This window comes from Pseudorca crassidens, chromosome 17 (genome assembly GCF_039906515.1).
Source record: "Pseudorca crassidens isolate mPseCra1 chromosome 17, mPseCra1.hap1, whole genome shotgun sequence".
In the NCBI taxonomy this organism is placed as follows: Eukaryota; Metazoa; Chordata; class Mammalia; order Artiodactyla; family Delphinidae; genus Pseudorca; species Pseudorca crassidens.
Genome location: NC_090312.1, coordinates 76,763,959 through 76,836,047, shown reverse-complemented (window position 1 = coordinate 76,836,047; position 72,089 = coordinate 76,763,959). Strand labels below are relative to the sequence as shown.

At 40.7% G+C, this 72,089-nt stretch overlaps 1 long non-coding RNA gene across 5 annotated transcripts; it reads right to left on the bottom strand.

Moving 5' to 3' along the window:
- Positions 1-45,292: 45,292 nt before the first annotated feature.
- On the bottom strand, positions 45,293-66,710 carry LOC137210399 (uncharacterized). 5 transcript variants are annotated; one of them, XR_010936499.1, is made up of 4 exons: positions 66,380-66,710; positions 50,888-51,452; positions 48,992-49,160; positions 45,293-45,709 (listed from the first exon to the last, which is right to left on the bottom strand). It is a non-coding gene; the product is annotated as an uncharacterized lncRNA (long non-coding RNA). The 5 variants fall into 5 exon arrangements; XR_010936501.1 differs by having other exon boundaries at positions 50,888-51,305; positions 66,380-66,707; XR_010936500.1 differs by lacking the exon at positions 66,380-66,710 and adding an exon at positions 65,919-66,153 and having other exon boundaries at positions 50,888-51,305.
- Between the last annotated feature and the right edge of the window lie 5,379 nt (positions 66,711-72,089).

Sequence of the window (72,089 nt, the reverse complement as noted above, 5' to 3'; positions counted from 1 at the left end):
AAGGGAAGGAGAATAGTTTGAAAATAACAAGTAAGAAGAGCAATTCAACTTCCTGCCCCACCCTCTAGCACAACATACAAGGTAGAAGGAAATACAGCCACCATTTGAGAGGGTTGAGAGGAGATAAGGTTCTCAGGAGAGAGTCAGCTTTTGTTATATCAAGAACATGAAAGGACAGACTTCCCTGGTGGCACCGTGGTTAAGAATCCGCCTGCCAATGCAGGGGACACGGGTTCGAGCCCTGGTCCGGGAAGATCCCACATGCCGCGGAGCAACTAAGCCCGTGCACCACATCTACTGAGCCTGCGCTCTAGAGCCCACATGCCACAACTGCTGAAGCCCTGCTGAAGCCCGCGCGCCTAGAGCCTGTGCTCCGCAACAAGAGAAGCCACCGCAACGAGAAGCCCGCGCACCGCAACCAAGAGTAGCCCCCACTCGCCACAACTAGAGAAAGCTCGTGCACAGCAACAAAGACCCAATGCAGCCAAAAATAAATAAACTTAATAAATCCCTTAAAAAAACAAAACATGAAAGGAGCATTTAGAGAAGAGGTTAAGAATGCAGGGAGATGTGCTGATGATCGAAGGTGAGGTACAGAGGGCACAGGAAGTTTTTCAGAAGTTAGAGGTGGAAAAAAGGGGAGAGAAAAGAGGCCATCAGAGACTGGAGAGTGACTGATGTCCTCGGTCTGGAACTTCTTACGGTGACTGAAGACAGAAGAATCAAGCAGAACGAAGTTAGTTTCTGTTGTTTCAAAGTAGGTGGTGGTGGAAGCGCTGAGTGTGGGCAGTGGAGAGGAGCGGTCCTGGGGCTCTCTCTTCACCCCTGATAAGAGTGTAAAAGCCCTAGGGGTATCATGCTGTTAGTCCCAGCGTGCCACTCGATTCCAGCTGGGGGAGCAGGAAGTGCTCTTGGAGCATGTGTGCTTTGGTTGCACCCTCCTTGATGAAACTGAGACTTTTGAAGACACCTACCACCAAACAAGTAGGCCCAGTTTTTACTTCTGATGACAAAGGTATAAGTAGGCATGACCCAGTGCCCTGGTCCACTCCAGATACTGTGACACTACTCAATACTGCCTTAATTCTCCAGAATATGGGGAATTCCTTCAATGGTCTCTCCTTAAATTCATTAATAGAGGTGTAAGGGACCTAAGAAATATTCAAGTTCAACCCTTTTCATTCTACAAATGAGAAAATTGAGACTGAAAAGGATTAAGTATCTCGGATAATGTCTTGCTAAAAGTTAATGAACAAGTCAGAATTATAACTCAGATATCTTAATTCTTAATCTTTTTTTTTGAGGTTTTTTTTTTTAGGTTTCTGTTGGCTTCTAAATTATTATGGATTTAATCACTTTAAACATAGTTTTAGACCAGAAAATATGCAGATTATTTATCTCATGAACTAAAACTTTTAAATCAATAGTGTTTTGAGACTTAGAATATAGAATTTATCCATATTTCAAGCATTTTTTCACAAAATACTTAACAGTATTACATGAACAATATTAACATGTGGTTAAGGTGTTCTTTGGGGGGACTTAACGGCTGACTAAGGAATGTGAAATAGGGTTACTGTAGGAACTGTACTTGAAGCAAGTCTTCTGAATTCTCTCTTTCAATCTCCCTAGCAGTGAGAAGCACATTAGAGAATCAGCACTCCTGCAGTAGAGACTGCATCTCTTTAGACCAGCGGTCCCAACTTTTTGGCACCAGGGACCAGTTTCATGGAAGACAATTTTTCCACGGACGCGAGCGAGGTGGTGGAGGGGGAATGGTCAGGCAGTAATGGGAGCCATGGGGAGCGGCAGGTGAAGCTTGTCTCGAAGCTTGTCTCGCTTGCCCGCCACTCACTTCCTGCTATGAGGCCCTGTTCCTAACAGGCCGCAGATTGGTAGCAGTCCATGGCCCGGGGGTGGGGGACCCCTGCATTAGACAGTAGGGTTTTTTTGTTTTGTTTCGGTTTTGTTTTTTTTGTGGTACACGGGCCTCTCACTGTTGTGGCCTCTCCCGTTGCGGAGCACAGGCTCCGGACGCGCAGGCTCAGCGGCCATGGCTCACGGGCCCAGCCGCTCCACGGCATGTGGGATCCTCCCGGACCGGGGTGCGAACCCGTGTCCCCTGCATCGGCAGGCGGACTCTCAACCACTGCACCACTAGGGAAACCCCTGGACAGTAGGTTTTGAACTTCACTTATGAAGGATTTTTCTTAGGGTGACATTGGACACTAATCTGTATGTTTAAAATGATGCACATAAAGCCCTGACTGCTGTGTTATATGCCTGAGGCATCAAGGTAACTGCATTGCTAAAGTTCACAATTCCTTGTGGTTCCCTTTTTGCAGAAATTCCATGTTTCCTGCGATAGGATATATTGCTTAAAATATTATAATTTTTACTGGTCTTTCTTTGCTGGCAGAATCCAAACATAGAATGTAAACTGAGTATAATTTGGAAGAGAATTATGAATTAGAGGAAATAGTTATGTTTATTACATTAATGACCTGTGATTTTTCATTTTTCTACAATACAAAACAAAAGGTACTATTTAGGTTGAATTTTATCCCCAAATACACAACTTTCAAGAGACAGCAGTGTGCAAATTCAATCCAGTTTACCTTTATAGATGATTAAAAGCATGGATATACCAGTTTCTGATATTACTATGTCCCCTGGACCTTCTGAGTGATTTTTAAGCAGTTAAAAGTCGAGATAGCAATATAAAAATCAATAAAAGATATCTGACTCACCAGATTATTACATTCTAAACCTGTAGTATTAAAGTAGTTTTTCTGTATTATTAATTTGCTCTAAAGAATCTCAGTTTCTAGAAAAGCTGTTTTTAGAAATTGCTATTCTGAATCAGTTGTTTGATAACTTCATATAAATATTTAGCTGATCAGTTAGGAATGATAAAAGTCCACTTTTCTGTGTTCTGCTTCTTTTGCCTTTATATTCTCAATTCTCTGTAAGTTTAAGTAGGGGAGGAAAGCTAAATTAAATATAAACAACTTATGTATCAACTGCCAATATTTTCTTTGCATTCTGAACACATCTTTTAATCTATAGAGATATCCTGATTAATATTTCAAATACTGATGGAATTAATGTTTCTTTGGGATCTGTTATCCAAATTCTTTTATCCTGTTTCAAAAGAAAGTACAGTGTGACATATCAAACATTGTTTGTTTGTTTGTTTATTTTTTTTCAAGCATTGTTTTTTTAACAGCTCAGGAAAACACTGCTTACCCCATGAAAATCACTGTCATTCAAATACTGAGTTTCTTGGTCCAAAAGATCAACATATTTTCAGTGGCATCACAGTTAATTACAGAGAAATCTGACTCCTAATCCAGTGCTTAGAAGACATGGATAGCACAGGGTCATCACACTGAAAATTAAAACTACATAACTAATCAGAAATTCCTGGAGGCATCTGATCTATCCCGGACAAGAGAAAAATATTAAATCTAAATCATTTCAAAGTTCAGGGAACTGAGATTCCAGTGTTACTATCCAGTTTTTTCTTACCAGTTTCTTACAGCACCATTTGCTGTTTCCTTCTCCTGCAGATGAATCGGTCAGGTCCCTGAATGATGTGGGGCTTTCTTCACACTTATTTACATTAAAATTATTTAGTTATAATAGAGGCTGTATTTTCTTTCTGAATTACAGCCAGTTTGTGTGTGTGGGAATATAAATTATAGCAAATAGGACAAAAATAATAGTTTGGGGAAAACAAACTTATTATATTCACTTAAAAATTTCACAGGAAATTGAGAATGAGAAATGTTAAATTGAAGTTAAGAAAGGACCCGATAAACTCCAGTTTCCTTAAATATTTCTCTTTATAGTCACCTTGCTTCATATTCTTCATATTTTACAAACAAAATTGAGAAAAAAATACCTCTTCTCCGTCTTTTCTCAAAATTCTTGAAGATTTTCACTCCAACATAGTACCTGAGAAGTTTTGTTTTACAGTAAAGCAGAAGAGTCTTTTGGACAACACACACATAAGAGGAAACTATAGAAGATGAACAAGAGTTTTTTCAATCCTTTGAATGTATTTAGGAGCTATCAAGTCTATGGAGAACTAAGGGAGTGATATCTAAGAAAACAAAAATACTCCCAAGAGGTAATTCTGGCTTTTAGGAGGGAACAATTTCCTCCTAGATCCTGAAAGCCTAAGAGGTTGAAAAAAATTCTTCAATCAGTTCACAGACTGCTGGGACAAAAGTTGAAATTCAAGATCCATAAAGGTGCCTGGCAAGTGCCGAGAACTCTGAAAGTCTACACCTCAAAATAAAGCTACACTGAAAATAGATCAGCAGTGTTTTGAGTTCCCAGGAATTAGCTCTGAGACAGTGCCTGATAACCCTTGAAAGATTCGGTATCTCCATTCCATTAAAGAATTACCCTGGTAAGTCGCTTTAGGACCATTTGATTATGGTTAGGACCAGTTTCACAGGGTATACATAAAGGATACATTGCAAGGTTCATTTTGAAGTCCCTCCTGCCTTCTTTTTTTTTTTTTTTGCGGTACGCGGGCCTGTCACTGTTGTGGTCTCTCCCGTTGCGGAGCACAGGCTCCGGACACATAGGCTCAGCGGCCATGGCTCACGGGCCCAGCCGCTCCGCGGCATGTGGGATCCTCCCGGACCGGGGCACAAACCTGTGTCCCCTGCATCGGCAGGCAGACTCTCAACCACTGCACCACCAGGGAAGCCCCATGTCCCTCCTGCCTTCTTTTATGCATGTTGTCTGTGAACTCTTTCAGGCCTGGGAATCAAGAGAGGACCAGCTCTATTTATTACGGTGGCCCAAGACAGACTTTTGTCCCAGAACTCAATTTTTATTTTGATTTTTGATTTTCTTCCAGGAAATTCATGTTCAGTTGACCTTGGTAACATTGTGAATCGAATGGGTTTATTGTACCAGTCCTGCTGCTGCTTATGATAAACATGTTTTCCTCAGAGAGTGCTCTGGCCTGGCATTTGTGACCCTGGGGTCTACAATAGCTCTTACTTTTCATGGCAGAAGCAGTGAATCTCCCAGAGTAGTCTTGCTATAATACAGATAGGAATTAGATCTCGGATGAGCAGAGGTATCTTATGTATACATATATATATTCAAATGAATTTGATTTTGATGAGCACAGTGGCAGTGCAATTAACTAATCTAGCCACTTCATTCCACAGAGTGCTACGTTCCTCTCTGGGTTTATGGATAGGAATTGTCATTGCTACCAGCCTTATTTTGCCTGGAACTAAATTCAGCTTTTGCTTGTTAACCTGTAATGTTGCTAACCTGGATTAATTTTGGATACAAGCAACAGAAACCAATGTTGAAAATCAAAGGAGATTTATCAGAATGCTAGTGGAGGAGCTCATAGAATGGTTAGGATGCTGGGCCCTATATTTGGAAATCAGACAGGAATCAAGAAGCTCTGGAGGGGTGGGTAAAGGGACAGCAGTTAAGCTGATTCAGGGACAGGGGGATTCTAATCACCATTGTTTACATCGGAGAGTTAGTATTCACTCAAATATTATCTTTATCATGTATGTTTCCTCTTTGATCTTGGCAAACTTTCTAAACACTGCAAACATTCAAATGTATACACAGCACTCATCATTGGCAACTGCTCCATCAAAAATTTTGCAAAGTTTTATTGCAAGTTTATTTTAACAATATCTCCCAAAATGCTTTTTTTATTCAAATGTTTCCATCAGTACCCTTAGAGACGAGAATTAACAGTTCAGACAATGAGAATTGTGTCATTTTAAGACCAATAATAATTAAGCAACCTCTAAGCATGACTTTCTTTAATCATCTTATAAATATTCCCAAGGTAGGAAATTGAGTGTTAACTAGAACATTAGCTGCTCAGACTTGTGCTGAAAAATTAACTTGATAGGTTACATCTTGTCAAAAGTATCTTAGAATACCCTGGTGACAATCTCCTGGTTTAGGAAGCAAATGTCTTCATTAGTTTGGATATAGGAAACAAAGTTGACTTATCCAACATTGAAAGCTAACCAGTCATCATTGGGAAACTTTTATAATTTGACTGAATTCAGGATCCAAAGAAGTGGAAAATTAATGAATTTTAAAAAATGCAGATTTGGGGGTATATACAGTATATAAAAGCACAAAGGAGATCAGAAGAGCTGGATGTTCAGATCTTAAGGAAAATAAGCAATTTTCACAATTCACAATTCTCCTCTTCTTTATCTGCCAAGAACATGATCACCTGAAGTCATGGATGAAAACTTCAGAGGGCTTCTGTTGTAAGAAGAGATTTCTTCCTACCAGAGAAAAGAGGGAGTTGGGTGAATTAAGGAGCTGTATTTGGGAATGTCTTGTAAATAAGTGGATAATTACTAAGATTGTCTCTGTTGCCTGGAGAAAAGTCATACAACTCTAAACTCAGAACTGGATTAATAAAGAATTAATTCTTTCTCTGGCCCTTTCTGCTGTGCCCTTGGACTAACTTGAACTTGCCTACCAACTTCCAGTCAGGCAAGGAGTGAGTGTACCTGCATCTTAGCCATGGCAGGGCTCAGGAAGCAGGGAAGACAGGGATTAAAAGCCAATGATTGTTTTTCCATGGTTGTAAAATAGATTTATGGCCAGTGGAGTGGGTGCAAAGATTGAAATGCAACTGCATAAACTGATTTAGACTAATTCTGTGATCCTAAAAATTGTCAGGCTCGGTTTTCTCTTCTATCAAATGAAGGTGTTAATCTCTGAGCTTCTTCTGGATTGATGCTTCTGTGCTTGGTATTTACTCACTAAGGATGAACTGTTTTATAATGACAAAAACTATGGGTATGTGTTTCTTTTGAAACAAATTCTTTTGTTTAATATTGTCGGAATCCACACTTATTTGCTCTTAACACTAGGGGTCAGGCTAAGAATAGTCCTGTTTTCTTTGCTGTCATGAGCCATGTCAGATATTATAGATACCCAAGATATTTAGATTTTTGTTATGTCTTCTGAATTTCCATTATGTATTGTTAGATTACTCATTCACACTTTTTCAACAATAAATATAATAAACTAAATAAGAGATATTCCCTACAAACTAATCAATTAAGGAAATAAAAGTATGCTTCTAATGTTTCCAATGCCAATATTACAATCAAAATCTAACAGGTGTTTCAAAAGTAAATCTTACAAGCACATGCATAACAGTTAGCAATCTACATCATCTTTTCCTAAATATACCATTGTTATGTACATTTTCCTAACTCTCCCGATTTCTTTCTCCTTTTCTTTTTCTCCCCTGTGGAATTACAGGTACTTTGACAAAAGCAACAATTTGCCACAGACCCAGAGTAACATTGAAAATCAAACAAATGCAATCACAAAGATGGGAAATTAATAGCATCCACTTTAAAGTTAGTTTTAACGGACTTTAACATCATTTTGACATTTTTAAGGTTCTAGTTTTTTATGTTTAACTTACTGAGTATAGATGCACCTTAAACACAACTGGTCTCACACACAAGTGCAGAAATAGATGCAATGTGATTTTACATAGAATTAGTGAATTATTTCACCTCATGTGGGTAATCCAAAGTAGAGCAAGGAAGGGAATGAAGATGTGGTTAGAGCTCAAAAGAGAAGGTCGGCAAATATTAGCTAGGGCTTCATGGGCTGTACAAGTAGAAGTGGTCTCTAAGAAAATATAAACAGATAAATTGCATTCCATGAAAAGAACCTCTACTCTGCAGAAAGAAAAAAAAAAAGGCTCGTGTGTGTCTGTACGTGTGTGTGTGCGTATCACTTTCATTCATTTAGCTCCTACGTGCCAGGAAAGTAGCAACTGTCTTTTGATTTTAGCCAGTGTAAGCTGGTGCCTGTGAATCTTAAAGACATTTGTATCCACTAACAGAGCATGTGCTTCAAGAAACTATTCTTTTTTCAAAGAACCAATGGAATCAAACATTCTCCATGTGCCAGCTTTTACCTGAAGAATGATTTGATAAAAAAGTGAAGACACTGTGCAGAGCGCAGGAAAGCTTTTCGTAAGTGAGGGTCTTTGGTTGAGACAAATCACTGTGCTCAAGGAAGAAGGACCGTTTTCCTGTCAGTGCCCTGACCCAGTGTGCTTTGTAAGGGTCTCCTCGCCCTGCCAACGAGGAGGGGTCAGCAAGCTCTGGCTGCTAGACTGTGGATCCATTGACCTTTTATGTTTCCACTGCCCTTTAAATTCCACATCAATGTTTTGTTTTCTCCAGGGCATCTTTTCAGGACTAGATAAGTAGGATGCCTCTTCGTGTACAGAAAATGATGCCTCCTCACAGATGGAGCTTGGAGGTGAAGGACTAAGAACAAAGCAGACATCCCCTCCCTCTTTCTGAGGCTGCTGATTCTTTTCTTTTTTCAACATCTTTATTGGAGTATAATTGCTTTACAAAGGTGTGTTAGTTCCTGCTGTATAACAAAGTGAATCAGCTATACGTATACATGTATCCCCATATCTCCTCCCTCTTGCGTCTCCCTCCCACCCTCCCTATCCCACCCCTCTAGGTGGTCACACATCACCGAGCTGATCTCCCTGTGCTAGGTGGCTGCTTCCCACTAGCTATCTATTTTACATTTGGTAGTGTATATATGTCCATGCCACTCTCTCACTGCGTCCCAGCTCACCCTTCCCCCTCCCCATATGCTCAAGTCCATTCTCTAGTAGATCTGTGTCTTTATTCCCGTCTTGCCCCTAGGTTCTTCATGAACTTTTTCTTTTTCTTAGATTCCATATATATGCGTTAGTGTACGGTATTTGTTTTTCTCTTTCCGACTGACTTCACTCTGTATCACAGAAGTTCACACATTTTTGCACATTTTTTTTCTCTTTGGTTAGCTCCCTTTTCCTCATTGATTTGTAGATATTGTTTCCACAGTCTGGATATGAGTGCTTTACTGGTTGAAGGCTATTTTAAGATATGAAAAATGTTAAAGTATGTTTGAATATTGATAGGAATTATTTATCGATTCAAGATACAGAAGGAAAAATGTAGGAGAGAAACCCTTGCATGAGCAGTAGAGGGTAGGACCCATCCAGTGGGAGGAGCTGGCTATTGTGACTATATTGGAGGCAACTTAAACCTTTACCTAAGTGTTTCTGTTATCTTATTATTATAAATGTGATGAATATTTTAATTAAATAAAATTGTATTTCTATATCGGATCATTTTCACTTTCCAAAAATGGAAACTCTTAATTAAAAAAATAAGAAAATAAAGGCTTTTTGCACATATATAAAGGTAAAGTATTTTGTGCTGTGTTAACTGGCTTTCTGTTATAAGGACATATGCCACTGTGTCATGATATTAAATCTTAGAATATTATTATTACATCATTTAACTTTTTTTGTTCCATTTATTTTTCTTCTTTAGTCTTTTGAATAATATTAATTTTGCATTATTTTTATCTAATTATATTGTTGTCTTCTTTTAAACAGCACTTTTGTTAAATGTTCTAATGTATATTTTCAATTACTCACTTGAAATTGTCTTGGTTTGTTTCTTGTTTTTTTATACTTTATTTATTGTGTATTTTAGCAAGTTTTAGGTTCTTCTGAATTTTTAAAATTTCTCTTACCTTGTTTATTTTTATTATTGTCTTTAATTTCTTTCATATATTTATTTTTGCTAAATTTATTTTTAGCTTTTCTTAATTTGACTAGTAGAAAATACAAAATAGATAACTAAAAAGGACCTGCTGTATAGCACGGGGAACTCTACTCAATACTCTTTTTTAGATTCTTTTCTAAAAAAGAGTGAATATACGTATATGTATAACTGATTCACTTTGCTGTACGGCAAAAACTAACACAACATTATAAATCAACTAAACTCTAATAAAATTTTTTTAAAAAGCTAAAAAAAAGAAAATATATTAGCAGCAGGTATTTAAATAATTCCCACCCTAGTTTGAACACTTTTATTCCTTCATTCAGTCTTCAATGGATTTTTGGCTCTTTGCAGTCCTTTTTGTAGCAAAATATGTAATAAAAATCCATGGCCCTTGCTTGTGCAATCACGAGTCATACAACAAGTTGTGCAACAGGTTTAACAGAAGAGAGAAGTCAGCTGATCGTTCTATTCCAGGAAAGTGCCTCCCTTCTGGGTTAGTTTCATCAAACACTAAGTGTTCATGAGATTTGGGGGATTTCTCTGACACTGCTATATGCCAATTAGGGAGACGTTGGCTAGGGCCAAGAATTTTCCTTATATAATTTCGGAATGAAGACAGTTTCTTCTTCGTGGGATCACCTAACAGACAAAAAGCATCCCCCCCCAAAGTCAACATGACTTTGATATTTCAGAGCAAGAAGAATTCTTGCCTCATCTTTTACTTTAACCCTCAGCTGTCTTAAAAGTATACTTCTTAATAGATATGCTTGTGACTTTAGAAAGAACTATTTTCTTACAAGACTTTTCTGTCTTTGCAAAGCTAAGTGGAAAGGTTGCAGGACACAGGTCTCAGTGACCTAACATGGATAACTGACCATTTTATCATCTGATTCTGGGTCCCGCTCTAAGGGAACACTTTTCCTTCAGTCAATTCCACCCAGCCTTCTTCCTCATTACAGGGTGGTATTTTCCACTCTCCCTCACAGTGTAACTGCCCCTCCAAACCCCCTCTCCTGCAGCATTATAGGTCCTTACAGTTACCTGCATTGTTCATTATCCACATTCCCCAAATGTGAGAGCTGTATATGGTCATTCTTCTCAGCTGACTTCTCAGTTTGCCGTGAACCTCCACATAAAATAGAATCTAGAAACTGGAGGACTTTTCCAGATCTGAAACTTAAGACCAGATCTGAGAGTTACTTGTTACTATGGCCAGAAAACAGTCAGTCTTTTTCCAGGGAAATTAAAATGTTCTGTTCTCATGAGATCGAATTAAACCGATTAGAGAATTGGTTAAACATGATACATCTTATCTGTATTAGGCCGGCCATATCCAGTGCATGGTGATGTCTATCAAGTCACATGCTGGGCTGGCCAAAAAGTTCATTTAGGTTTTGCTATAAGATGTTACGGAAAAACGCAAACGAACTTTTTGGCCAGCCCTACTCTCTCTTTCCAGATATCTCTAGAGCACAGATAGGTTTTGTTGTTGTTGTTGTTTGGTTGGTTGGTTGGTTGAGTGTTTTTGGCCATGCTGCTCCACATGTGGGATCTTAAGCATGGAGTTCTAACCACTGGATTGCCAGGGAATTCCCGTTATTTTTATACTAGAAAGATTCCCGGACTATACTTCCCAGTGGTTAACATTATAATTACAATAGTTCATATCTTTTAACTTTCCTCTTTAATATTCTTCCTTCCTTAGATGCCTAGATTTTAAAAACATGAATCCCCATTCGTTAGGAATTTTGACTCTTTCTTCTCTGGCTGTACAGGAAAAAAAATATATAGTAGAGATAAGAGGTCTAGCTATCCTGATTCTAATTAATGGCAGGTGGGAGTGTGGCAGATTATCACCCACCTCACAGGCTCAGGTAAACATTTTATACTTTCCCCATTTTGACTCTGACATTCCGTAGTGAGAGACGGCATGCCCTATCACTTATAGCCCTCCTGCCAAAATTGTCTGTGATCTTGCTTTTACAAAGAAAGCTCTGTCCGTGGTACCATCTATATCCTGATGACTGGCATAATTATTTCCCAAGATCAGAGCACCATACTTGGTAATGGCATTATCAAAGACTTATGATTAGTGAGTCTAGACTGGGAAGGTTGTTTCCATGGGATGCTCAGTTTCTGATAGCCTGTGACTCCAGGGAAAACACACCAACCAAAGATAATGATTGAGTTTTACCAGGGATGTCAAAGAAGAAAATCATCACTCAAAATCTAAAACAGAAAGGTGAATTTGTTGTTTATTAGACAAAGAAAAATTGTGCTTGCAAGATGCAATCTCTCTGAATAAAGCAATTGCTGATCTCATATAGGATTTGGAGAAGCATGGGGTTCAGGAGTGATGATGTACAGAAGCAAAATCTTTTAGGGATGCATTAATCTCTAGCTGTGAATAGTTGGTTCTTGGAGCGTAGCTATTGCTGATACTTTCAGGAGTATGGGACTGTCCCAAAATGCCTGGCATCCAGAAGTGTGACTACTGATTCAAAGTTATCTTTGATCAATTGGGATTTTTTAATACCAGGTCTGAGAGTTACTTGTTACCATGGCCAAAGAGCAACCAGTCTTTTTTCAAGGGAAATTAAAATGTTTTTGTTTTTGTGGAATGTTTTTACATTCTGCTTTGTACTAGAGTTACACATGCCAATGTTTCATCTACTTGACTCTATTTAAGCTCCTTGAGGAACCTTGTCTTATAGAATTTACCCCCATTTCCCACAGCACTCTGCATAGTCCTCACTGGGTTGAGAGATGCTCCATGACCAACCTCTTCAGGAACTTAGCAGTAGTGCCACCAGAGAAAAGAGGCAGAGCATCTTTTTAATGAGTTCAAAGAAACGTGAATGGAGAAAATTTTTAAATTTCAGACAGAGATGGCTATAATTGCATCAGGCAACAAATTCCCTAGTATACAACAAGGAAAGGGGAAGCTAGGATAGAAGCCAAAAGCAGAACAAAAAGACATTTTATACAGGCACTTCTTTGCTTCTCTGGCTCCTCAAATCTACCTCCATCTACCTATCGTCTCACCTGCAAGTCTAGGTCTGACCTGGACATTTTTCCCTGCCCCACTTTTTCCCAGCCCAGCAGTGCTTCAGCACAGTTAAGACCTAAAACCTAGCTGAGATGTGATTTTTTCCAGAACATAGGGTTCTCTTTTCCTTTCCACTGGTCGCACAGGGTTGAGTGCCATGCACTCATACTTGTAGCCCTTGAGTCCAGCATACCTTGTCCACCCGCTAATGCTAATTTAAAAGGTCAGGTATCTGCCAGGGCTCCAGGTCTACCTGGAGTCCAGAGATTCATATTAAGATTATATACTCTAGATTCTTAGACTAGAGGCTCACCTTCAGCTTCAGAAATAGTGCTGGAATTATTTAGTCCCCTTGAATATCCAAGAATACCCTAGTCTATTCAGGAACTGAGATATTGCCTCTTAAACTTAGGGAGCTCCTTGACTAGGTTCCCAAATTCTCTGGTCAGTCAACCCTGTCTTATGCTAGCAATCATTACTTTCTTTGCTGCATTAGAGTTATTTCAATCCTTGTCTGATCCTTTTTACCCTATTTTTAGTCCCTCAAGCACAAGGACAGAATCTCCTTCTTTGTATCCCTAACAGAACCTTGCACGGAACTTGCACAGGAAGGTAGTATAACAAATACTGCTGAATGAATGGATATAATTAATTAAGTAAGAACTTTTAGCAAGTGTCAGAAAACCTCTGAGAGAAGTCTGAATCTCAGGGAAAAGGTCACCCTTTAGGATCTGAGCTTCCGAAGACCCACCTAGTCCATCCCTCAAATTCATCCAGGAACATGGCCACTTCAAAGTTCTTAAAAGGATGGATACACTCATAATTTATATGCAACAATATTCATTACTCCTATGGTCCACTTGAGACCTAAGTCGTCATCCATTTGTTTATGTGGATTATAAATCTATAAATATTCCTTGTTGCCTTGGGGTCGTTGAGCCCTCTCACCAAAGGTCTATCCTTATTCTCAAAGCTTCTATCTTTAATTCAGTTGCTGCTTCCACTGTTGTAAATGTATACCCTCCGCTCAGACTTCTCAGTTCTTCCTAACTCAGTTTCTTGGGGGCTGTACTGCAAAACTACTTCAGAATATAGTAGCTTGAAACAAAAAACATTTCATAGGAACTAATGGTTTCATGGATCAGAGATTGGGCAGACTTGGCTGGGTAGTTCTTCTCTATTTGACATGGAGTGGCATCTCACAGTGATATTCAGCTGAAATGTTCTGGAAGGTCCATATAGCTTCATTCACATGCCTGTGCCAGTTGAAGGAGGATGTCTGGAAAGCTGACCTCAGCTGGGCTCCTCACCTTGCCCATGTAGCCTTAGGTCTTCTCCATGTGGTATCTCTACCTGAGAAATCAGTTTTGAATGGCAGCTCAGAACTTTAAGAGATCAAAGCAGAAGTTTACAGTCCTCACTAGGCCTGGGACAGGCATAGTGTCATTCCACTCCTTCATGCCATAATGCTCAAGGGAATCTCAGTCCAGTGTAGATTCAGTGGGAAGGGAAATAGATCCAACCTCTCAAAGAGATAAAAGCCAAAGACTCTGCTACCATCTCTCCTACAGCCCAAACCAAAACCTTATTTGTGGTTCTCCAAAATGCAAACTAGATCCACTTCTTGCAAGATGCCCAAAGTCTCATCCCATTATAACATCATCTCAAAGTCCAGAACCTTATAATTTATATCAGGACCAGCCTTGGCTGAGGCTCCTCAAGAGCGGTTCCCTGAGTATTGTTCCTTTTGATCTGAAGGTCTGTGAACTAAAGAGACAAGCAATCTGCACACCAACACACTCAATATACAATACGAGACAGGGTTAGGGCAACCACAATAGACACCTGTCTTCAAAACGCGGGAAAATTCTAGGCACATAAATGATTCATAACAATTCTGCAACTGGACGGGTACATGTTGCTGGTTTCTTGGGTAGGACTCTGTCCTAATTCCTGGAACACATTCTCAGTGGTATTTGGATGCACCCTTCATGGATTTGAATCACTGTTCCTTTTCCATAAAAAACGTACCAGGTTTGCAGCTGTGTAGTCTTCTCAGCCAACTTCCTGTCTATAAATTGTTAGGAGACCAAATACCAAAGTTTTCTTCTTTTTCATTTTGTGCTGTCTTTGTATGTTTTAATTAACAGTCTTTCACCCAGTACATATCTCCTAAAGTTTTGTAGTTGTTTAATACATCAGATTTATATTTCACATCATTAGACAAAAGCCACTTACCACCTTCAGCAATCTGTGAGGTTTTGGAAAAAAAATTTTTAATTCTTAAAATTTTTAAAAATGCTATTTCTTAACAAAGAGGATCTGTAAGGCACACCCTTATATCTTTATGGAGTATTAAGAAAGGAGTCTTTCAGCCTCATCCTGACTTCAGTCTTTCTCAGAGACCTAGTCTTTCCGTCTGGGATTTGACTTTTGCCCTATGGCCATTTCTTACTTTGAGAATCTTTTCCTGGCTAGAAAGACTGTCCTGGGTACTCTATATGTTCTCTAAATTCTGATTAAAAACTGAACAACTTCCACTTCTCTTTTTATGTTTTATAATATACTAGACTATTTTATCATAGTGAGGATAGTCAGCGTTTCAGCATTCTGCCTGGAAATCCCCTTAGCTAAATCAATGAGTTCATTACTTAGCTACATTGCTTATCTTCTACATTCCTGCAGCTCTTAAGTGTTGCCAAACTTTCTGATACTAAGTAACTAGGCTTCCTTTTTCTTGTCACTGTATCTCTTCTAGTGAATTGTAAAACGCATGAAGCCAGAACCTCATCTTTTCTATCGCTATTATATGCCAGTAACCAGCACAGTGCCTGATACATATTTGCTTAATAAATAAATGGAAATAGGAATACCATCAAAGTGAAATGAAAAATTAGTAATAATGATATACTTATCCACAGGAAATAAAAAAGAGTAAAAAATGTTAATGAAATTACAAATGGTACTTAGTGTCATACCAAGTACCAAAGCCTATGAAAACGCCCAGAAATTCTTTGCAGTATTTCTACATAAATGTCCTTCTGCCTCCTTCAGTTCAAATATTCAAGATGATTAATGGAATGCAAAGCATCTATTTCCCATTCATTCATTTTTTATTAAGATTAAAGCAACATTACCAGTATTCATTGGGCTAAATATCTTCTGGAAGCTAAACAGGCAAATAAATAAATCAATGTTGTTGATCAAGAAAAATGCATTCTCAAGAGACAAAGAAGGACACTATATAATGATCAAGGGATCGATCCAAGAAGAAGATATAACAATTGTAAATATTTATGGACCCAACATAGAAGCACCTCAATGCATAAGGCAAATACTAACAGCCATAAAAGGGGAAATCGACAGTAACACAATCATAGTAGGGGACTTTAACACCCCACTTTCACCAATGGACAGATCATCCAAAATGAAAATAAATAAGGAAACACAAGCTTTAAATGATACATTAAACAAGATGGACTTAATTGATATTTATAGGACATTCCATCCAAAAACAACAGAATACACATTCTTCTCAAGTGCTCATGGAACATTCTTCAGGATAGATCATATCTTGGGTCACAAATCAAGCCTTGGTAAATATCAGAAAATTGAAATCGTATCAAGTATCTTTTCTGACCACAATGCTGTTGAGACTAGATATCAATTACAGGAAAAAATCTGTAAAAAATACAAACACATGGAGGCTAAACAATACATTACTTAACAACTAAGAGATCACTGAAGAAATCAAAGAGGAAATCAAAAAATACCTAGAAACAAATGACAATGAAAGCACGACGACCCAAAACCTATGGGATGCAGCAAAAGCAGTTCTAAGAGGGAAGTTTATAGCAATACAATCCTACCTTAAGAAACAAGAAACATCACAAATAAACAACCTAACCTTACACCTAAAGCAATTAGAGAAAGAAGAACAAAAAACCCCCAAAGTTAGCAGAAGGAAAGAAATCGTAAAGATCGGATCAGAAATAAATGAAAAAGAAATGAAGGAAATGATAGCAAAGATCAGTAAAACTAAAAGCTGGTTCTTTGAGAAGATAAACAAAATTGATAAACCATTAGCCAGACTCATCAAGAAAAAAAGGGAGAAGACTCAAATCAATAGAATTAGAAATGTAAAAGGAGAAGTAACAACAGACCCTGCAGAAATACAAAAGATCATGAGAGATTACTACAAGCAACTCTATGCCAATAAAATGGACAACCTGGAAGAAATGGACAAATTCTTAGAAATGTACAACCTGCTGAGACTGAACCAGGAAGAAATAGAAAATATGAACAGACCAATCATGAGCACTGAAATTGAAACTGTGATTAAAAATCTTCCAACAAACAAAGCCCAGGACCAGATGGCTTCACAGGCAAATTCTATCAAACATTTAGAGAAGAGCTAATACCTATCCTTCTTAAACTCTTCCAAAATATAGCAGAGGGAGGAACAGTCCCAAACTCATTCTATGAGGCCACCATCACCCTGATACCAAAACCAGACAAAGATGTCACAAAGAAAGAAAACTACAGGCCAATATCACTGATGAACATAGATGCAAAAATCCTCAACAAAATACTAGCAAACAGAATCCAACAGCACATTAAAAGGATCATACACCATGATCAAGTGGGGTTTATCCCAGGAATGCAAGGATTCTTCAATATACGCAAATCAATCAATGTGATACACCATATTAACAAACTGAAGGATAAAAACCATATGATCATCTCAATAGATGTAGAGAAATCTTTCGACAAAATTCACCCATTTATGATAAAAACATAACACCCATTTATGATAAAAATGTTCCAGAAAGTAGGCATTGAGGGAACTTCCCTCAACATAATAGAGGCCATATATGACAAACCCACAGCCAACATCATCCTCAGTGGTGAAAAACTGAAACCATTTCCACTAAGATCAGGAACAAGACAAGGTTGCCCACTCTCACCACTATTATTCAACATAGTTTTGGAAGTTTTAGCCACAGCAATCAGAGATGAAAAAGAAATAAAAGGAATCCATATTGGAAAAGAAGAAGTAAAGCTGTCGCTGTTTGCAGATGACATGATACTTACTATACATAGAGAATCCTAAAGATGCAACCAGAAAACTACTAGAGCTAATCAATGAATTTGGTAAAGTAGCAGGATACAAAATTAATGCACAGAAATCTCTTGCATTCCTATACACTAATGATGAAAAATCTGAAAGTGAAATTAAGAAAACACTCCCATTTACCATTGCAACAAAAAGAATAAAATACCTAGGAATACACCCACCTAAGGAGACAAAAGACCTGTATGCAGAAAATTATAAGACACTGATGAAAGAAATTAAAGATGATACAAATAGATGGAGAGATATACCATGTTCTTGGATTGGAAGAATCAACATTGTGAAAATGACTCTACTACCCAAAGCAATCTACAGATTCAATGCAATCCCTATCAAACGACCACTGGCATTTTTCACAGAACTAGAACAAAAAAGTTCACAATTTGTATGGAAACACAAAAGACCCCGAATAGCCAAAGCAATCTTGAGAAAGAGAAACAGAGCTGGAGGAATCAGGCTTCCTGACTTCAGACTATACTACAAAGCTACAGTAATCAAGACAGTATGGTACTGGCACAAAAACAGAAATATAGATCAATGGAACAGGATAGAAAGCCCATAGATAAACACGCACATATGGTCACCTTATCTTTGATAAAGGAGGCAAGAATATACAGTGGAGAAAAGACAGTCTCTTCAATATGTGGTGCTGAGAAAACTGAACAGGTACATGTAAAAATATGAAATTAGAGCACACCCTAACACCATACACAAAAATAAACTCAAAATGGATTAAAGACCTAAATGTAAGGCCGGACATTATCAAACTCTTAGAGGAAAACATAGGCAGAACACTCTATGACATACATCACAGCAAGGTCCTTTTGACTCACCTCCTAGAGAAATGGAACTAAAAACAAAAATAAACAAATGGGACCTAATGAAACTTAAAGGCTTTTGCACAGCAAAGGAAACCATAAACAAGACGTAAAGACAACCCTCAGAATGGGAGAAAGTATTTGCAAATGGAGCAACTGACAAAGGATTAATCTCCAGAATTTACAAGCAGCTCATGCAGCTCAATATCAGAAAAGCAAACAACCTAATCCAAAAATGGGCAGAAGACCTAAATAGACATTTCTTCAAAGAAGATACACAGACTGCCAACAAACACATGAAAGAATGCTCAACATCATTCATCATTAGAGAAATGCAAATCAAAACTCCAATGAGATATCATCTCACACCAGTCAGAATGGCCATCATCAAAAAATCTAGAAACAATAAATGCTGGAGAGGGTGTGGAGAAAAGGGAACCCTCTTGCACTGGTGGTGGGAATGTGAATTGGTTCAGCCACAATGGAGAACATTATGACGGTTCCTTAAAAAACTAAAAATAGAACTTCCATACGACCTAGCAATCCCACTACTGGACATATACCCTGAGAAAACCATAATTCAAAAAGAGTCATGCACCAAAATGTTCATTGCAGCTCTGTTTACAATAGCCAGGACATGGAAGCAACCTAAATGTTCATTGACAGATGAATGGATAAAGAAGATGTGGCACATATATACAATGGAATATTACTCAGCCATAAAAAGAAACGAAATTGAGTTATTTGTAGTGAGGTGGATGGATGGACCTAGAGTCTGTCATACAGAGTGAAGTCAGTCAGAAAGAGAAAGACAAATACCATATGCTAACACATATATATGGAATCTAAAAAAAAAAAAAAATTGGTTCTGAAGAACCTAGGGGCAGGACAGGAATAAAGACGCACCCGTAGAGAATGGACTTGAGGACACGGGGAGGGGGCAGGGTAAGCTGGGACGAAGTGAGAGTGGCATGGACATATATACACGACCAAATGTAAAATAGATAGCTAGTGGGAAGCAGCCGCATAGCACAGGGAGATCAGCTCGGTGCTTTGTGACCACCTAGAGGGGTGGGATAGGGAGGGTGGAAAGGAGGGAGATGCAAGAGGGAAGGGATGTGTGGACATATGTTATGTATAACTGATTCACTTTGTTATAAAGCAGAAACTAACACACCATTGTAAAGCAATTATACTCCAATAAAGATGTTAAAAAAAAGAAAAAAAGTAAAATGCCTTCTCATTTCTCAAAGCATGAAAATTTGCGGCACAACCAAGCTAAATGGAGAACTGCCTAAATAATCTATGAGTATAGAAAAATAAATAGGTTATATGCCATTTAAAAATAGCATGGTACAGGGATTTCCCTGGTGGCACAGTGGTTAAGAATCAGCCTGCCAATGCAGGGGCCATGGGTTTGAGCCTTGGTCTGGGAAAATCCCACATGCTGCGGAGCAACTAAGCCCGTGCGCCACAACTAGTGAGCCTGCGCTCTAAAGCCCGCGGGGCACAGCTACTGAAGCCCATGCACCTAGAGCCCATGCTCTGCAACAAGAGAAGCCACCGTAATGAGAAGCCTGTGCACCACAACGAAGAGTAGCCCCTGCTCACCGTAAGTAGAGAAGGCCCGCACACAGCAATGAAGACCCAATGCAGCCAAAAAATTAATTATTTTTAAAAAAGAGTAACTTTAAAAAAAATAGCATGGTACAATCTTTGAGAGCCATTTATATCTTTAGTTTCTTTTATAATATGAATGCAGGGACAGCATTTTGGAAGGTTTCTAACCTCTCTCCTGTTTATTGAATGTAGACAGTAAATAAATGTATTTTTGAAAGAGTTTCTGCATTCTCACTGCATGAGTTTTAAGTGCTACATTAAAAACTGTAGGTTTCCCTCCCAAGATTATAGTATCACTGCCATGTTTGCAATCAGTCAAACTTGGTAAATATCTTGTAAGGCAGCAGTATTGGTTTAGTGCACTATAAATGCTTATCATTCCCTCTAGAATATTTTATGTTTGCTTTCTTTACATACTGATAAGATATAATTTTCCTCAACACAGATCATTTATTTTAAAGCATGAATCATAGAATGCCAGCCCTGTAAATTACCTTGAGAAGCCGTCTATTCCACAGTCTTGCTTTCGTATGGGTCCTCCCTAGCCCACACTGGATAATGTTCATTGATTCCATTGTTAAAGCCCTTTGAAGGAAGAGGGTCCTTCAGTTTTCTTCTGTAGCACATGTCAGTGTTTAATAACCCATAAGACTCTCAGGAAATTCTTCCTTATATCCATCCTAAATTACCAATGGCACATGGATTCAGAGTTCAGTCTTAAGTAACTGGAATAAATTACCTGTGCTATGGAAACAGACTTTCACTCTGAATTTGAAAAAGTGTTGTCTGAGTAAAATAGACTGAAAATATTACTTCTCAGGGATGGAGAGGAGATTTTCAATCAAGTGCCCCCAACTCCACAAAATGCTTGTGCTTCAGTAAGCTGGGTGATCGTCATCAATAGTGTTGGCAAAGCCCTTCAGGACACTTTCGAGTAGTCTAAGCACCATGGCCAAAATTGAAAGCAAAAGATGAACCATGACAAGAAGTCAGACAAATTGTGGTCAGGCTTTATGGGTGATAGGTTATGTACACAGACAGGCATTCCAAGCTGATCTCAGCAGACACACTATGCCTGAGCAGATGATGACAGGTTGAGCCTAAGTTCCTGTGCGCGTTGGTGTCTTGAGAACAAAAGGGGACATCACCAACAGAGACTGTCTTTTCAGGAGGTTTTTTTAAAATCATAATACCACTGTATTATCTGTGATTACACAATTTGGGTATTCCTAGGTGAAGACCTTCCTTTTTTGGCTTGTCCTCTGGGTTCTTTTGGTTAATGTTTGACCTTGGCATTTCTGATAGGTTCTGATGGTGGAAGGTCAGGAGTTTATGTGAACAAGCAGCATGGTTTATGGATTGGAGAAGATGGTGGTTAAAAAATAAGCTCCTGGAGTTGGCTGAGTATGGATCCGAGTCCTTGTTATTTGTGTAACTTTGAGTAAATTATTTAACTTTTTTAAAGCTAAGGTTTTTTCAACAGTAAAATAAAAATAACGGTATATACATCACACATTTGCATGAAGATTAAGTGATATAATTCATGAGAAAAGCTTAGTACTTTTAGCTGTTATCTCTGTCAATTAATAAATACAAGCATGAGCAAGCTAACATTAAAATAACTTCACTTATTTTTAATTCAGCAAACATTTGCCTATCATCTGCATGAGTAAAACACCCTGGTTCAGACCCTTTGATGGAATCAAGAGTGAATTAGAGAAAGTTCCCAATTTCAGTCATTTTAAGAAGAGATGTAAGGCCCGTTGAGCACAATGTAGGTACTCAATAAATATTTTCCAATCAATATTTATCAAAACATTCTAAGGGGCTTCCCTGGTGGCGCAGTGGTTGAGAGTCCGCCTGCTGATGCAGGGGATACGGGTTTGTGCCCCGGTCCGGGAAGGTCCCACATGCCGTGGAGCGGCTGGGCCCATGAGCCATGGCCGCTGAGCCTGCGCTTCCGGAGCCTGTGCTCCGCAACGGGAGAGGCCACAACAGTGAGAGGCCCGCGTACCGCAAAACAAAACAAAACAAAACAAATTTTAAAAGTCGTTATCATGCAACATATATAGAGATTGAGAAAAGTAGAGATAAAGGGTCATATACATAGTTTAGGGGGCAGAAGGGAGAAATAGAAAATTTTTAGATAATGAAGGTGAAAAAGGTAGGATAAAAGGAATATTGAAATTTTGTCTGGTTTTTGGACTAGCACAAATACCATTTGCCTCATTTATCTTCTGAATATCACATATTATTAGCACTTCTCAATATCCTTTTTGCTGGTTCAGCTGTCCACCTTAAAGGAGAGTGACACCAAGCCTTACTCTGTACTATGTTTAAGCATCTCTACAGATGAGTTATAGAATCATCGATCTCTAATGAGGAGGGTTTCACTCTTCCTTTCAAGTATATTCCTTTCACCCATGCTCAAGATTCTGTTTATGATGTTTTTTTTTGGGTTTTTTGTTTTTTTTTTTTTTTGCGGTACGCAGGCCTCTCACTGTTGTGGCCTCTCCCGTTGCGGAGCACAGGCTCCGGACGCGCAGGCTCAGCGGCCATGGCTCACGGGCCCAGCCGCTCTGCGGCATGTGGGATCTTCCCGGACCGGGGCACGAACCCGTGTCCCCTGCATCGGCAGGCGGACTCTCAACCACTGCGCCACCAGGGAAGCCCCAGTTCATGATGTTTTAAGTATTTGTTATAGCAGCACCCCACTTCTGGCACCAAAATATGTATTAGTTTCCTATTGCTGCCATAACAAATTACCACAAACTTAATGGCTTAACACATATTTATTCTTCTGCATTTGTGGAAGTCAGAGGATCAAGTCAGTTTCACTGGGCTAAACTCAAGGAATCGTTGGAGATAGTGCCTTCTGCAGGCTCTAGGGGAGAATCAGTTCCTCGCTTCTACCAGCTTCCAGAAGCTGTGGCATCTCTTGGCTCCTGGATGATTTACACTCGTTTCTGCCACCATCATCACATTGCCTTATGATTGTGAAGTCAGTCCAACGTTAGCGTATATTTGTATGCTTTTATCCTGATCTCTCTTTGCTGGGCAGCCTAAGAAAAAGCAACCACTGTTACTTGAAAGCTACAGGACAAATAAGAAAAGAAGAAGAAGAAAACAAAAACCTTGAGTTGTTATTCTTTATATGTTTCATTATTCTTCTCTCAAATTTCAGGTCATCAAAGAAGTGGTGTTAAAAAGGCCGAGCTTTCTAAGGCAAAGTCAAGTTAGCAAGGGTAATTGACATTGCTACTGAGTTTGTGTTATCCTAAAATTCAGCTAATTATCTAAGGTTTTGACTTAAAACATAGATACAGGAAAAACCTCTGTAGGGAATGTCCTACCAGCTTAACCTTCTCTAACATGTGAAAAATTACAGTACCAGTATCTTTACTCCATAAACTTAGATTGTTCATGCTTGGCCATTTAAATATTGTGGCCTTAACAATATTTCTTCAAAATGGTATATATCGAAATAGGCATTAGAAAATAGGAAAGCAAATTGAAGACTGCTTGTCGGCAAGCTGGGACATAGACTAAGAAACATGACTAAATTTGTGGGAGGTAGGGAAATGGGGGAAGGGAGACATTTGTTTGGTGGAGTATACCTCAAATTGTAGTGGAGATTATAGTAAGTTGTATAATAGTCACAGTATAAGACACGTGAGGGGATAAGAACAGAAATGTCTGAAAAGGAGAAGAAGTCAAAATCTGAAGAGGCGATAACAAGAGAATGGAGACCTTTCTTTCTTGTGCGATAAGCTATTTCCGTATTACCAAGACAAACTGGGAGAATATAGGCATGAGAATTTAGAGTTGGAAGAGCACAAAATAATAACAGATTACATACGTTTTTGTTCTAACAGATACGCATTCAGATGAATTTCAGGAGGAGGAGGGTAGGACAATGGGGAAGAGAAGGAGGAAAAAGGGAAGGAGAAGCAGAAAGAGAAGAACAGCTGCAGTAGCAGCAATGGCAGTGACAACAAAAAGGAAGCCCTGATAACAAGCTGAGCTGCCTTAATTGCAGGGCCCTGGAGAAACCGAATGCATGTCAGCTTCTAAGGCAGCAGACTGAGCAGCACAGTTAAGACCATGGCAGAAACGGAGAAGTAGCAGCTTGGGACAAGGGCCCTGCCTGGTGGCAAGCATCCTTCCAGTAATGGTTAACACTTGGAGAAGCTTAATCTCTGCTAGGAAGTGTACTAGGCCTTATGAATTCATTAAATCTTTTAATAATTACAACAGTATTATGAGATAGGTACAATTACTATCCTTATTTTATCAGTGAGGAAATTGAAGAATAAAGAGATTAAGTAAACTTGCTCCAGCTAGTAAGTACCAGAGCTGGGATTTAAAATGAGGCAGTCATATGCCAGAACCCACTCTCTTAACTACTGTGTTTTACTGCCTGTCATACTAAATTAGAATAGGGAGCAATTTTTTAATGAAAGTCCCAATTAGTATCCGCTTAAGTCACTGGCCTCTGGCCAGCTGGACAGGGTGGTGACAGATCAATGCATTTCATTTATAAGTACCAGCCGTCAGTGCTGATCAAATTCAATGGAAAATATATAACAAAAGGAATCTCTAAGAGTCATTTTTAATCTTATAAAAAACAAATGATAACGTCTTGTGTTAGTTTTGCAGTATATGACATCTCAGTTTTCGCAGACAGGCTGGCATCAAGTAGGAATTATGACACTTGTTTTTAAGGTGAAAAATATAAGCTAGTGAGGTTGGAATTTGCTCAGGGATGTTATTTCTAAAAAGGAAAAGTTCTCAACAACAGGTCTTTCATCAAGTCATGTTCTCTTTCAGTTATGCCATGCTGAAAATTAACATCTGTTGAAAAAAAAATTGTGTATGGAATTTCCTACATCTGAGGTAAATCTATTGAATATAACTACAAAAGCCACTGATAAGGGATCATGGTGGACACTCTTTCCCAGGGTCACTCTTCCCTGGCTGTCCCTCTTGTGGACTGTTATCCTTCTTGGAGCAGTAGAGACTTAGGGTCACAGATAATTTCATTGGCTTTCTGCTTACCTAAACTCTGATCTATTAAAGTTAAAAATGAAAGGAAGTGGACCTCCATAGTTCCCCCAGCCTCTCCTCATTCTGCCAAAATCCTGGAAGAAATTCACTATCCTGTGATTTCAGGAATGGTATTCAAAATTGTGAGCAAGAGGTGTGGCTCAGGCACCTACCAACCACCGAGGCTGGCTGTGGAGTTACCCCTTCAGTTATTGGGTTATGGTAGGTGCAAGGAAGGTACCAGGTCCAGGAGATGGATGGGTTGGAGGGAAGAGTCCTTGAATGGCTTGGGACAATGGCCACTTAATAACTGGAAAAAACTTTTCAATATTTTAATTTCAGTATAAGCCTACGAGTACGAACTAGCTAAATATTAACATTTGTTGGCTTCCTTGAGGGCAGAAACTATGTTCTAGTTTTCATTAAACACCACAGGTCCGCAAGCCTTTACAACTCTAAAATCCAAAAAAGCTCTAAAAGATAAAAATCGTCTCTATAACTCATTTGGCTGCAGAACCTTGTCTGCCTTGATGTGAGACCTTTTATAAACTTCATTATTCCTAAGTGAATAGTCATGATTTTCACTGCTGACACATTAATGTGTTTGATTATAGGATACTATTTAGGGATCCCCTGGGAGTATTTTGTAACAGAAGATGCATGAACTGTTTCACTTTCCTAAAACTTGAAAAATTCTTCATTCAGAAGCATATCTAGTCCTAAGAGTCTGAATAAAACGGCTGTGTACAGATACCATCTAGCATGGTATATACTCTGGGACAGAGTAGCTTTCAACAGCAGATTCTACATTGTTGAATGAATGTGCCTATGTGGCTTTCAAAATTATGCTTGATGAGAAAAAAGGGTTAAGGGAGTAGAAAAGCCAGTTTCTGCTCAGACTTGGTTTTGTACCCTTAGTTTATGTAAAGTCAGAACCAAAATTATATCTTTGGATTTATATCACCCCATTGTTTTCTCCACAAAGGGCAGGACTGATCCGTCATATATGGACAATTTACAAATGTAGATACTCAACAACAGGACTGTATGACTAAGTCAGCACTTACATAACTTGTCGTGGTTTTATGTAGAACCCCACATATGGAAGATATTCACAACCCTTTACATTACTAATAACCTTAAAAGGAAGATCAATATCAATTTAGGGAACGATGGGCTTTACTTTGCCCAGAAATGTTTCCAGTGTCCCAGCAATACTCTGACAATATGTTATGAATAGTTAAATTGCCTTTTATATGCTTAAAGTGATTAAAGATATATAAAATGCTAGCCTTTAAAAGTACCAGAAATTGTCTCATTGGAATACTGTGAAAGAAATACCATCAAACACTAAAGAAAGAGAGATGAGAAATCCCAGTATTTTTAAACAGATTCGTATAAATATTTCTGCAAGATGAATTCGCTTGAACCCAGTGGAAACTCATCAAGTTTTATCAGTGAAAGGCTCTCATCAAATCACAATCACATAATTTGGACAATAAACAACATAAAGCCCAGAATAATGGGAAAGACAAAAGACGCCAAACCCAGATGGCCTGAAAATCTAAGGAGACCGAAAGCAGAATGGGGGGCAGAGGATATTCCCTATGGTGGGGTAGAGACGGTCAACAACCGAAAAGGCTTGGAACCCTGGGCAGTGAGAAAGCAGATTGCAGACCTGAAGTGCTACCTGGAGCACGTGAAGAGTAGATTGAAATGCAAGACATGAGAAGCAGGCAAACTGGCTGGAAGACCATTGCACATCAGTCCGCTTAGGCATAAGAAAATGAACCAGAGTTATAGTGAGGATGGAAAAGTATGAGAAGGAAATATAGAATATATTAAATTTTTATGTTGCCTTTTCTACTTATGTATTAGAGTCATGCTAATGGGTTAATAACTCTGGGCTGATGGGCTAAAGGCTGATAGACTTTGCCTCTTTTAGCATATTTCTACCTTTTTACAAAGGAGAGAAACTGAAGATTAATGAGTATACGCATTGCAATGGTTAGAAACGTTTTGTGAATGTTTCATGAGGAACTGAAGACATATAGCAGTCCTTGCACAATTGTCGTAATCTGATGTATCGTACCATTGCTCTGTCATGTTTATGGGGAAAAGAGTAAGAGGAAGATGTGCAGTCCTGTCCTTGGTGAGGTCCGACTGCAGCAGCAATGATACTCCTTTTTTAATCAAAACATCATTATTCTTCATGATAAACTCAGAGAGTAATGGAAACTGCATTGAGGAAGGGAGACTACAATTATCTGAAGTCCCTTTTTGCTGTGCTGAAAACAAGTAAAAGATAATACTTCATAGAAATCACTTGCGCTATACCACAATCCATCAGGCTATTAAACATTTCTTTGAGGATAAGATTCTAAGGTTATTAATCTATATAAAACCAAGTTTTCCAGCCCTGAGGAAAGCTGAGAAAATTTCCCAAGGGAATTTCTACTCTAAGGCTAAAGAAAAGAACCAATTCAGATTTTTATCAATAAACTTTAAATAATATAATGTATATTATTTTTTAAAAGAAATACCCCTTCAGTTAGGTTTCCTTGTTTATTCCATCTCTGGGGGGAAGCACTTATTAAAGCTTTTGTGACGAATAATTTAGTGAAATATAGAGAACTGAATATATACCTGTCTATGCATCCACTTAAAATTTCTCTTATTATCTGCTATAATATATTGATACCGAGAGGTGTTGCTCCATTACATTTTATAGTGAGCTTATAAATACATTAATATAGCTAAATTGTTTACTCTTATTGATGGGGTAAAAATAAAAACTATTATTTCTTGATCTATATTTTGTCAAAAATGAGTTTGAGTATTTGACTGTTGGGTGAGTTTATTGCCTGCAGTAGTATGGAAACTACCTTGTTCTGTGACTTTGGGAGCTTCTCTTTATAGCTAGGCATCAGTTTTTTTTATTTTTTTCTAATTGAAGTATAGTTAATTTACAATGTTGTGTTAGTTTCAGGTGTATAGCAACGTGATTCACATATATATATACATATATATACACATATATATGTGTATATATATATATATATATATATATATATATATGTTCTTTTTCAGACTCTTTTCCATTGTGGGCCCTGTGCTATACAGTAAATCATTGTTGCTTACCTATTTTCTATATAGTAGTCTGATCTATTAATCTTAAACTCCTAATTTATCCCTCCTCCCCTTTCCCCTTTGGTAACTATAAGTTTACCAAAGGGGAATGTCTTTGTAAATCTATTTCTATTTTGTAAATCAGAATCTATTTTTATTTTGTAAATCAGTTCACTTGTACCATGTTTTTAGATTCCACATATAAGTGATATTTGTCTTTGTCTGACTTCCTTCACTTTGTATGATAATATCTAGGTCCATCCATGTTGCTGCAAATGGCAGAATTTCATTCTTTTTTATGGCTGAGTAATATTCCATTGTGTAGATATATCACATCTTCTTTATCCATTCATCTGTCAGTGGTCATCTAGGTTGCTTCCATATCTTGGCTATTGTAAATAGTGCTGCTATGAACATTGAGGTGCATGTATCTTTTCTAATTAGGGTTTTTCTCTTTTCTGGATATATACCCAAGAGTGGAATTCCTGGGTCATATGGTAACTCTATTTTTAGTTTTTTAAGGAACCTCCATAGTGGCTTAGGCATCAGTTCTTATATCAGTAAAATTAAGAACAAATAACATGTATACAACATGTATTCTGGACAAATTCATATTTTCCACCGCAGTTAAAACATCAATAATAAAACCTATTGTTAGGAATACTTATGCATTCATTTGTGATATATTAATAAATATATTTTAAAGAGTAGAGTATTATTTTATTAATTTTTCTGGGGGGGGTTACCCCCAATAAACTGCCCTATGTACTGTTACTTAAATCCTCCAGGACAAAGACAATGAAGAAAACCTAAGGACACAACATCACAACTGTGATATCTTTTATAATCGAAAAATCCAGCATCACAGGTATATATATTTGCTAATAAACTAACAAGTGATTGTGGATGGTGGAATTTAAGTCAGTCATTAAAATGCCTCCTTTAATATCTACTCTTAATATTTTATGATAAAAGAAACTTATGAGGTATGTGTATGAGCAGATCTACTGCACTGTACTTGTTTCAGTTTCAACTTAAAGAAATCACTGATTTGCTGAGCCTTCTCTGATATGTCTTTTCTAACTCTAATCTTCATCGCCACTGGGATTTCTTTGAAAACTGCAGGGAAGTAACTTCAGTTTGCCTACCCTTTCTTATTCCTTCAGTGGTTATTGAGCTATACATATATTGTCTTGTCGTATAAGCTCCGCTTATCTAAAAGACACTTATTTGCCCTTACATGTTTGAGGCTCCCACTTCATGCTTCCTAAAGCATATCAGATTTTTTAGAACTTAAACATCTTTCTGGGGTCCCTGAGTCTTACAACTTTTTGCCTTTTTCAAGCAATAGTATTCTCCTTTTGATGTAGGACTGCCTTTATTCTGGGTTAGTAACCTGTTCAATTCAACATTTATTTAGTGAGCATCTTCTCTAAATCCAATATTGTGGTAGGGTCTGTATGAGACCAAAAAAGAGGAAAAAACCTAGGAATCCTCACATGTCTGAGTTTGGGGTATATTCCCTCTGCAGCTTCCTTTCACTCACCTGAGTTCAAAAAACTCCTCCCTCTGCATCTTCTCTTCTGCCCCAGTCTCAAGCCAAATTACACATTTGCAGCAAGAATATTAATAACTACAAAAGTAACCTAAGCTTACTATTAAACCATGTACCCCAAAGGTCAGATTCAGTAGTCCGCCCACAATGGCTGGGTTCCCACACACTGCACCAAATATAGATCACTACTAAGTAGAGGCAAGAATTGGAGCAGTGACACCACATACTTCTGTGGTCTTTGAATCTAGATGCCATCTCCTTCCCAGGCTAACTAATTTCACTCTGTGATTAGCCTTAGTCTGTTCTGTAAACTACTGAGTAAATTAATTGTCTTGTATAATGATTCCCCTTGCCCTTACCACTTTGTGGTACAGCTTCTGCTAGAAAAGCTCTCATTGTCTGTATTTCTTTCAGTTTGGATGGTTTCTCTATTTTCCATATCCAGTGCAAGTAACATTCCCCTGACTTCAACAACCAATCTGTCTGACCTGTTACACTGAGTCGAGTCACAGAAATTATTATTTTATCTTGATCCTGGGATTGTAGCTTCTGTTCTCAATGATCCCTGGAATCAGACTCCTTGAATACTGCACATTGAACCATCTGCTGGTCTTAAGGTGGATTATTAACTTTAGACTTGGCTTTAACATAGGGAGAAAAATTATTTTTTAAAGCTGAAATCATGCCCACCCCAGAGCTAATTCCTGAAATGGTAATATGAGGGCGTGAGTTCCTTATCTTTCAAACACCATCTTTGTTTACAGATCACTCTGCCCTCCCCCCAACTGTCACATTTTAATAACATCATCCTTCTTCCAGTCACCTAGACTCCAAATTTCAAAGTCATCTTTGGCTCATCTTATTCTTTCCTGTCTTGTATCTACTTCATTTCCAAGATCTATTTTTCTATGCTTGTCATTTCCACTGCATGATTATTGTGTAGCTCACCTTATATGTCATATATCATTCTTTTAATTGTTCATCAAAAGTCCATTTCCCGTTACAATCCATCTAGCATACTACAGTCAATCTTTATTATGTAATATTTTAATAATATCAGTTTCTGTTCAAAAGTTTCCAATGGTTTCATTTTTCCCTATATAATTAAGATTAACCTAGTTTTAGATATTGTGACCTTGCTGATCATGGCCTCACTCTACGTTTTCTGTCTTATTTCTCACTTATTCAGGCTTCTTATTCCAGTCCAGCTGCCCTTCTCACTGTTCAAGTACACGCTGGACTCATTCTCCTGAGTCTTTAGTCACTGCGTTAGGGTCTCTGCATGAAATGGATGGCAAAGTAACACTGGATGACGTGAGAGACTTTAATGTAGGAATACTAACAAAACTATGCACAAGAGGGATGGAAACCACCAAAGATAGCATGATTCCCTAGAGCTAGTATGAGTGGGAATTATTGTTATTTCTAGATAAAAAGGGATCAGAGGAAAAAGTAAATGCTGGAAAGTGCAAGGGGAGATTCACGTTGACAGGATGACTAGAGGAGTCCTGAGGATTGGTGGAGGACCCCACAGGGAAGGAGCCAGGAGAATCGATGTATCTGTACCCTAGCATCAGCTTCCTCCCGCCTCTGATCCCATGATGGCGGCTCCATGTGGCCACACCCACCAAAACACTGATGGTGAGGGGACATGTTGGTGTAGCCTAAAAAGGTCAGCCTGCTGGCACACAGAGAGCCTTGAAGAAGGTGTTAGAATGATTTGGTTGCAAAAACAGAAGACATCCAACATGTTTATTTTCTTTTCCTTGTGCTTGTTTTTACCTTTACTCCTTCCTGCTTCCTACCCACTTTATTTTTATTTTTTATATTTACATACAATGAATACACTTTTTGGTGTGTGGTGTTATGAGTCTTGACAAGTGCTTACATAGACTTGTGCAACTCCTATCACAATCAAGATACAAACCATTCCATCACCCCCCCAGGAGCCCTCACTCAGCTCTATGCAGTCAACCCTTCTCCCGTCTCCTAACCTGGCCACCAATGAAACACTCTCCTTTCTTATAGTTTTATCTCTCCCAGAGTATCATACAAATGGAATCGTACAGTATATAACCTTTTAAGTCTGGCTTCTGTTGCTTACCAAAGTCTTTTTGGGATTCATCCATGTTGTTGTGTGTCTCAGTAGTTCATTTGTTTTGAACTGCTGAGAAGTATTTCATTGTATTAATGTACCACCTTTTATAAAATCCACTCACTTGTTGAAGGACATGAGGGGTAGTTCTAGTTTGGGATGGTTATGAATAAGTGGCTATAAACTTTTATGTACAGGTGTGTTTTTTTGGTTTTTTTGTTTTTTTTGCGGTACGCGGGCCTCTCACTGTTGTGGCCTCTCCCGTTGCGGAGCACAGGCTCCGGACGCGCAGGCTCAGCGGCCATGGCTCACGGGCCCAGCCGCTCTGTGGCGTGTGGGATCTTCCCGGACCGGGGCACGAACCCGTGTCCCTTGCATCGGCAGGCGGACTCTCAACCACTGCACCACCAGGGAAGCCCTATGTACAGGTTTTGTGTGAATCTCACCTGGGAGTGAGATTCTGGGTCGTATAGTAAGTGATGGTTTACTTTACAAAGTGACTGTGACATTTTGCATTCATATGAGCAATATTTGAGCTTAGCTTGCTTCAAGTCCTTACCAGAGTTTTTAATTTTTGTTTTGTTTTGTTTTTTTGTCTGTCCATTCTAGTATCTGTAAAGTGGTATCTCACTGTGATTTAAATCTGCAATTCTTGATGACTAATTGATGTTGAGCCTCTTTTCATGTGCTTATTTGCCATTCACGTATCTTCTTTGTGGACCTGTCCAAAATTACTGTCCTTTTTTTTTTCCCCCTTTACTGGACTGCTTGTTTTATTATTATTTTGACATTTTATGTTTGGAAAAAGTTCCCTTGTCATATATGTTACTTACAAATGTTTCTCCTAGTCTGAAGCTTGTGTTTTGAATCTCTTAGCAGTGCTTTTTAAAGAGCAGAAGTTTATAATATTGAGATACTAAAAAGGGAATTAACTATAAAATAGAGAAAGCATTTGAAATCACAAGAAACAACGTTTTCTAAAGCTGTCTGAATACCTTTGAAATACTAGATGAAATGCATGATCTTCTAGGAAAACTGCAGTTCACTAAAATTGACCTCAGTAGAGGTCAGGACAATTACCAAAGTAGAAATACTGATAGAAGGTGTAGATTACAAAAGTAGCACCTGATCCAGATGATTCTGAGGAGGAATTTTGACAAACTTTGAAAGATTTGATAATCTGAACGGTACTTAAACTATTTGAGAGCATAGAAAGAAAAAGGAAGTTTTCCAGTTTCATTTTATGATTTGCTTCAAAATAATGCAGGGAAGCAAGGGGGTGGTTAGAAATACAGATAAAACTGGTCTTGACTGGAGAAGTATTAAACTTAGGTGATAGGTATGTGAGGGTTAATTATACTCTTCTCTGTAGTTTCAGATTGTATGAAATGTTGCATAATGGTAGTTTATAATAAATAAGGCCATAATTTTGCAGTGAATATATAAAGCATTTGTGAATAGAAATGAAAAAATAACTTAGAAATTACTTTTATAAAACTATGCGAAATAAACTTAAAAAACAGTATCCCACCAGTAATAAGAGATTTGAACAAAATATTGGCAAGCTAAGACAAGTAATTGGAATGAAAAATTAACAGGGTAAAGATACATAGACTCCAACATGTAAAAATAGGATAAATATTTTAAAAGAATAATGTAAGTAATATTTTCCGATCATGTTATATTAAACTAGAAGTATATATATATATATATATATATATATACTTTTTATATACTTTTTCATATTCTTTTCCATTACAGTTTATCACAGGATATTGAATAAAGTTCCCTGTGCTCTACAGTAGGAACTTGTTTTTTATCCTTCCTATATGTAATAGTTTGCATTTGCTAACCCTAAACTCCCAATACCTCCCTCGCCAACTCCCTCTCCCCTTTGGCAACCACAAGTCTGTTCTCTATGTCTGTGAGTCTGTTTCTGTTTCATAAATATGTTCATTTGTGTTGTATTTTAGATTCCACATATAAGTGATATCGTATGGTATTTATCTTTCTCTTTCTGATTTACTTCGTTAGTATGATAATCTCTAGGTCCATCCATGTTGCTGCAAATGGCATTATTTCATTCTTTTTAATGGCTGGGTAATAGTCCATCGTGTGTGTGTGTGTGTGTGTGTGTATCACATCTTCTTTATCCATACAATTTTATTTCTAAATACCATGCCAAAACAGTATACCCCCAAGTGATGTAAAAAGGCAAATGACAAACTGGGATAAAATACTTGTAACTGATATCACATTTAGAGACGTCAATTCTGTAATGTGTTAACAGGTCTAAAGAAATCAAGAAAAGGAATGACTTCCAGAACAGTAGTGTAAGAAACTCCACAGACTGGTTCCCCAGCAACACAACCATAACTGGCAAATATTAATTTTAAAAAGAGGTAAAGTCTCTGGAAACTGTGCTAAGGTTATACAAAAAAATGAAGAAATTTTTTTTATAAAAAAAGTCTACTAAATGTTGGTTAGAACAGAGTTGGCATCACGTGACCATGACCTGCTCCCTCCCTCCCCACTCAACTCTGCAGGAAGGAAGTTCCACTCCCCAGAAGGATGTGGTAAGAAAATAGAGCTCCCTTTCCTCACAGTCCCTAGTCCAGGGCTATGGTATCTTTCCGGGAGGCATAGGCTGCCAGGATTTCTAATTATCTCCCAGCTCCATGTTGCACAGGCTAAATTCCAAGTGAGCCTAAGATGTTAGGGCTCTTCCTCCCCTGGCCCCCACTTACAGGGCAGAACCTCTACTGTAGGCATGGCAGGTCCTAATCACCTTCCCCCTGGATCACTCATTCCTGGGGGTTCAAAGCTGAGAGAGACACCCCCAGCCAAGCATCCTGGTCATAAATCAGGAGTGTCACTCAGAAAGAAGGGGGTCACTGCCGCACCTCCAGCTGGAGAAGAGTGGCTCGGAGAGTTTGCTCAGAGAGAAAGGCGGGTCAGAGCTCTGAGGCGCCTCGCCCCACACACTGGCTTTACTTAGAACTGAATGTGGGTGTGTTCAAGCCTGCGATTGCTTTCAACACCAATGGAGATTTTTATGGAAAGCTGTTAAGAGGAGATGGGTAGCTCCATGAAAACAGCAGGCTAACTTGAAGGCCGGCTACACTACCAGAGAAAGAAAAAAAGTCCTCCTGAGGTCAGAACAAAACTCAGATACTGACTTCAAGAACTATCCCTGCAAAGGATATCAGACCTTGGAGAAATTTATGCTCCAGTTTGTTATTGAAAACAATAGAGCGATTAGTCAGCTATTAGCGCAGCCTAAAAGCTACAGATGATACAATGAGAGGCAGACAGCTTCACAGATTTATTAGAGATAGAGACATTCAAAGAGAACCCTGATAATACAGCTGTCATCCCCAGATGACTGTGTGCGTGCCCTAGGCTGCAGCCTCTGAGGGGCCACAACACGGGTTTAAGTGTGAGCTGAGCAGTAGTTCCTGGTGTTGGGGGACAGTTATGAGGAAGGGGCCCAGAGGGTCTGCAGACACTGGCCCTGGCATCACGGCACTGTTGGAATGAAGCCAGCAGGCACCTATGTGCGGACTTGTTGGTATGTGAGAAAAATCCCAACGCGAGTATGCTTTTATAAATCAGACTTCATGTAACTTGCTGCTTTCCAAACATGGAGATCCAGAGTACAGTGTGCAGGGTTCTGCTTCTCCAAACTTCCTAGGACTCAGTCATGTGTGGTGCAGGGGAAAGTGGGAGTGGAGTTTGTTTGGAAGTTTACGTACCTGAACTCTACCCTAGAACACTCTGATTTGGTGGTCCTGGATGAGGTCCAGAAACCTGCCTTTTTAATAAGCATCCCAGAGACTTTTAAGAAAATGGCATATAGATGTCACTGTTTAGTTGTGAACATTATGATAATTTATATTAGTGTAATTCTTTCCTTCTAAACTCTTCAGTTCTCATTAGATTTGTCTCTGTTGAAAAAACGGTTACTTTTCCTGGGATGTAGCTATGCCCAGAATTTCAGAAATTATGTGAAAAGATAAATGAAAATAATTTAATTAATATATTCATTTTTGTTGGAGGATGGAGGGAACGAAAAGTACCCACCAAACTGAGAAGTTATCTTGAGACTGAAAACTGAGGTGGGCAGCTGCATATAATCGATGAATCAGTTTATTATAGGGTATGTTACTCATAGGGTGGGATCAGATCTGGTGGACAACCATTCAGAAGCATTCACAGCTGCACTGCTGAGGGGCCATTGGGATAAAGTTTAGAGTTAACCTACGGTATGGGGGTGCGTGCTTGGAAACAGGGTGTACATTCCTAAGTCAAGATTTATGAATGGGAACCTAGTCTTGTGGGCACTGGGACTATGGTCCTCTTCATTGTTTGGGGACTAACAGAGCATAGAGGCCATGTGGTCCTAATGATTATTAAACAATGTCCATTACCTACAAAGCCCCTGAAGACAGAGAAGTGATTTGCCATTCAGTACAGTCCTGGGCAGGGTCAGCATAAGGACAGGAGGAACTCTGGGGGCCCAAGATGGTGTCACGTATGCTAACAACCATACAATTTTAGTCATCTTGCAAAGGAAATTTTGTAATATAGAACAAAGGAATTCCTTTTGCTCACATTCTGCAATGAGCACTCTGAATGGAAAGCTAGTCAACTCAGCAGAGTAAAGGAATGGCGCCCTAGCTTTGGGTTACTCGTGGGCAAACAACAAGTCGTATCAATCCGCACCTTCTACTCCACACCTCCGCTTTCGTCTATTTGAGATAAGTAAGGGTTAGTAAATATTCTTTCACTGTCTTCAACAATGGTTTTTGAATTCTCCAGAACCTCCATGGCCTGTTGAGTGCAACAAAACATCCTTCACTCTCAAGAGCTTGAAGCCTAAGCTTCCCATTCAAAGAGCTATTGACATCACTTGCTTCTGGAACACAGTAGGAAATAGCACAATAGAAAAAAAAAAATGGAATATCAGTCTGGTTTGCTTATACAACCAAAGGAGATAATTCTGAATTTAGGAACTACTGAATTACAATTTTTGCCCACTATACTATTAAATAAGTCACTTTTAACCTATTTTCCTCTATTTAGAATAAGGAGTGTAATATCACATTTTTCAAAGGCATGGCGATGGAATATCCCAGATTTCAGTAAATAATTTGCGACTGGAAGCCACTAAATGCTAAGTATTATTTTAACTGCTGTGCCTTGGAGAGCATCCATCAGCGTTGCTCAGGGATGCACTCGGGGTCTGGGAGCTTGAAGGTGAGCCACCCCGTTTAGCTTCTTCATGACTCATTGATCTAAGCTCTTAGACTACGCTTGAACTACATGTTTCTTAGAGAGTGGTTGGAGCTAGTAGCTGACTGCTCGCTGGGGACGACTTGGAATGACCCAAAGCAATATCAATGATAGCTTGAACTGGGTGCGTAAGGGAATCTGAAAGGTGAAAACTGATGGGCTTGTAACGTATATTCCCTCCAATGCCTCCAATTTTGCTCTGCGGTAGATTTTCTCTAAAAATATGTTATCTGAGCAACTTAAAACTTCCAGTAGCAATAACTCATCTGGCTGGACTGTGAGTTTTCAGCATCTCCAAGTTTTAAGGTGAAGATTCTGCAAAGCAGTAGAAATCTGAAACCTGGCACATACCCCAGACTCATACTGCTGTTGGGCTCTAAATAATAAATATTCCTTATCCAGTATTCAGCGCAGCTACACCTCCAGCCGGAGTGAACACATTTGTCATAAAGCAGAAAACGTGACGATTTTGGAGACATTTTGTGTGTTTTAGTTTGGTTTCCTCTAAAAGTAGAGCTTGAAAGGGGGTTTTAGGACAGGTAATTTGTCTGACAGATGAACTCAAGAAGCAGAGGAAAGGAAGGGAGGGAGACAGAAAGACACAGAAGGAGGAAAGCCAACATAAGCGTGCCTTATTGTTGCCACTGCTAAAGGCGATTGGGCGATTCGTTCAGAACCTCTGGGAAATGAACAGAACATCTCTCAGAAATGTCCTTGCGAAAGTCGGGAGGCTGCAGTCTTTATCCACTGACACTCATCACCCATTGGTTTAAGGTCACCGCCAAGGGTATTGGCTTCAGGCTGTGCCTGTGGCTGGTCAAAAGAGCTCTGTTGGCATCTCAGAAAGCCCTGGAGTATGATGCACTGATCCAGGCTGTGCGTGTCTGAGGTACAGCCAGGTGAGTCAGAGCTCAGGTGCCACACTGCAGGCGAGGCTAAAACTGAGATGAGCCACGTGGCATGTGTTACAGTCCAGCCTGCTGCACTCTTCAGATTGTGTCATGTCCCTCACTAAGTCCACTCTGCCACCACATTTTCAAGGTGGGAACTGGCTACAATTTCTATCAAAAAGTTTTATACAGGCAGGTTTAGTAGAACAAGCTACGGTCCTCCCTGCTGCAAGTGGTATCCAGACGACAGTTGGAATTTATCATTTCTCTCTGCATCCATGGCTTCTACGTATCGCTCACCCGCATCCGGCACTCTGGTAGAACTACGTTGCTCACCTGGTACAGAGCCGCAGACCTTCATTCCAGAGGGGTCTGCATTCTTGATTGCCTTGCCTTTTTGTGGCAGTGTTTGTTCCAATTGTCTGTTCAGTAAGCATCAGGCATAGAAGTGCCAGAGAACATCCGGGGGTCCCCAGGTCGCAGCCATATTCCCCCTTTAGCTCCTGATGGCAGAGTGGATTACGCTAAAAACTACAAGCCTTCCTGTGCTGAAACTAGGAGTCTAAAATGCCCAATAAGTTTCAGGGTAAACTGTCCCTTGGTGGAATGTTTTCTGTTTCTTTTTCCCCTGGACTGCTAATTCTGTGGGATATACGACCTGTACAGCACACATCCTGCAGGAGTGTTGCTGGAGGAGATGGGGGGGCGAGGCAATTCCACTTGTACCTTGGTTTGATGCAGACATAGAACAGTCCCCAACCCAGGCCTCAAGATGCCGTTATTTCCAATGTGGCCCTTATTTTAGCAGAGGATACCTCTTCAGATGATACATTCAGTTTCCATTGAGTTCTCACCCTTTTAAGCTAATTCTGGGCTGCATGTTTAGCACATTTTACTGTATGTCTGGAGGAGGTATCTAAGTGTTGCCATGAGACCTTTTGGCTGTCGCCAGCTGCCTGCACTGGGTTGATAGCTGACTAAGCTGAGCCCGATTCTCCTTTTTGCTCAAGCCTTCTCGGGCAGGTAGGGAAAGCCAGCCCACTCCATCACCACCATATTTACCACTGCCCCGTGCTGTTCCTTTGCTAGAGCGACTGAAGGACCCAGTGCTGGCTTACCTTTCTCTCCTCTCCCTCATCCCAGTCGCCTCACAGATGGCTCAGTAACTGTGCTGCTAAGCACGCCAGGGGTTATTGCCCCCTCCTCTAATCGTCAGAAATGGGCTGATGGTCTGTGATAGACCCGGCTCTAGGATCTCATTCTGAGTACTTTCTAGAATCACTTCTTATGCCAACTGTCTTGGCTCAAGTTCCCCTGACAGGACAGCCTGTGGCAAGGATTAGAGCACCTCTATGTTTTGAGAGGTGATCATAGGGGAATGAGGAAGCAGGGTTATTGAGACAAGGAAAGGTGAAAAGCCAGTATAAGCATGCATTATCCAGGATGCTACTGTAATCAACAGTAGCTCAATTTTGCCATGACTGCTCAGAGCAGAGAGAATGCTCCCAGAATTAGCCAATGGCTCCCTTTCCCTAATGGAGCTGCTAACTTTCTGTATCTCTAGGCTGCGTACAAGCGTAGGCTGAAACGAGAGCCTGCTAAGTTGGATAAGATCTCACAAGATAATGGCAAAAGACGCAGGTGTTTGATTCGTCGGGGTGCTGGCAGCACAGGAGCAGACTGAGCCTCAGTGGAACTGTCCACCACAATTAAAAGTCAATTCAGGAGTGGGCCAAGTTGCTGGGAAGGGAACATGTGACACGTGTGCTGCGATGTGGCATTACAAAGGAGTAATCTCATCGCCTGACCTAACCCACACCCTCCCCAAGCCCAACCTTGTCCTGTTAGCCACTCTGCCCAGATTCCACCCCATCAAAGAGGCATCTGTCTGTGTACCTGGAGAGCAGCCAGAGACCCAGAGCACACTCTCCTGCACTTTCACCTACTGCCCTGCAGATGATGCTGGTTGCATGTTAAAAAAGGCCCAGAAGGTTTTTTGTTTTTTGTTGTTTTTTCTTTGCAAACTGTGACCTTGCATTGTTTAGAGGGGACCCTTCTCTCCCACCATAGTGTTTATCACAGTGCATATCAAAGTCTGGCCACACTGAACTTGAAATCCTTCCCCAGAGACAGGAGGCAGGGGTTGTGGTTAGCACCGGGCTTGAGGGTGACAGTCCAGGTTTAGTTCCTGTTTCTTAACCAATGGTGCATTCTTTGTCAGGTTAAACCAGCTTCCCATGCTCTTCATCCTTTAACAAGAGGAAATCATCTCTTTCATGGGCTCATCAAAAGGATGACATTTGGGTTTTCTGTGTTTGTATACACAGTATGCATTTTGTTTTATACACTGTAAATGTGTATAAATGCACTGTAAATGTTCTGGAAGTATCCCAGTGCGTGGCAGCTGTTAGCCTGCTGGGTTTTTGCGTGGTCTTCTCCATCTTCCCCGAGTGCACCTCTCCCACACAGCATCCTTTACAGCCCTCCCTCAGAAGTGTCCTGGACGAGTGCAGTCAGGGTCAGTCATATCACGGCGTTCGTAGACCAAATGTAGTCATAAGTGAGCCATTGCCAGATGCCTTGTGAAAATACAAATGTCTTCTGTACTTCCCCCCATGTGTCACTCTAGTAACTCTACTGAGAAAGAAAATCATTTAAATCTCACACGACTTGTACGAAATCCATGCTGTGCTTTTCTAATGCTAAACAAACATCTTGATAAATCACTCTCCTCTCTTCCGTGAGTGGAATCTATGCAGACCAGGCAGGGTTAGACACACAGGCAATTTACTGAGGAAGTGCCCTGAAGGATAAAGAGGGAGGGGATAGGAATAGGAGATAGGAGTCTTTAGACTTAGACTGTCCTGCAGGGGCGGTGGCTCCTGTGACAGCAGAGGGGAAAGGAAGGACTGAGAAAAAGGAGCCTCAGACCACTGTGCGGTTCTGGGATGGGCTCACCAAGCTGATAGGAAGTCCCCAAGCCAGGGTGGCTTGTGAGAGGAGCCCCACGTCTGGCACATGCAGACTCAGCCCAAGCTGCCCCGCCATCCTCAGTCATTGATGGGAGGCAGCAGGGGGAAGCGGGGCCTCAGCATGGGCACCTGAGAGCGCTGGGAAGCAGCAGCTGGGGGCTGTGAGTCTTCCACAGAAAGTTCTCTTGATGAGAGGTATTAGCGAAGCATCTCCACAGTTCTCACAAAGATTTTTCTCTTCCAGCGGCACTATCCTGTTGACTCTTTGGGCATATATGATTTCTGGCCCAGATTCTCTCAAGAGCTTGGAGTAAATTTGTCCAGACCAGCAGACTCGGACTCAGTCAGAGCTAAGCGTGTTAAGCCAGCGCTTAAATCCCATGCAAAACGCCAAGTCCTCTGAACGAGGCTTCATCTGCAAGGGCATGTTGCATGTGGCAGGAAGAGATGGTCGATCTATTCAGCACTCGTTATCTCTCTCATGAATGACATTTGCCTCAGCCCAGTCCCTCTTGCCCTGCCCCAGATGTGTAGGATTTTAAATATATAGTTAGCTAAGTTTTAGGTCTGCTGAATGTTGATCTCTTCTGAGCAGTTGATTGCAGACTTTTTTGCTGCATCATTGGGCTTTGGCATATAACTAACTCCAGGTGTTTCAGGAAATGCCTTTAATGGTCTGGAGCTTTCTGTCTCATTCAGTGAATCACTCCTTCATTTTCCCACCCCCTGCACATTTCTTGTTAAGAGATATTCATGTTAGCTGCAGTTGGCAGGTTGAGTAGAGAGCCTCAGACTGTGCTCTTAACAGAGAGCTTTGTCTCTGGCCTGTGGTCTATCAGCCTCACTGGCACTGTGATGAGTTTGCCAGGCTCATCTTTTGTCTCTATTGATGAGCATTGGGCTGCAATTTTTTTTTCCAGGAGGGAGTCTTTCTCTGTCTACAAATCAATTTGGACTTGACGTTTAAAGCTAAGACTTCCTTCTATTTCTGAGCAGTTTTGTTGATATCACTTTCTATACTCTATCAGTTCCAATGCTCTTTAGTATCTTTTCTAATTTAACGTTAAGAGCATTGAAGAAAATATAAACACCCTGGCGGTTTTGAGACCTCTGACACTCCTGTATTAGTGAGTTGCACTTTATCTGTTTTTTCTTTCTGGTAACCAAGGAGCCAGATAGGTTTTATTTCTTCAACATCCTATCCCATGGCTACAAATTAAATCCCATGCGTTTTCTTCTTCCAGGTGGAGTGATAGAGTTACCTAATTTTCAATTTTTGGTGTGAGGCTGCACAAATGACCCTTGACTTTGTCTCCCAAAAGAGACCTGAGTGGTGGCTTTGATCTGATAGAGAGATCAAGTACACAGTGACTGACAGTTACGGTGGACAACTCTTCGCTGCTTCTCAAGAGATGAGGTCCAGGTATCAGAATAGCGTCCCAGCCTAAGCAGCCAAAGTCTCAGAGATGATGTCACTGGATAAAACCTGTTCCGCTCTGAAAAGAATATTTCCTCCTTCGACCCTCATCTGCCTTCCTATTACAGTCATTATTTAAAGATATAAGTGCTTCACAAACAGTAGTTCATTATTCCTCAAATCAGTTTATGAGGTAGAAAAGGAAATGGGAGCGTCAAGGCTTAATCTCTCATAAGGTCTGAGACGGTGATTTAAAGCAATCATTGGGGCCCTTCTACTTCCACCAAAGCAGTGTGATCATTCTACTAATATTTGTTTTCACCTTTCTTTTTATACACTCTCTTATTTTTAATTGGGTAACAATTGTCTGACATACGGAGTCAAAGAGAAGTGTATCACTGATGAAAATACATGAATAATGTTACACATTATAGAGTGTCTTCCACTGTGTGTACACTTTTCTTTTCCTGGCTACTTTATTCTATTTATTTATAGCAAGTGAAAAGAACTTTTTTTCCTTTTCATTTAGATACATTTGTTATTTGTTCTATTGAATGTTCTGTCTGCTTTTCCTGGCAACAATGTCTGCTGTTTTATATTTTTGTTTCTTGTCTTCCATCAGTGTGGCCACTTAGCACACTGCCACGTTTCAGGACTGGAGGGAACACAAAGGCGGTCTTTCTCCTCTCTCTGACCTTGAGGTCTGATATTTAAGGGGGCTTCTTGCACTGTGTCCCCACATGACAATAAGAATGCTATAAATGCCTTGGAACCACTTTCAGTTCAATTCCATTAAGTGAAAATTTATGGAAAGTAGTTCCATGGAGTTATAGGGACGCACCTTTTATGATTATTATTATTGATTGCAATAGGTTTCAGTCCCATTCTAATCCTGGTATTCGGGGTCCATGCGAGGGTGGAGAAGGTACCTGCGACCTTGGACTTGGCTGTTCGTTTTCCCACCATTTGTCCTTGAAGTATGAGCTGCAGGAAGTTTGTTCGACTCAGAGCCTGCCCTCCTCTGTGGGCCCCTGCACCCCAGGAGGCAATGAGTCCCTGCCTCAATTATCCCAGGGCCAGGTACCAGGCAACTCGGGACCATCCCATAGCTAGGCTCCTGCTGAATGTATTCACACTAGCCAGTCCTTAACTCTTCACCTTAACCTGCCTTGCCTTTGCCGGGAAGCCCCCGGAAAGGTCTAGCCCAGGCTTTCCCCTCACTCCTGCTTTCTGCCTACTCATCACCTGAGGCTTCCCCACGTGGGCCTGCATCGTGTGCTGGGACCTGTGAGTATAATAAACCTTGTTTTCCCAAATCTCTCCTGTGTTTCCTCTTGTGGCCGCACCTGACTGGCCATTACATGAAAAAACAAAATAAAACACAGAACAGTATGGAATGTTTTAAATGTGCTCTCGGCTATTCAGAAATATCCAGAGATTCAGTGGCAAGGGACATAAAAGTGGATTTTATTTTAATAGAAAGATTCTTCAACTATCCTTTTCACTTTATTAAACTCAGATACCAGGCACTGTCCTTGGCCCTGGGAGATACAGGGATGGAGAAGTTGTGACTCTGTTTCTCAAGGAGCACACAGTCAACTGGACAAGATACAGAAAAACAAATAAATGCCTTTTGTGTATTTGGTGCCCCATGAGAGGTGGAGAACTTGGGGGAGGGGAGACAAGAAGGGAGGGTTTGCATCCCCTTGAGCATCACAGAAGATTGTCTGGAAGAAGGGATGCTTATTTAGTCGCCAAATATGTTACTTTTTTTAACCAGTTGTATTGATGTATATTGACAGATGTCCAAGATAAGAGGCTATATGTATGGCTTTCCAGGAAAAGTCAAGCATTTTGAAGAAGTTTCTTGAAGAAACAATTTCTCAAACTAAAGGATTTCAGAACGGATGGTGCTTGGGTGGTAAACCTGAGTGCTGAATAAAAGGCTTAAAAAATCCTGTACAGTTGACCTGTGAACAACATGGGTTTGAACTGCATGCATCCAGTAATATGCGATATTTTCCAGTAGTAAATACTACAGCAGTACAAGATCCCGTGTTGTTTGAATCCACAGATGTGGAATCCAGGATATAGAGGAACCTCGGGATAGGAGGAGCCTCAGGATGTGGACGGCTGACTATAAGTTATACTCGGATTTTTGACTCTGTGGAGGGTCGCGGGGTCCCTAACCCTCATGTTGTTCAAGGGTCAATTGTATTCTTGTTGGACATAAAGCTTAAGACATTTCAAGTCTTTAATTATAGGTCATTTCTTTAGGTTTGACTCTACTCCTATAGAAAATCTTCAACTTAATGAAGAAAAAATTATTATCCTCATCTCTACACAATAATTTCATTCACTTTATATTATAAATTCTTATTAATGTCTGTCCGGTTAAAAAGAGAAAGAGGGAGAAAGAACCAGGAATTGCCAACATATTATAATGAAAAGTATTAGTAAATACACTCTTTTTTTTTTACATCTTTATTAGAGTATAATAAAGTATAATAACACAACTAAATTGTGTTTCTGCTTTATAACAAAGTGAATCAGCTATACGTATACATATATCCCCATATCTCCTCCCTCTTGCGTCTTCCTCCCTCCCACCCTCCCTATCCCACCCCTCTAGGTGGTCACAAAGCACCGAGCTGATCTCCCTGTGCTATGTGGTTGCTTCCTACTATCTATTTTACACTCTTGATTATTGAGTGCCTGGTAGTGTCAAAGGCAACTATTACTAATCTTGTTGTTTTTAGAACATATAATACATACAGACTATAAGACGTCTTTATTCTGTGATTCATGAAAATTAGGTTTTTTGTTTTATGATCCCCTCACATACAAAAAGAGGAAGGTGGTGAGTCTTTTTTGAACTCCGTCTCTTAGGGAAGTGCTTTGTGAGCTGCACGGACTGCGTGAGGAGGTTCTCAGCCATGCTTAGTCAGGTTGCAAAGAACGCAGGATATGTGTGCCATCCGGATCTAGAGACGGTGCACAGCCTGGCTGAACAACTCCTTCATTCAATTCCCTTGCCTTCTCATCTGTCTGTAACACAATAAAGGAAATTAAAATCAGTGATTGATTGTGTTTCAGTGCATTATCATCAAGACCAAACACATAAACAGTGCACCAAATGAGAAGCTATTTAACCACATTCTTTTTTCTGTCAATCTAACTTGGTGTGTCATGGGCCAAGTAATTGACATTTATTTTATTCAAAAGAGGAAAGGAAAATCATTTATTCCATTTGAGTGTTTCTCCTGTGTTAACAGAACATTCTGTTTTCCTTGAAGAATTTATATTTAGGAAAATATACAAAAATCTTTATTAAATGGAAATCGTTATCATATAACCCATTTGATAGCACTACTATTTCAGTTTTTTCCCTTAACTGTTTCTTATTAGTTTATTTATTTTAGTTCATGGAAATCTTAAGTGTGAATTCTGACATTTCAAATAGGCTAGGAAATTAATTTTCTTCATTAGAAAGGGTATAAGGCTGCTGTTCCTTTTATTGAACCACATTATCTTAGTGCATTAGATTTTATTTGGGAATCAGTTTGATACTCTTAAAATAGAAAAAAAAAAGTAATGCAAACCCTTTTATTATCAAATTTCCTTCCAAGGATAAGGTTATGCCCTGGAATAATTGGCTCGTATATTGCCTTTTATTTGGTTAATTACTCATGTGGTCATAAAGACATTTCGTATTTCTAAATGGGTTATGGTACCAGCGGTGAATAAAACAAGCTGGTGTTATACAGAAGTTAGACATACAAAATGCAAGATGAATCTGGAGGAGATTTTGAGATTGTTTTAAAAAATGGTCTTTTCTCCCCTCTGTTAAAGTATTTGCGACTTGATGATAGAAATAACTTTCCTTTATTTATATGATGATAATAGAAACGACATTCCTTTGTTTAGTTAACAAGTATTTATAGTGATCAGTTTTAGGGAAGGGAGCATTCCAGCCTCTCAGTGTTTACAATCTTTCTAAGGTGGGTTATGGTCATTCATGACAGACAGTGCCGTACTGATGCAGCAGCATGTCCCAGGGGCCATACAAAGTGTCACTTTTCTAACCATCTACCTAACAGCTTTGTTTGAAAAGGGGTCCTGGGATAGGGCTAGCATTGTGGATTTTGGTCAGTACTCAAGTACTTGTACATGTGTATGGATTTCTCTAGGGAGATTTCTCTAGGAAGAAGATTTACCTGGTGGAATTTCTGTTTGTAAATATATATATATATATATACACACACACACACACAAATATATATAACAATATATAATATATATACTTTTTTTCAATGTTACCATATATTGTCAAATTACTTTCCAAAGTGACAGATTTAAATTCCTCTTATCAGTATATGAGTTCCTGCCACGGTTTTATATTTTCAAACTGGCAACGATCGGTCTTATAGTTGTTAAATTGTACCTTGCTGTTTTAAATTATATTTCCATAACAACCCACTATTCCTTTTTATCATCTTTTGTGAATATTGTGTCAGAATCTTTAACCATTTTTTTCTATTGAATTACTTACCTCATTGATTTGTAGGGATCCTTGATATACAGTGGATATTATATTCTGCAGTTACATGTTTTGTAAATACCTAATTCCGTTTTCTGGCTGGTGTTTAACCTTTATTTAGGATGCCTAGAATTTAAAATTTTCATATACTCTAATTTATCAGTCTTTTCTTTGGCTCTTCCTATATTCTGGTATTTGTTTAATAAACCCTTTCTTACACCAAAGTTGTTAATTTTCTATATATACTTTTAAATATTTTAAAGATGTGCTTTTCTTATTTAAGTCTTTAACCCAAGTAGATTTTCATAATATGATACAAAATACAGATTTTATTTATATGTGGATAGTCAATTATTCCAGCATCATTTATTAAATAGTATGACTTTTCCACTGATTTGTCGTACCTCAACTTTCATTACTAGTCCAAAATATTCAGTATATCCATTGATCTATTTTTTGATGCTACGCAGTTTTCCCCATTGGTTTATTAGTGTATCGTTAAGCCAAAGAAAGCTATTTTAATTATAATTTTATTAAGTTTTAATATTTGATAGAATATTATACATAATCTTGGCTTGTTCTTTCCATTGATTTTTCAATATGACTTTTAAGATAAAGTTCTAAGAAAAATACTAGTGGAGTATTTATTGGAATAACTATAAATTTATAGATTGCCATCTTTATGATTCTATGCCTTCCCAACCATGAACATGGTATACTCATGTTTTTTTGTTTGTTTGTTTTTAGGTATATATAGGTATTTATGTCACTCGATAAAATTAAGTGAAAGGTCTTACATGTGTTCTGTGGATTAATTCTTAGGTACATTAATGTTTAATATAAATGGTATATTTAAAAAATAATATTTTCTAATTAGTTGCTGCTGTTTTATAACAATTTCAGTGATTTTTTTTTACCTTGACTTTATACGTAAAAACCTTGTTGATTTGAATAGTGTTAACTACAGACTTTCTTGGGTTTTTATATGGGTAATTTAAACATCTCCAAACAATGACAATTGATGTCTTTTTCTGTTCCTGATTATATAACATTTCTTCATCCTGTCTGACTGTACTGGCCAGGAACTCTAGAACAATAATAAATATAAGGACTGTCAGCAGACATCTCTTTCCTTTTCTTAGTGTTTATAGAAAATATTGATTGTTTCAACATTAAATATGATAATGTTGATGGTTTTGTTATAGGTAAACACATCAGGTTAAGAAAGTTGTCTTCTATTCCTAGGTTGGTAAAAAGCTTGTAATATAAATAGGTATTGGATTTTATCATCATGTTTTTTTCTCACATCTTCTGAGACAATCCTATGGTTTTCTGCCTTCGATCTGTTAATGTGACAAATGACATTAAAAGAATTTCTATTGTTCAAGCATTCCTGCATTACTAGATAAAACCAATGCCATTATTCTATTATTTTGTATTACTGATGGATTTTTTATATGTATGGTCAACCTAGTTTTCTAATATTTTTAGGAGAATTTTGCACATGTACCCTTAAAGAAATTGGCATATCATTTCTATGTCATCTGCCAGTGGGTGGACCTGACAGAAAGTCATACTGGTGGATGAGGGGAGAAGTTACTCTCTACCTGCTTCCTCTAAAGCTGCCCTCAGTGGTAGCTGCAGTGATATTAATGCTGCAGTCGCAACAGATCTGGAAGTCGTGACAACACTGATTTCAGCAGCGGTAGCAGCACTGAGGGATCCCCATGATGGAGGCTACAGGGAGGGAATGGGAATAATTCAGGAAGTAATGACAATATTAGCTACACCTGTAGCAGCTGACGTGTGAGTCCTCATGGTGGCAGCTTCAAAAACAGCAGTAATGGCCCAGCCCCAGAAACGCAACCTCCTAGGCTCCTGCTTAGGAAGCTGAACTTGGACATCTGAATGTTTGAAGTATCTGCCACTGACCTTCAGGCAACATTTTCACTCCTGCAACTTAGAAGAAACAGAGATTTCTTGTAGTGACTAATTTTCAAGCAACCCTACCTTTTCATCTTTTGCTCCACACACCCTCACAACTGATTTTTCTATGAAATATAATAAATATGACTCTTGTTTTGTTAGCCCACACAATGTTTTAATTTCTTAATTAACTGCAATTGTGGAAAAACTTGACAGTCTTTAGAGCAGGCAATGCTGTTTCTTCTCCCTGCAAGATAGCAGTTCGCTGATGCCGAGTCATGGCTTCCCCTTTAAACAAGTTCATCACATTTTCCATCCACGCTGCTTCCATTACCACAACTCCTGCCTGGCCCTACACACACTGATATTTGCCGCGCCCACTGTAAATGGTAAACAAACATTGCAGGATTTCAGGAATAGCATCCATTTTCTTCACTTACCGAAGCAAGATGCATTTCAAAAGGTACATAAAGATAATTGCCTTAAACTTCAGTAGTAATGTTTAGAGCCACCTGTAGCTATTAAATGACAAGTAAATAGGCTAATCACATATAGTTTTAAAATTAATTGTTTGGAAACAGCAGGGTTTTGGGTTTTCTTGGTTTTGTTTTGCTTGTTATTTTAAGCCTTAAGTAAAAAATGACATTATTTGCTCCACATTCTCAACTCTTTGTAGCTTTGCATTTTTTTTCTTCCATGCATATGAATCCTTTGAAGTCAACCAGGGCTGACTACAGAGGACTGTTTGTGCAATCCAATCAGGCTAATTTCAATTTCAAGTGCAGCAGACAGGCATGCTTTTCATCGCCTCCTTTGTGAAGCTATGATGGATTGACTACTGTTGAGTTAGTGAGATTTCCAGGAAAGGACAGTACAAGTGCTGTCCTAAGCAGCCTGTTAATAAATAGACCTCAAGTCTTGAAATCTTCCACTTGCTATTCTATGTTAAGAGTGGAGTAAACGCCACTAAAGCACAGAATACATTTCACTTTGCAGTTTCAGCTGAAGAGCTACCGTTATTTACATTCTCATGTGTTTCTAATAAGAAGTACAAGGAAGAAAGCCCTGTATAAAAGAACATACAGGGGCTTCCCTGGTGGCGCAGTGGTTGAGAGTCCGCCTGCCGATGCAGGGGACACGGGTTCGTGCCCCGGTCCGGGAAGATCTCACATGCTGCAGAGCGGCTGGGCCCGTGAGCCATGGCCGCTGAGCCTGCGCGTCCGGAGCCTGTGCTCCGCAACGGGAGAGGCCGCAGCAGTGAGAGGCCCGCGTACCAAAAAAAAAAAAAAAAAAAAAAAAACCAAACATACAAACTTGTAAGAGCAAGAACTGGTAAGAAAAAGAAGTAGAGTTTCATGCTGTCTAAACATATTCTTATTTGCTTACCCATTTAAAAATACTTTAGTGCAATCTCTTTCAAAGATTATGGGTAGAATATGAAATAAGCACCTAAATAACCCTTTAAAATTACTTCTAAATGATTATGATGTGTGTGTTTGTGTTCTTAAGCATAAAAAATCATAATTTGAAAAGATGCATGAGCTATATTAAGCTCAGGAAAAATTAAAGTGTTTCCTAATGATTTTCTTTAATTTACTTTTTATCGCTTGAATTCTTCCAAAAGAAAGAGAAAAACAGAAATATCAAATAATGAACAAAGCAAAGGAAAAACAAAATACATTATGTAACCAAATCCAACATCAGTTCTCAATTAAAGTCAAGAGAATTTTAAAAATTGTACTGATCGAAATAATACCTACCTCTTACTGCGTATTCACCATGGGTCTGGAGCAGTTCCAACAGCTTTATATTACTTCGCTCATTTAAGTCTCGTAGCACTTCTCTGTTAAGAACCTGTATCATGGTCCTCATGTTACAGAGAAGGGAAGAGAAGTAATGTAAGTTTCTCAAGGCCGTGGAGCTGCTTGCGCAAGACTTGAGCACAGGCAATTGGGCTCCAGAGGTTTTACAACACGTCACTGGCTCTTGTCTCCCAGATACATATGTTTACGTGTTGATTTACAGTCAAACTTTGCTAAAGCTTCTTCCATTAGACATGAACATGAGTCCTGTCTTTAGGGGTCTCAGGGCACACCATGTCTGTCTAATTCGGTCCAATTCTGCCCCTCCAGGTCACCTTCAGTTTGGTTGAAGACTTGAAGGAGGAATTTGGTGAAGCTTGGGGAGAAGAGGAGCAGGTGAGTAAGACTTCACAGAGCAGTGGATTTTTAGCTGATGCCTGAATTTGATGAAGAGTTCCCCAGGGAGAGGTGAAGAGGCCACACGCGTGGTGCCCGTCCGGAGCTTGGTAGTGGAAAGGGAAACCTTGTTGGACATTTAGTCGCGCCAGGGAGAAACAGTGGGAGAAACAGGAGATGCAGATGGATGATAAAGAGCTTTGTAAACCATCCTTAGGACCTCACCCACACCTGGACCGCAGCTCAGCAAGCAATAGTGGAAAGAAATCTTCCCCCAGGCTATGGGACACTTAGTGTGCCACAAAGAGGGAAATTCTGCATCGACCCTGATAACACCTGAGACCTGCTCCAATTCTAGCATTAAGATAATGTTCATTATAACGTTCATATCAAATTTAGGAACCTTTTCTGGCTAGTAAATTCCTTCCCTTCTTCTCATCTTGGTAATCATGGGACCCAAGGCAAAAGTCAGGCCTCTCTGGCCACTTTTCACGGCTCTACTCTTCCACCCTCGGACGCTTCCTCAAACACTGCTTGCTCTTTATCTTCGCCCCTTAGACGGTGCCCAGCGGAATCCAAGATTACTGTGAACAAGTTCTTCTATATTTTCGTTATCTTCTTAGTATTCTCCTAGCACATCCTAACACTTCCATGAGGAGAAAGACTTCCTGGAAGGGGGGAGCTGCTCTCCGACCTCACCAGGTTCCTGCCAATTTCTGAACCTAGAGCAATCTACCCTAAGTCTTTTCCAAGAATAACTGCTCCATTCTTAAATAAAAATGTACCAAAGCCCATGGCATCAGGTTACAACACCACCTCTCTGCCCGCTCGATATGACCTCCAGTCTCTGGGTCACACACTCTTCTGTATTTAGGGAGAACTGTAGTGCTTCGTTCATGGATTCTTTTTTCCACCCCAATTCCTGCCATTTTTAGGGAGACATAGTTCTTTGACTACTTGATGTCTCTTTTCACTTGCAATCAGTTTTTTTCCCCACTTCCTCCCATGATTGTGAGCTGGACCTTTATATCAGCCAGCATTCCTTCATCTTTGAAATCCCCAACTCCTACAGGTCGTCTTCTGAATGCAGCCCTCAACAGAAATAGATCTTGTTTGGGATGCTCTCTAGTTTTCCTTAAACTGAAATATTGCCCTTTCTGTCTCATTTTGTTTTTTGCTGCCACCATGTCCCTGCTTTCTGAGTCTCCTCCTGTGGTCTCTCTGACTCCATTTGTGGAGGATGGTAGTGTCTCATTTCCTATGTGGACTCCAGCAGACAGTGATGGGGTTTCATAATGCAATCACTAATAGACATTGCATACCAGAGGATAAATACCTAAGTAAATTGCCAATAGGAAAATGGCTTAGGACAGTGACTTTGTAAAGCATGTATTATGGAAGTAACAACTGGTGAAATTCCAGGGTCCTGCCTCGATTAACCTTTACAAAAAATGTTATTCAAAGACGTACTTGGGCTTCCCTGGTGGCGCAGTGGTTGAGAGTCCGCCTGCCGATGCAGGGGACACGGGTTCGTGCCCCGGTCCGGGAAGATCCCACATGCCGCGGAGCGGCTGGGCCCGTGAGCCATGGCCGCTGAGCCTGCGCGTCCGGAGCCTGTGCTCCACAGCAGGGGAGGCCACAACAGTGAGAGGCCCGCGTACAGCAAAAAAAAAAAAAGACGTACTTATTTAGGTTTGATAGTCAACCAAACATGAAAAAATATTTGAATTGTTTACATCAGCTCATTATAATCTGTCCTTGTGTGCCCAGCTGAAAAAAATTTTTCCTGATAAAACAAGGTTTTGTTTTCTCTGTATTTCTCTTTAAAGAGACTTTATTTCATGTATATTGTTGATCCATTAACCTTTAACTCACAGTCAACAGCACCATAACTCAGGCCTGAACAAAGCTTATCTAACACACATATTTGGCCTGGATACAGTCTCTTAAAGGGCTTGGAGCCTAAAGGGTGTGCTGAAGACAATGCAACATCTAATTTCCTGTAGAAAAGGTAAAATTCAAAATTTCCTGTAGAAAAGGTAAAAGAGGGCCTGCTCTCGTGAAACTTATATCCCTGGGCTGAGAACCATCTGACAACTTCAGACCAGGGCAAAAACCCAGGCCCTCTTTAGCCAAACACTTTAGAAATAAGACTGTATTCTGGGCAGAGCTGCTGGACATCATTAGCCAGGTTTTTGCCCCAGGTATTAAAAAAATACGTATAGGGTTTCCCTGGTGGCACAGTGGTTGAGAATCCGCCTGCCAATGCAGGGGACACAGGTTTGAGCCCTGGTCCACAAAGATCCCACGTGCCGTGGAGCAACTAAGCCCATGCACCATAACTACTGAGCCTGCGCTCTAGAGCCTGTGAGCCACAACTACTGAGCCCACGTGCCACAACTACTGAAGCCCGTGCGCCTAGAGCCCGAGCTCCGCAACAAGAGAAGCCACCGCAATGAGGAGCCCGCGTACCGCAACGAAGAGTAGCCCCCGCTCGCCGCAACTAGCGAAAGCCCACGCGCAGCAACAAAGGCCCAACGCAGCCAAAAGTAAATAAATAAATAAACTTATTAAAAAGAAATACATATAGTGATTTACTTTGCTGTATAGTATAAACTAATGCAATATTGTAAAGCAATTATACTCCAATAAAAAAAAATAAGGAACATTAAGATTGAGGCCAGACTTATGGTTAGAACCTTGCTTGGAGTGCCCAGAGCTTTCCTTTCTCATTCAAGATCAAAGTTAGCATTATCATGTGCTTTTTAATATGCGGACTAAGCCATCTGCATTTCCTTTTTAAAATTGTCTAATGATGTCTATGCTTAAAATTACAAATGACGGTGAAGTGTTATAGGGTATTTGTTGTATTTACCTTTATTTCCACCCTTAGACTCAGTAGTAATGACAGGAAATTTTGCCTGAATTTCTGTGCCTTAGACCAAGTAATAATGAGAGAAAAAATTGCCTGCCTTCTTCAAGTTAAGCTCAGAGGATCCACTCCTACTTTCTGCAGGATAAGTTAAGTTTACATCCATTAATAGCAGGTTCATATGTTGCTTATGATAAGAAGGCTGTGCTTTTTCCTGCAGTATGCTTTTGCAGAGCATTTAGATAAAACTCATCCTCTCAATTCGCTTATAAATACTTAGTAACTTAGTCATTTTACATAAACTGCTTCAATTTCAATAAAGAATGTTTTTTCTTAGCATGAGATATAAGCATACATGAATTTAAAAGCAGATCATCTTTATGTCTGTTTCTTCAAGGATATATTGAAAATAGGATTTGCTGAAAACACCAACGATCCTATAAAATATTCAATGGCATCCATAGAAAGGTAACAGCAGACAAAAATATTCTGCAGCACTTGGATCAGCAATAGGGTCCGCCAGCTTTTGAGGAAGTGGCAGGCTAATCTAGAAGACTTGTCTGCATGGGCATCTCAGGAAGCCCCCAGCAGATGGTGCTAGCATGAGACCCTCCTTGGACAGGGATAAAGGGCAAAAGTTTCTGGTAGCAAATGTTTGTTTCACCACATGCATGACTTTTTGGATTAGCATCATCAATGATTCCCATTTGGGCTCAGAAGAAATCTCCCCTCCCCACCACTGTCCACTTGCCCATCCATTCATTCAACAAACATTTTTTTTTTTTTTTGCGGTACGCGGACCTCTCACTGCTGTGGCCTCTCCCGCTGCGGAGCACAGGCTCTGGACATGCAGGCTCAGCGGCCATGGCTCACGGGCCCAGCCGCTCCGCGGCATGTGGGATCTTCCCGGACCGGGGCACGAACCCGTGTCCCCTGCATCGGCAGGCGGACTCTCAACCACTGCGCCACCAGGGAAGCCCTCAACAAACATTTTTAAAGTTAGGAACTAGGCTAGGAACAGGGCAAGCACAAAAAATGAGCCAGGACTGCTGCCTGTGACAAACTAGAGGAGTCCCGGAGGATTCTGACACGATACGCCTGTGCTTTGGGATTATAACTCTGTATTTGAAATGAAGGTTACTGTCAACTCTTTTTTTTAAAGTACTCTAATCTCCCTACCTATTGTGGTTCACGGATGTGAGAAATTTCTCAGTGTTCTTATGACTATCTCCTCTTCCTTTACTACCATGATAGGAGGAAATAAGACATAGCATTTAAAGAGTTGAATATATTTCTTCTCCCTACACTTTCCCTCCTCTGCTAAAGAAACAGCAAAAGTCAAATTCCTTTGTCACTTATTGAACTATAGCATGTAAGAACAGCTATCGTGGAGCCAGGTTCTTCTGCGCCTATTGCAAATCCTCAGTTCATGAGCAGAGAATGTGTATCACTGGAGAAATCACGTGTAGTCATATTACATGGCTGAAAAGAGCCATAACAAAATCACTGAAGCGTCTTTTAAAAAATGGCCAACCATAGCATACTACATGCCAGGTATGTAGGGAAAAAAGTCCTTGCAAACACATATGAAATAGTAATTATGCTATTTACTGTTAAACACATCTCTTATTGCTTGACCATATGCATAATATAATTATTTTACCTTTAAATTATATTACCTAATGACTTAGAATAAACTGATCGTTTAAGATTTGGTAATCTGGCCCACTTTAATACACTATGTTGAAACAATGAATTCAAGTTGAAAGAAGGAAATTATACCAACCTACATCCTATATAGGCTCATATAGCACTACTGCCCACACTGAGGCTGGCAGGGTCCAGCAGTGCTCATCTCCAGGCTGCTTCTGCTTCCCAAATCCCCTACTGCAGCAGGGTCCACGTTCCCCATGCCCTGAGAACAGCTGAAAGTCTAACCGAAGTCATGTTCCCTGGCAAGTGGTTGGGGAAATGGCTGACAATAAAGTCTTAAGAGATGACCTGCTTCATGGGCTGAATATTAGGTTTTTCTGCTGTTAAGTAGGAGACTAGTGTGTACAATAGTTTCAAACATGGCTGGCTGAGCACCTTGGGGGCTTTTAAAATACAGATTTCTAGGCACCACCCTGATCCATTATTAAAAAACGATCAGGGTGAGAGAGTTACCATTTGCTTTTGTAATGCTGTACAACAAACACTGCTAAAAAGCTCAGAGGCTTACACTGCTTTCTTGCTTACAGTTGTTTGAGTGGGTTGTGGCTCAGCTGTTGTGAACAGACTCACCTTTACTTCTGCCCACATTCCATTGGTCAGAGCAAGTCACATGACCAAGTCATGCGGTGTCTCAAGTCATGAGTGAGCTTGATATACACTCTGCCCAAGGGAGCAGGGCGGGGGGAGGAGCATTTGAGGGTTGGTGCTGAGGGACTAGGTGTGACAAACGCTACAGGTGACCCTTATGAAGTCAGTCCTGTATGTGTTGGAGGATTGCTATTCTGGTGCCACTAGAGAATATAAGGGAAATAATGGGCTCCATTCTTTCAGTAACTCAGCAAGTATGTATTGTCACTAATACACACTGTCCAAAGACAGAAGAGGAAATAGAGCTCATGTAATTCAGTAATAATGGATAATTAAGATGGAAAGGGAACAAGAAAAGGGGTACCTTATACAAATTGAGCATGGGCACGAGCCCATCAGGGAAGGATTCTCAGAGGAGGCAACATCTGAGCTCAGCGACCGTGACGGGTGAACGTTTTCTAGAGAAGGGAAGTGCATGAAGGGGAGGGAGTACTCTAGTGGGGGAGGTTCCAGGACAAAATGAGGAACTTAGAAGCAGCATATTATATCTGGCTATGTGTTCTCCATAATCCTACTTCTTTCTCCTCGTGGTCCCAGAGCTAGATTACCTTTGCCAGCCTCCCTTGAACTTGGATATGGCCATGTGGCTGAGTACTGGCCAAAGAATAAGCCCAGAAATGCTGTGTATTCCTTTCCAGGTCTGGTCCTTAAAAACCTTCAACAAGCAAACCTCCCCTCTCTCACTCTTTCCCCTTCAATCAGCTGAACGGGAGGAGGGTGAAGCCAAAAGATGGAAGAAGCTGAGTCACTGGACAATCACATGGAAAGTCTTCTGCATTGACTAGCGGCGCCGTGGTTAAGAATCCGCCTGCCAATGCAGGGGACGTGGGTTCGAGCCCTGGTCTAGGAAGATCCCACATGCCGTGAAGCAACTGAGCTCGTGCGCCACAACTACTGAACCTGTGCTCCAGAGCCTGCGAGCCACAACTACTGAGGCCCGCATGCCTGGAGCCTGTGCTCTGCAGCAGGAGAGGCCACCGCAATGAGAAGCCCACGCACCGCAGCGAAGAGTAGCCCTCGCTCACCGCAGCTAGAGGGACCCCGTGCACAGCAACAAAGACCCAACGCAGCCAAGAATAAATAAATAAATATATTAAAAACAACAACAACATTTGTGTGAGGGAGAGAGAAAGTTTTATTGTCTAAAGCCACCAAGATTTAGGATTTGTTTGTTACAGCGGCTAACACTACTTGCCTTAACTAACAGAGATAATGTGTTTTACTGATGGTAAACGATGGCTACGAGGCAGAAAAAGAGGTTAACAGTCACTGACTCGCTGTGTTACTTGCTTATTCTAGATACGTCTGTGGTTATTTGAGCACCAAATGCATTAAAAGATATAACAGCACTTTAGCACTATAAATCTGGGCAAAGCATTAATGCTAACATGCAGTGATGCCCAGTTGAAGGGTTGGTTCACGCTACAGAGACTGTCTGCTCAGAGCAATCATTTATAGGATGCATTTATGGCAGAAGAAGCATGACAGTGTGTTCTTCTGGTAGCTTTTTTATTTCTAATGGGCTTTGACGTGTATTCCCAAAGGTTCAAGCTTAACTGTCGCTGAGATGGGCCTCTTTCTCCATCTTTCAACCTTGGATATGCCTTTTCTCCAACGAGACTTAAGAAACAAAACCCAACTCATTAATCAGTGTGTCATCACATGACTGGAATTAAACAGTAAAGCAGTAAAACCTCTGAGCTAAAGCGACAGCAAGCATCACAGGTGTATTTTTCTGCTTCCATTTCAGAGTATGACACCATCTGGAAGTTGTTCTTTCTGCCAAAAGGAGTAGAAACATAAAGGCTCACCTTTCCTCTTCGAAATGAGGGCTCACAGAGAACTGAGCTTTGCCAAATGGAGAAAGGAAGGAGGTGTAAGGGACCGATGAGAGGCACCCAGGAGTAACCCTTGCCAGAAGTGACTTTTTCTGAATGTAAGAGTTGGTAACTTTGTACTGAAAACAGATGTTGAGCTGCACACAGGCAGAGACTGAGAATAATTAGCATATAATTAGAATAAGAGTTTTGTTGCGAGGGCAAGATTACTTCATTGGAGATCATCATTATACAGGATATCTAGAAGTAGCTGGGCAGAACCCATCAATGTTGGAAGAGAAATACAGGCATGAGCAAAACAGTTAGTTCTTTTTGTCACCTCTTGCTAAGAGTGACTCAGATCCTTAGTGAGGAAGAAATGGGAAATTCATGTCAGCATCCCACTGTGTAAAATTTCTTGCACGTAGTATATTGTGATGTTTGGGTTAGCGATCGTGAACTGTATGCATCCCACTTATGCTGTGGGATAAGTCATTACCTGCTCATCTTTTTATGATTTTTATAAAATGGATTTAAAGAATCACTTTAAGTCGTTTTCATGTATAAAATCCAGGTTGCATCCTACTGATAACTTAGTCAAGGTACCGGTGCCAAGAATGGGACACCAGGTGAGTGTAACCATGTCTTACTTTGGGCTTTTATGGAAACAGACCCTTAGATGAAAATTCAAATGCAAGCAGTTTGTTTGCGAGATGATCCCTGGAAACCACGGAAGCGGAGTGTGGACGTGAAACCGAGAAGGGGAAGAGCCAATAAAAGGTATTGGGTTGGCCAAAAAGTTCGTCTGGGTTTTTCCATAGGATGTTACAGAAAAACCCAAACGAGTATTTTGGCCAACCCAGTAAATTATGAAACAAATTACCCCTGAGGGCCACGGAAGCTGGGGAAATGATACAGAATATGCACCTTTGACTTATCTTTGCCAAGTGTCGAGGCAGCTGAAGTATTTCTCTTCCAACTTCTATCAGTCAGGAGGTGGAAATTCTCTGGAGCCGCAGCCTGCCCTGCATGTGAAATCCAGGCACTGCCGGGAGGAACTGGACCCGTGTGCACCGAAATGGTAAGGACAGAGGGATGCGGTGGGACAGCCAGAGCATCCACTACGAACCGCTGTTGGATGCCATCTTAACAAGACTTTTTCTAGACTGGATGTGCTTCTCGGGAAAATTGCTTTTGTGCATTTCCCACTCTGTCCCAGCACCACTGGTTTGACTACACACCTGAGGATCTGTTTGCAGGTACTCAGGATTGATTAAAACCAAGAATAGATTTCTGTGCCTTAATTAATTTTTATTTTAATCAACTTATTTTTATATATAACATATTCAAAACTGAGCTATATTTACAACTGTATTCAAAATCTATCAGTTCCTTACCACTGCTCTGTTAAGCCCACTATGGAAAACATACCAGGCAAACCTAAGAGGTCAAAGGACACTATTTAATACAATGTATAATGTAGTGAGTTGTAACTCTTTCAGGTGAGACCATAGCCTTACTGAGGGCACTTAGGGATCCAGTAAATGCAAAGGGAATCTATGCCATTTGGCCCGGAATGCCACTTCAAATTTTCAAGACTGCCTTGGAATATCACAGTGATTTTACAAAGGACTACTCATTTTCTCTACTATCAATTTCATTTTCTTATTTTCCCATTCAAAAATATAAAGGGAAATGATACGATTGTATTGTCTTTAATGGTTTTTAAAACTTCTCTAGATTTTTTGAATAAAAATGCATGGGAATAAGCAGCAGCAGGTTCATTGTGATTTGAAATAATTGAATCACTGATTTTAAAATGAAAACAAATGTATATTTATGCACATTGGTATATTTTGGGGGGACCATATATGCATATTATAATACCATGGACAAAGTAAAAAATCCATCATTTATATATACCTAAAAAATAGTTTGCTTGGGCTTCCCTGGTGGCGCAGTGGTTGAGAGTCTGCCTGCCGATGCAGGGGACGCGGGTTCGTGCCCCAGTCCGGGAAGATCCCACATGCCGCGGAGTGGCTGGGCCTGTGAGCCACGGCCACTGAGCCTGCACGTCTGGAGCCTGTGCTCTGCAACGGGAGAGGCCACAACAGTGAGAAGCCATGTACCGCAAAAAAAAAAAAAAAAAAAAAGTTTGCTTCATATTAGCCTGAGCTAGTGCACTTTATATTAGGTTTTACGTTTCTGATGGGCTACTGTTCAGTATTGCATATGCCTGCTGTTACATGTGTAGCATATTTTATATGATTGTTTCTTACTTTTAACTACTTATTTTTAAGTATTATTAGACTTACAAAAAAAAGGTGTTAAAGTAAATTATAGAGATTCCATATACCTTCCTTAATGTTACCATCTCAGATAAACATTATGTAATAATATAGGACCGATTCTGGAACCAGAGAGATGTGAGCAAATCTGCTGCAAGGGTTCATCATCTTGTAGAGGTATTCTCTCCACATATGGTGCTGAAATGGATAAAAATTTTAACATCCTTGGTTTAAAAACGAGAGAAAAAAGAAAAAAAGATCTTTGCTTTCCTTTGAACACAATGTAATCCAATAGACAGACAGATAGATAGATAGGTATCAATAGATAGATAATACATACATACATACATACAAAAGCCGAGTTGGGTGGCATCAGGATTCACTGACTTTGTATTAATGTTCTCTTTTTTGCTTTCAGTCATGCCACCTTCTCTCGTTCTTTGTTGGATGTGTAGCTAAGCCACCATGCAGAGGCGTCTAATCTGATCTTCTGAAATCTTGAGAAAAGCAGAGGGCAGGGGAGCAGATTTTAATGGTATAAAGGAAGTGTTTGTGTCTCTGATATGAGGGCTCTGACATAGTAGGCGTGTAGGAGCGTTTGTTGCATAGAAATCCCCAATGGTCGCCAATGTTTGGCAATAAACTACTGAGTGAGAAATGCTTGAACTCCTGGTGTCAGTAGTGGTGGCTCAGTTCATGATATTAGAAACACTCTACATGCATATCATTGCAATATTAATTATGATAATAGTAGCCACAAGATCAGTGCTGTTAGACCACTAAAGTGTGTGCTAGGTAAATATTAATTGAGGCTTAGTTTTTAACCCAAACAGAAATTTAAAAAGATGGTGCTTGGCTATCCCTTTCAGATTTTAAAACTAGCTATTACTAATAATTCTTGAAGCAAAATATTCCAAAGAAATTTCCTCGCTTTCTCCTTTTGTAATTCTCAAATCTTCCAGGCTTTCTGGTGTCCTTAAAAACACTCTTACATCCCCTATCCATCTTCCACTTCTTTCTCACCTTACCTCCTAATAAAACAGCCCTTGGTGGGGGGGTCACTTTTAAATACTATGATGTAAAGTGCTTGTAATAGCAAGAACTATCTCTCTGGGACATTCATTGCTATGCATAACAAGTGAATCAGTTCAACTAGAATTGACTGTGGCCTCAGCAGATATTGGACAGCACACTGATGTACCACAGCCTTTACCGCCATGCTTCACACACTCCACTTGTAGGTCTCCACATTTTGCTCCAGGGTGAACCTTATCTTTGCTCCAACTGAGCAGCCATCCTGTCATTACAATGTCTGTCAGATATTCATGAAGTTAAGCTAGTTGCAGGAGGCTGTGTGGAGGATTTAAATTTTCTTGCTTAAAAAAGGTGCCAAGACGGGCCCCCCATCAAGCAGGCACCAGGACAAAAAGCACACATTTAGGGGCACGTTTGGGAACTTTTCTCAATGGAGACAGAAGAACACTTGATCAAACTGCACACTATTTCATTCAAACAAAAATGCAGACCTGGAAGTCTTCAAAAAAATTTTTTTTAAAAAGCAGTGAAATAATTAAGGAGGAACTTGAATTCCTTCAAGCTGGTGTCTCAAATCTTAGTATTTGAAGTCCTGTGAAATCTAGACATCTGCACTTCTGAGTCTGGTCTCTAGGGACACTCTCTTAACTCAGTTATCTCACTCTTCCTGTGCCTAGATATCTTGCTTCTCTCTCAACTTTAAGGGGGACAGGACTGGAGTTTCTCAAAAGGAATTTTACCAAGAAACTGAGAAATAAAAAGAAGAAAGAAAAAAACCCATAGACTCTGATGTCATTAGGGTATGTCTGCCTGTGTATACGTATATGTTTCATACTTACTGTATCCTACATATATGTGTGTATACGTGTATAGTCAATACTGTGCGCAAAGTGTTATGCTAAAAATGTACACGTTATCTTTTTTAATTCAGCAAATGTTGAGTTTAACTATTGTTATAAGCACTAGAGAAACAGCATTGTTTTGAGTGGGGGAGATGGGAAATTATAAACAAAGCAATGTTTTGATTGAAAATGCAATAGACTGACTGGGGTGTTAAATCAGATGGCGTGGTCAGCAAAGGCCTCTATGGATGTGACATGAGGTGAGGGAGCAAGACACATGTAGGTGGAGGATGAAGAACTGTCAGGCTTATTCCCGTGGGGCAAGTCATACATCACGCCCACTTTACACGGAAAATGAGGCCTCGAAGGGAAGCAAAGTGACTTGTCTGAGATTCTACAGTGAGGAATGACACGACCAACCATACATTGGACTAGTTGGTCCTTAGAGTATTATTTCTTCATTAATAACTTTTCCAAAATCCTCCCTGGGCCCCACTGTTTCCATTGCTCAGTCCCTGTCTACTCTCCTCTCCTCCCCTCTCCCCTCCCCAAGAGACAGGTGATTCCCTTAGTGACAGCACTCGGTGACAGCACTCAGTGCCAAGTGGGCCCCGCTCCATTGACCTTCTGCTTTCGCTTCCCACCTCCAAGCCTTCGGGGGAGGAGAGGTAGTATATCACTCAGCTTTGCAAACTTGGCAGCTAGCGTAGCCTTTGACATAATAAGCAGTTACGAAAAGAAGAAAGAAGTATTTGAGGGCAGCACTGAGGAAGAAAGGAAACAAAGAAGGAAGGGAGGACGATTTTTAGTTCATGATGGAATTCAATTTAGAAAAGGAATGAGAGACCGAAGAGAAAAACAGAGGTAGTTTCACACACTTTCTAGACTTATTACTAGCACTGTGCCATCTCTGAGTCTTTCCTCTTCCTCTCTTTCAAAGCCAAATGTATTTTTCAACTGTCATTAACTGTACAAGGAAGAAACGCCGATCTGGGTCTATCAGTAGAGAGGGCAGTGGGAAAGGGAAAGGTATAGGAGGACCCTCCTGGTTCCCTGGAATCACACCACGTGAGTGGCACTGACTCTGAAGATGGGGTAAATGCAAATTACTACGCCTGCTTCCCAGTGGGGAGCAGTTAGTGCCAGTGCAGGTGTCACTCGCATCCTAAGATTTAAAGGCAGTATGGTGAACACGTACATCAAGGAGCTCTTGAGTCACATGACCTGGCTTTGAGTTCCTCTTGGTCCATTCAGTAGCCGTGGGATGCCCTGTTCCCATTTCCACATCTTTGCACTGGGGATGTTCATAGCACCCATTTCATAGCCTGTTCTGAGGGTTTAATAAATGAATACACATAAAGTACTCAGCCTGGTGCCTGGCAGGGACGCTGCAAATTTGGTACTTCCTAAAAAATAAATAAAACGATGAAAAAAGGATACTGGGGTAAACATATGTAAATGTGGAGGGAAAGAAGGGCCATTATGTTTAGTATCATCATTCATCACAGTCCCTGATCGTGAAGAGGCTGTGATCATTTCTGGAAGTTGTAGGTAGACTAGTTCATGTTCTCTCCCTCTTCAGCTGCCTCCTACAGCTTTCAGAGGGGTCAGTGACCTGGAACTTTCTGTGTTGTCCTTTTCTATATGCTAAATTATCTATTTGTCAGGGTCTATTTTTTCCTGTTGTTTTCATTCATCATGAATGGTGACGGTTATGTTTATTGTGCATAAAAGAAGCATGCCCTCATGATCTCTGATGTCTTAAAGGTTGGGTTTAAAAAAAAAAAAAAGGAAAAAAGGCTTCTGCCTCTATTAGTCCCCTTCTCCCAGACAATGGACAGAGGTGGAATCTAACAACTCGTGTTCTTGACCCCTTCATTGACCCAAATCTTCAGACTATTCCGTGTGTCCCTACTAGCATTTCAAAGACATCATGCAACCATTTTCCTGGGAGCTCTGTTTTAAGTTATAAACCTCAGTCCTGAAGGAACGGTTTAGAAAGAGCCAGTTAATTTCAAAACAAATAAAAACCAAACTCCCCGTAATGTGTGAAGGATTGCCTTGAGCAGAGTTTCCCTGCACGGAGTGAATTTTTAAAAACACAGAGATCTCTCTCCTTTTCTCACTAACCTACCACTAAGGACCCAGGAGGGCCGCAGTGGGTTAGAACGGGGTTTCAGTGCCAAGATCCGCAGAAAACCTCTTGAGACAACTGGCCGGGAGGCTTGTTCCTGCCCTTCCAGGTGCGCGAGCCCCGTGCGTTGTTCCACCAGGTACAGCAAACGTGCCCATGAAATCTGACACCGAGCCTGAAGAAACTGAATCCTCCGCAGAACTCCTCCGCTCTAATCTATTAGGTGACAGAGAGCAAGAGGGCCTCCTTGGGGTTCATGGAGAGTTTGTCCTGGATCTTAACCATCCGGGACCAGGTCTTATTTCCAAGACCCTTCCAAACAATTTCATTATCTCTAGGAAGAAATCATATTTATCCTCACCCAGGAAACATTCTCCATTCCTAGAAAAAGCCACGCGTCCTCTCCTTTCACGCCTGGTGATAATCTCTACAGCATTTTAGTGGAGAAAACCTACGCCAGGTCTCGCGGCGTCCCGCTCCATCCCCGCGCTCCCGGCCGGCGCACCTCCTCGCCGCAGCATCGCCCGCCTCTCGCCCATCCAACTCGGTCAACTTTCCCCCTGAGACTCCGGCAGGGGCGCCCTCCGGGCAGCCGGCCGCAGCGGCAGGGGCGACCCTGGCCCCGAGATCCCGGAGCCGCGCGCCCAGCGCCGGCCGAGCGGACGCGCCCGCGCTCGCAGCCCGCCGTCTCGGAGCTCGGCCCGCGCTCCGCCGCGCTCGCCCGCCCTCGGCTTCTCGCCTCCGGGCCCGTCTCCCACGGGCACCGCGCCGTCTCCACTCCCACCCTCTCCACCTCCGGGGCACCTCAGCCGAACCCGGTTCCCTCCTTCGCACCCGCCTTGACCACCTTCCCGACACCCAGCACAGCCCCCAGCGAGAAAGCCCCGCCCGGGTCTCCCCAGTTCCACCCGCTGCCGAGGGTCTCCAGCACCCGCAGTCGCCCCTGTTCACGCTCATTCATATTCATTCGCATTCTCATTCTCTCCTCCTCGTCCTCCCTCTCCAGACTCCAAACAAGACAGGCCGACCCTCCCCCCGGCACTCCCTTCCATTCATCCCTTCCCGCCACACGCACACGCACACGCACACACACGCACGCACACACGCGGCCCTCTGCACTTTTCAGACGCCCACCTCCTACACACTCCCCTCCCCTAAACAGACTTCCACCCACTCACCATCTGTAGCCTGCCTTCCGCCCCCAACCCCGCCCGTCCGGCCCGCCCCCTCCCCAAGAAGCAGACCTGCACAGCGGGCGGCAGGGACCCCCGCCAGACGCTCGGGTCGTGCTCGCCGTCCTGACCTCTGCCCGGCCGGGAAACTAACAAAGGCGGCGCGCGAGCCCGGCCCAGAGAGCTGCGAGCGGCGGCCGCGGGGCGGTGGAGCCTGGGCCGGGCCGGGCGAGCGCCGGGCGGGGGCTGCTCAGGAGTTCGGAGGCAGCGGCGCCGGACGACGCGGACCTCTGGCGGCGCGCGCCGCTCGGACAACGCGGGCACCATGGGCTGCTGCACCGGGCGCTGTGCGCTCATCGGCCTCTGCGCGCTGCAGCTGGTGAGTTCCTGCCCCGGGACCGGCCTTGCCGGCTCCCTCCGCGGAGCCGCAGCTCCGGGCGCCGGGCGGGCGGGCGGCCGAGCCCCGCGCTCCCGCCGGCTCCCACCCTCCCCGCCGCTCCCCTCGCACTGCCCTCCCCGCCGCGGGCACTCACCGGGTCGCCCTGCGGGAGGGCGGTGTCTCCCCGCGGCCCCGGGCAAGGGGGTTCACGCGCCCCCGCCGGGCGTCGCCACGAGGTCCGGGGGCTGCTGCCCGGGCGCCGGGGAAGTGAGCGACTTCCCAGCCCCTGGGTTGGCCGGCTGGCTTTAGCACCTCCGCACTCCCGCTGAAGTTTCACAGGGGCTTGTGGGTTCTCTCTTCTCGGGATGGTTTCCAGTAACGTTGTGTAACAAGGTGCGTGGGAATGCCCAGGTCCGAGGAGACGGGGCGAGCTCCAAGTCTTAGTTAAGAGGCGGTTCTTCCCTCCTGCGGTTGAAAGGGGGTGATTGAGGAGTCTTGGATCTCCAGGAAGGAGGTCGCGCTGTGTGTTTTTAAACAGAGTGTTTCAGCCCCTGCCCTTCCAGTTTCTCTTTAGATTTTGTAGAAATGTTGCGTGTTCAGACAGCGACAGACTGACAGCTGTCATCAGGGAGAGAAGGCGCAGTGGCTTGCCAGGAAGTGCATGGAATGGGAAGAGTGGAGATCGATAGGGCTTTCAGTGGGGAGCGAATGCTTATCTTGACATTATGTCCTGTTGGGACCTAGACTGGGCCTGTGGTCTATTTCATAGTCGCTTGAGGTCAAGGCCACAGACCTTACGTGTGAGACTTGTGTGTGAGAGATTAATAGACATCGCTCTTTTATTACACTTAATACAGACTCAGTAGATTCTCTGTCAAGCTTTCTTCCAGGTGTTGTTTTTTAAAGTCATAAACATTAGCTAGCATATTTTGACTAGCAAGAGGAAAAAGGTTTTCGGTGAGTTTGACCAAGTCATGTCAACCCTTGCAAGACTCATTAACTGAGGGATAAAAGAATGCTCTTTATTTAATAGTTAGTCCTTGTACCCACGAATGTTTTAAAAGGCTTCGCTTTTCTCCTCCATGTTTTACTCTCCCATTAAACCTGCACTTTCGAGGTGCTCTTCATTGTTGACATAATGTGTGCATAATTTATATATTTATAGATCTGGAATCAGTGACTACTTTTCTTTAAATCTGTGGAACAGTCCCTTTTGTCCTATTGAACAATAGGATGTATTTTATAGAGTTTCCTTGAAAAATAATTTGAAAATTCACGGGAACATGAATTTTTTTCATGAAGGAGAGAAGGTCAGAGGATAATTTACACTTTGGTTATCAGAAGTGGACATGGCTTATAAGCTGGGAAGACAATAAATATTTAGTCAACCTTTGAATATGCAGAATTGTAGATGGGCACACTGGAGTGTATAATCTATAGTAGCAGAATGCTTTCTGTTTTCTGTGGAAGTAACATGGAAGGGTTTTTGATGCAGCGGATTTATCAATGCAGTTATGATCTCCTTAGCTGAGGCTGTGATACTTGTGATGGTGATGTGTTTGGTGTTTCATGTGTCAGCCTCGAATGCCTGCATTTTCCACATACACCTTCTCAACTGTTAGAAATGCAACTTACTCTTCAAAGCTCATCTCAGCATTCCACCTTCTCTATGGAGTCTTCCTTGGTGCTCCAGGTAAAGACCAATCCCTTCTTTTCCTTTAATTGCACGGTAGGTTGCTTTTTCCTCTGTTAGAACACATTTCATCCTCTTACATTATTTTAGTGATTTCCACATTACTAGACCGTAAGCAGCCTGAGCATAAGGATCAAACACTGTTCATCTTTGTAAACCCTGCGAGTCCTTAGAAGAGCTCGTATTAGGAGAGAAAACATACAGCTGAATGGATGACGGTAATTAACATTTGCGATCCATACCGGGTTTTTGCATGAACGTTATTTTATGTTACCCCTAAAATTATCCTCTGAGGAAGGCACCCATTTCACAAGCTTGCAGATGAGGCAGCTGATGCTTGTAGAGTTAAACACCTTCTTCAGATCAATAGGTTTTGGATGGTAGAGACAGCCGCGTGTTGGTAAACGCTTAATAATTGGGTCTCGGACAAAACAAAACATATATGTATATTTTAGGTTGTTACATAATACATTATAAATCTTACATATATATAAGGATGTGTAGCAGTCACTTTGATAAATAATAATAATAAAACACGCAATACTCTTTATTGTAAATTCTACATAACCGATTAATTCTGGCAGGATCTCTTTAGTTTGATGAACTTGGACTCTTGGTTCTGTAGTTCTGACATAAATGCTGGTTAATATTTTTATTTCCTTTGAGGAGGAATAGGAAAGTGAAACCAGGAAGTTGGTATTGTGACTTCACTCCACCGATGACGTGATATTGGTTTGAACCCAGGTGGAATTCTAGACTGCCCCTCCCCCCCATAGCCCGAGGCCAAGGAGGGGCAGAAGAGGCAGGCAACTCCTGATTGGTAGGCGGCAGGTTTAATTTGCAAGAGAATTTACAACACTTGTCTTGGAAGGGCTGCAAGCTGAGTTGCTCTCCGCCCCCACCCACAGCAGCCAGAATCTTCAGTTTATTTAGAGGCCTTTTTGGGTTCAGTCATGTCTACCGTCCAGATGGTCTCAACAACACATTGCTCTGTACAGGCTGCATCCTTGAAACAAGCCCGACTGAGGGAATGGTGGGCAGGACATATATTTGAAGACTGGGAGGGAGTGGGGAGCCTCTCATTGCCCGGGTCCAGCTCGAGGGTCAACTGGAGGTCAGGTCCTCTCCATGACCTCCTCCAAGGTATGAGCAGATTCTTTGCGGAATTGGGTAATAGTTTTCAAGTACTGGAAAATTATTTCCTCAATTTTTTTTTTTTTTAGTTTAACTATAGGTGATTTACAGTACTGTGTTCGTTTCAGGTGTACAGCTTCAGATTCTTTTCCATTATAGGTTATTACAAGGTATTGAATATAGTTCCCTGTGCTGTACAGTAAATCCTTGCTGTTTATCTATTTTATATATAGTAGTGTGTATCTGTTAATCCCAAACTCCTCTAATTTATCCCTCCTCCTCCCCCGCCCCCTTTGGTAACCATAAGTTTGTTTTCTATGTCTGTCTGTTTCTGTTTTGTAAATAAGTTGATTTGTATTATTTTTTTAGATTCTACGTATAAGTGATATCATATAATATTTGTCTGACTTACTTCACTTAGTGTGACGATCTCTAGGTCCATCCGTGTTGCTGCAAATGGCAATATTTTCTTCTTTTTTATGGCTGAGTAATATTCCATTGTATATATGGACCACATCTTCTTTACCCATTCATCTGTTGATGGACACTTGGGATGCTTCCATGTCTTGGCTATTGTAAATAGGACTGCTGTGAACATTGGGGTGCGTGTATCTTTTCGAATTAGAGTTTTCATTTTTTCTGGATATATGCCCACCAATGGGATTGATGGATCATATGGTAAATCTATTATTATTTTTTTAAGGAACCTCCATACTGTTCTCCATAGCGGCTGTACCAATTTACATTCCCACCAACAGTGTAGCAGGATCCCTTTTCTCCACACCCTTTCCAGCTTTTATTATTTGTAGACTTTTTGATGATGGCCTTTCTGAACCATGTGAGGTGATACTTTGTTGTGGTTTTGATTTGCATTTCTCTGATAATTAGCGATGTAGAGCAGCTTTTCATGTGCCTATTGGCCATTTATATGTCTTCTTTAGAAAAATGTCTATTTAGGTCTTCTGTCCATTTTTTGGGGTTGCCTCAATTCTTTTGTGCTATTGGCAATATAATGACATGACACATTTTAGGTTGAATACACATTACTAGAAAAAAGTTTTCCATCACTTTTTTAAGTCTAGACGATCAACAAAACAATGTTACACCCTGATTTTTAGCATTTGCCAATTTCTTTGGTGTAAATACTCCCACCTTGGCCAGTTTGAACTACAACATTACATAGCATTTCCATCATACAGATAAAATAAGCATAAATAACCTCAGAAGCATAGAAAAAGGAAGACAGTAAAATAATGAGGAAAGGATGTGTTTTAAATATTTAGTCCCTCTGTTTTTAATGCAATTTAAAGTTTTTATTATTTATTTTAAAATAATGATTGTGTTTTACAACTGGCTCATAAAATCCTAAAGGTCTAACTTTCTGATCTGCTGTAAGCCTCCTCCAGCATGCCACTGGGTAGGACTCCCAGATCTCTTGTTTCCACTGAAACCAGCTGTTATTATTTTCCCTTTCGTGTTTTTTTCTGCTCTCACCAACTGTTGGAAGATGGGGGTTATGAAGCAACAAATAAGTGCGGGTGTTGAGGGCGCATGGTATTCGGAGGACACATTTGCTGAAGAGAATCTACGTGCTGATGACTGAGTCACTGTGCGGACCATTAAAAGATGGTCCATTGATTCCTTCTTAAAGTTAAAGAAACAAATGAAACGTTTTTATCATCTCATTCACACTTCATCCGACCTCCCTCCTCCCCAGATTGGGGATATCATTAGGGAGAATTTACCATTTTGAGGCTAGTGTATTTGGATGCTCTTTGGTTTGCAAAATCTCACTGTTCTTTCTACTTCCTTCACTGCACCGCTCTGGCCACCTCCCATGTTACTGTGCTTCTACCCTCGAGCACATTTGTGTGTTTGCCTCAGATGCCACATTCACGTTCTTAATTCTGCTAAATGAGCTTGGAGAGAATGTGAAAAGCATGAGTGCACGCCTGTAGAAAACTGTGCAAAGTAAATCTTTTCTGAAAAAGCAGTTCATCACCAGGTAACAGATTCATCAAGTCATCCAAGAACTTTAGACACATTTTTGTGAGGCTACTTTTGATTTTTCTTGTTTCAGAAGAATGTGTATTCTATTATTATATACGTGTGAAACACTTGATCGTATGCTTTTATTAAATTGTTTTTGGTTGCCACATTTAAATGAGTCTTAACGGCATGTTTTTCAGTCTAAAATTTCTTCCACGTGCATTTCTGAGCCACTTTCTCAGAATGGCCTCAGTGAAATGTTGAACTTAGCTTGGCAGGGCTTGCCCCCACAGAGCTTTAGATGTCTTCTCAACATCACAGGGGCAGCTTTGTCCCCGGATGTGGTTATTACCAGGGGAGATTCATTGCACCTTGCATCACTTTATGGACAGGTTACCACCATATTCCTATGAGGCCTAAAGATCCCAAACTCTTACTTTACATATCCACAGTAACAGAAATCTTTAGAGGGTTTAGAGAAAACAAGCAGCTCTTAACACCTAGATGGACTCTGTTTTTATTTTGGAGAACATCCTGTCAAATGAAATAAAACCAGTAATTTTTTTCTCACAGTGAAAACCAGTCTCTCCACTTCACATTCAAACCGTCTTGTGATCACCTGTGACACTACGATGCTGAGATAAAATGTGTTGAGAGGGGTCTGAATGATGGTGGTGTAGTTGTGGTAACGTGTTTTTAAGCAAAGTTTTATGAAGGGTACCCCTCACTTATAGATATCTGGCGGTAGCTGCAGATACATTTATTTTACTATGTAGATGTACTGATGCTTTTGTTTTAAGATGTTTTTAATTTTAATAGCTTTTTCTCTTCTCCTGAAAAATATAATTTGTAATCATTTAGTTTCTATTCTTTTTCTATATTTAAATACTCTGGTTCATCTTATGAAACTTAGAAAAAGAGAAATTAAAATTTCGGCTAATAATGAGCCTTTAGTTATGACGTGATTGGTGTTGAAACCATTACAATGTTCTGCATGAGCCAATTTTCTACAAATCCAAATCCATTTACAGCTCTCTTGTTATTTAAG